We start from the raw sequence: 72,089 nt of genomic DNA, 5'->3' as shown, positions 1-72,089 counted from the left end.
CCATGAGGAATCTCGCAGCACGGGCATGGGAGGACGGTCTCCGCTGTGTTGCCAACAAGGGTGCCATAACGCACCGCCATTTTGGTGTGCTTGCATGCTGCCATGTTGGTGTGCTGGCAGTGCCATCATGTTGGTGTGCTGCAGTGCCATCCTGTTGGTGTGTTTGCAGTGCCGCCATGTTGGTGTGCTTGCAGTGCCGCCATGTTGGTGTGCTTGCAATGCCGCCATGTTTGTGTGCTTGCAGTGCCATCCTGTTGGTGTGCTCGCAGTGCCGTCATGCCCCACAAACTTTCAGAATTCTTCACAGGTAGACACGGAGAGGTACAAAGGACAGGACATCCTTATTCCTAACATCTAGATAGACAGTGTTGTCAGCCCCCCCCCCCCCCTCCCATCCCCCCAAAATAAGATGGCAATGGACAATTTAGATGAAACACGTACTTTATATACCTCCAAATGTCTAAACCTTGCACAAACATATCTGATCAGGTAACATATCTGATCACTTATTCAAAGCCTTATTTCCATCAGCGACTCCAACTCTGGAATTGTAACAATATATTCGTTTAAATGGCAGTTTGTGTGAAACTCTCAAGATGTACAATGACCACGGTCTTGCATAGTTGTTAACGGAGCACAGGAGAATGCTATTGGGCTCATCTCACCTGTTAACCTGGGCCCATCTCACCTATGTTAACCTGGACCCTTAATGAGCAGTTGTCGCACGTTTTTTTTGTGGTTTCCAACTCGGCATCTTGTTAAATAAACTTTACTCTTGGGCATCTTTTGATTTGTCACGTGTAAAGTTGAAAGAGTTTCAATGTTTTCACAAAAAAGCTACAGATTGAACCAAATATTTTTGTTTTAATTGTTTATTAATCACTTTATGTGATTGTAAATTGCACTTTATTGTTCTGGGGAGGTAAGTAATATCCGTCGTCCAAGGTATGAACGATTGCATCATACGTGTCGTACTTTGGCCTTGCTTGATAGTGATGTTGCATCATATGGTCTCAATTTGTCGGTAAATGATCTTACTCAATTTCAATTTAATGTTGTAATTTTTATTTATTCATATATATATATAGATATATATATATATATAGATAGATAGATATATATATACTGTATATATATACTGTATATATATATTGTATATATATTGTTACAGTTTTGAGATGTGTACAGTAAGGTCAATAAAGGTTAAAGGTTGTCCCCCATAGATAGTCACACAAGAAACATGTAGCCTCATTTGTAGTATAGTTATTTCTTAGTATGTGTGAGATTAGGCCCTTTCCAGTGTTAATTCTGCGTTGGGTAAAGCCAGGAAAATAGGCCCTACTGCCACCGATCATCCTACGTCCGTCACCGCAATACAGTTTGTTAACGTTGGTTCATTTTGGGCGAGTTAACACGAGGGAGGCAGAGGAGGATCGGGGCGGAGTCGAGGCAGAGCGGCAGAGGCGATGTTGGTAAGCATGAGCCGCCAATCAGAGCTCAGGGGTGGTGGCGTCGGAGGGCGTGGTGAGAAGAGTCTGGTGAGTTCCAGAAGGTTCGTGGGGCGGGCCTATATAACCCACTGCGCAAAGCCCTCGAAAGGACTGCAGCAGAGAGGTAAAGGACTTGCGGCAAACACGACTGCAGCAGAGAGATAAAGGACTGCAGCGTTGTAAAGGACTTACAGAGGAAAGAGAGGACTTGAAGAGGAAGCGGTGGTCTTGCGTCACAGGACTTCTTCTTTTTTTTCTTTTCTTTTTTTTTGTATACTGAATCAAGGCTCGTGAAAGAGCTAACATTTACTTCACAAACAAATCGACCAGACAAACAAAATACACAAAAAGAGGGAGCAGAAGACAAAATGGGGAGAAAAGGGGAAGCACACAAACACAACATCCGAGAGCAGGGAGATGTGTGGAAGGGAGAGGGCCTGGGGGGAGGAGGCATGGGAAGGGGGGGGGGGAGGGAGAAGTATAAAGCACAAGGACACCAAGGACTTCCAGGACAGAAGTTGGTATTTCAAAAAGTGGAATTGGGGTGAAATTAGCGGGGGTAGAAAAGATCAAGGTTTTGGATGGGGGAAGATAAGAGATGGTGGTGAACAGTTGTTTTAAAGACTTGGAGGGTGGAGTGGGATTGAAGAGAGTGAGGGAGTTTGTTCCAGAGGCGGGAGAAAAGAGGAATGAAGGAGTGAAGGTGAGCAGAGAGTCTTGATTTTGCCAGTTTAACCAAAAGAGGGTTGCAGGCAGATCGTGTGCGACCTGTAGGAATATTTGCGGGACAGAGCCCAGAGAGAGCTGGGGGGGGGCAAGGCCAGAGAGGAGTCGGTAGAAGACGGAAAGACCACCAACCTGCCTGCGGTGAGTGAGTGAGAGTCCCTTGGAGTTAGCTTCATCGCGGGAGATTCCAATGATTCTGAATACTTTGGTTTCAACAGCGCGAAGGTGAGCTAGGTGTGAGGCAGGAGCACCAACCCAGAGGGGAGAGCAGTATTCCATTGAGCTGCGGATGAAAGCCTTGTATGTGGTGAGGAGCTCAGGTGTGCCAAGGAAGGACATCGCACGACGGAGGATGCCCAGTCGGCGACTGGCTTTGGAGGCCAGATTTGAAATGTGGTTTTTCCAGGAAAGATCATGGCAGATAGTGAGACCCAAAAGCTTGAGTGACAGAACTTCTTGGAGAGGATTTTTCAGAAAGTGGATGGGAGGGTTGTCCAGTCGGTCTTTTCGAAGAGACATCGTAAGAGTGTGAGATTTGTCAGGATTGAAAGACATGTTCCACTTGTTTGCCCAGTCTGTGATTTTGTCAAGGTCTGCAGAGAGTGAGGTGGCTGCAGACTGCCGATCTGAGGGATGAAGAATGGAGCGACAGAGAGCAGAGTCGTCAGCAAAGAGATAGAGAGGATTTTCAAGAGAGTCAGAGAGATCATTGATGAAGACCAGAAAAAGCACAGGGCCCAGAACACTGCCTTGGGGAACTCCAGCCTGAACAGGAAGAGGAGATGAGAGAAACCCATTCAGGGCCACACGTTGACTATGACTAGAGAGGAAGTCCGCCAGCCATGCGTGGAGATTTCAATGGATACCAAAAGAGGAGAGTTTGGTGAGCAGAGCGGGGTGCCAAACCGTATCGAAGGCACGTGATATGTCAAGGGAGACTGCTCTAATTTCCTGTTTGGCATTGAGGACCTCCATCCATTGTTGAGAAAGCAGAAGCAGCATGTCCAGAGTGGAGTGTCCAGGTCTGAAACCAAATTGATGATCAGAGATCAAGCCATTGGAGAAGAGGAAAGATTTCATATCTGAAGCAATGATGGATTCCATGACTTTGCTGATAATTGGGAGAAGGCTGATTGGTCTGTAGTTGCTGGGATCTGTTTTTGCACCTTTTTGTGCAAAGCGGTGATGTTGGCAGATTTCCAAGCAGATGGAAGATGACCTTGAGCAAAAGAGAGGGTGAAGAGAACAGAGAGAGGGAGTGAAAGAGCGGAAGAACATGATTTTAGGACCCGTGGGCTGATGCCGTCAGGTCGAGTTGCAGAATCAGAGTCGAGGGTTGACAGAAACTTTTCCACCTTGTCAGGAGGAAAGGACACAGAGTCCAGGAGCAGCTGGGTATGGTGGGTACAGAGAGGGATGGGTTTGGGACACAAGATTTAGAGGCAAACACAGAGTTGAGGCATTCAGCTTTTTCACGTGCGGAGTCAGCCGTGTGGCCATTTAAAGTGAGGGAGGGGATGGAGGGGGAACAAACACCAGAAACAGATTTTACCAGACGCCATCAGGATTTGGAAGAGGGAGACAGATAAGAGAGTTCGGTCCTGAGGATGGAGAGATATTGTTTCCTGGCTCCCCTGAGGGTGGACACACACTTGTTTCGGGCTTTGTGAAAGGAAATGAGATTTCCTTCCATTGGATTTGCTTTCCAGGAGACGAAAGCAAGTTGTTTCTGGGCAATAGCCTCACCACAAGATTCCGTGTACCATGGACGGGAGGAAGGGTATGACAACTGAAGACGAGAAGGGATAAATCTGTGCATGAGAGAGAGCAATTTACTTTGGAAGAATTCCCAGGATGAGTTGATGTCAGAGGCGGTAGAGATGGGAGACCAGTCCAGATGATTGATGGCTGTTTGAAGACCGTGCCAGTTGGCCTGAGTGAAATGCCAGACTCGTCAACGCTGAGGAGGCTCTCTGAAAATGGTCAGAGAGATGTCCACTTTAACAAGCACATGATCAGAAGAGCCGATTGGAGCAGAAGAAGAGCAGCAGACATTTTCAGGGAATTTAGTCATAACCAAGTCCAGAAGAGAAGATTCTCCGTTGACTGAGATCCAGGTTGGGAAATTGACAGATTGTGTCAGTCCCAGTGAGTCACAGAAGTCCTTTGCTGAAGAGCCATGGCTGATGAGAGAGGTACCCACCCCCAGCCAACTGGCATGGTGACAGTTGAAATCACCACATATGAGGAAGAGAGAGTTGGGATGGGTAGATAGAAGTTGGTCCATATTATCAGACGGCGAGATGTAGATGGAGTCATCACTGTTTGGTGGACGGTACAACACGCATATGAACAAAATGTGGGAGCGAAGGGGAAGCCGTAGCCAAAAGTATTCCTGGGGGTGAGGTGGAGAGAGGGCAGTGAAGGGCGAGTGAGGAAGAGAGTTTTTTATAAAGATAGCAACCCCGCCTCCAGGACGAGGCTCAGGTCTATCATACCGGAGGAGGGAGTAACCTGGGAGAGATACCAAGGAATCAGAGACATCATGAAGGAGGAAGGTTTCTGTTAAGCAGATCACGTCTGGTTTGTCAGAAGCAACCTGTATGGAGAGATCAGTTAAGTTTGAGCGAAGGCCCCGGATGTTTGAGGTCCATACTGTTAAGGAAGAGGAAGGGGGAGCATCCGATACAGAACAGGGGGGGGGGGGGGGGAGTGGTAGGGCAGGATGTGGAAGAGGAGGAAGTCTAGGAGGGGAAGAGTGAGGGAGAGTCTCGGAGGGGAGGGGTGTGGGGGGAGTTTAGGAGGGAAGGGGCAGGGGGGGAGATTTGAAAGGGATGGGTGTTTGGGAAGATTTGGGGGGGAGGGGCAAGGGGGAAGATTTGACAGAGATGGGTGATGGGGAAGATTTGGAGGGGAGGGGTGTGATTGGATTTTGAAAAGTGTACGATTTATGGGAAACGAACATTTATTGCAAAATGAGTTTCTTGAGACATTCGAGTCAAAAATACGTTTGAGGACGCTGAAGGATGGGTGGAGTTCTGGAGAGTTTAGGGAATGAATGAAAGATGCACTGTAAGAGCTGGAATTTTTTTTTTGAATGAATAGAATTGGTGAGCAAGTCGAAAGCATCCTTTTATAGAAGAAGTAGAAAAAAGTGTTATAGAATATGACATAATAATAAAGTTCTTCAGGGGACAGATGAAACATGTATTAACAACTTGATCACGTGATCTCGAACAACGTGGTCGAAGAACAAATAACAAAGAACGAAAGAGCAAAAGAACAAAGAACGAAAGAACAAATAAGAACGCACAAGCGGATAAGAACAGGGAAGGAAAAAAAAATTTTTTTTTTTTTTTTTGAGATTTTAAAACAAGGGAATATGGGTGAAAAGACCGTGAAAAACAGAGACCGTAAGTAGTTGCAGCGCGATCGAAGAACCGCTGAGACAAAAAACAAAAGCCTCAAGCCAAGGTCTGAGGACACGGTAGCCTACTAGTACTACACTAGGCCTCAGAATACACGATACGAAAAAACCGACGATTCTGTACACAGGTATGAAAAACCAACACCAAGAAACCTATTAAAGTCACCCCAATAGGTACATGCACCGAAAGAAAGATAAAGATACGACAAAAACACAAATGTGAAAGATCACAGCTTCAAAAGCGTGAGCGCATGGAACAGCTTCGAAAAGCCGTGACCTCGCCGTGATCTCGCGAGAACTCCAACTCTGCAGAGAGGGGACTTGATGAGAGAACTCGCATTGTACCGCTTGATGAACTTGACCATCGCATGAGAACGCGCGCTATGCCGCGCTAACCAACACCAAGGCATCGAAGAAGAAGAGTTGGTCGCTAGATATACGTGGGCGCAGCCAGGCGCGTTTATAACGAACCTGCGCATTTCAGCCAAGCGAGTGAACGAGGCTGAGTAACCGCCCTTTGCCGTAAAAGCCGTCTCGCCCTTTGCCGTAAAAGTCCTCTCTACTGTTCGCCCCGATATTATCTCCGTGGTTCGAGGGACACGCTGTGAGTCCCTGCCTTCGCCTACCTCCATCTTCGCGGACGTGCCGGGGACCGTGGAGAGCTGGACGAGGACCATCCTTGGACGCGCTGGGGAACACCTGCCCATCTGCAATACCCCGTGTGAGTGTGAGACGGGCCCGTGTCCTTGGGATAATTAAGACTGTATAAGGATTTCTCTGTCTCTTCGTCCTTGAGCTGTATATACGTGTAATAATAATTAAACCACTCTGTTCTTTTTTCTTGATTCGATCGTCTTTGTGGTTTCATCATTGACTAAGCGTGGCACGAATAAGATCGCTTAAATTGGGGTCCATTAATTATAACTGTGCAGATCACGTGTACGCAAACCGCTCGGCGTACTCCAACCTCACGTGGTTCGTGTGAGGCTTGTTTCCTCGCTTCCAGTGCAGCGCGAGTACTTAGGTACAAGCGAGAATTTGGTCCCGAAACCCTATTTGGCACTGTCCGGAAGGGACGTTGCAAGCCCCGGTTCCACCAGGCCCAGTAAAGACAAGGGGATTAATCCCCCCTTGATAAGGGGAGAAGGCTGGCGAGAGAACCGCAACTATATATATATATATATATATATATATATATATATATATATATATATATATATATATATATACATATATATATATATATACATATATATATATATATATATATATATATATATATATATATATATATATATACATATATATATATATATATATATATATATATATATATATATATATATACATACATACATACATACATACATACATACATACATACACACACGTCATTTCTTCATTACTGCCTCTGAGGCTGGGAGCAAGACTACTCCCAAAATATATCGGCCACAAAAAAAAAAATTCCTTTTAATGCTCATTGTCTTCTTTCTAATTATTTATTTATGTATAAGACCCAACCATGTTTGTTGCTCGTAATTGGAGGGAATAACCAATCAGTTACCCCCAGGTGGCTGGGGTTTATATAGATGAACCTCAATGTTCCTCCAGGCAAAGAATTCAAAGTTGTATGAAGAGCTACACAAGGTAAGTGCTTTGTTGTTTCAAGCCCTACCTGGGTTCCTCTCCAGCTGCAGAACATTCACAAGTATTCCCAATGCTACGTAGAATACAAATCGTCACACAAACATGATGGACTATTTGTATTCTACAGTCTTCAGTTATGTGATTCAATTAAAATAATGATTTAAAGGCATATAAACAAATTCCAGGTTTTACCGCCATTTTACCCAGTGTCTATTACACCACCCTATCTAACACAATACATGAATTATTCGTGCCTAATGTTTGTGTCCGAGACAACAGTTTCCTGTTTGGAATGATTTTCAATTTTATTTGACTGCTGGGCAGCCAGAATAAAAAATATTGTCTCACTCCTCCGTGCAAGTGTGATCGGGACGAATTCAGAGCCAAAGTACGGTAAAACACAACACTCGTCTTTCTATTCTTGTTAAAAATATAACATTCAATTTAAACAAGTTGTTCCTCGATCACAAGCTCATAACACGGACGGGCGGACATGAACCAATTGCTTAACCCCGCTTTTCACTTTGCGTGCGTGGGGCACGTTTAAACCTAGAGAGTTCACAGAACACCTTACCTCGTGCAGTGTTCAGGTATATAATTCGATTGAAATAAAATAATTATTCTATCTTTCGTATAAAAAAAAAATCCGGAAGTTTAGCACCGTTGATGGTCTTATACACCACCTTATATATCTTGTCCAAGTACTGCAAAACTGGAGGTTTTTGGAAATGACAAGGTGATTTGTGTTCTACAGTGTTCAGGTATGTCATTACATTTAAATAAAATAACGATTTAAAAGATCTATGAAAAGGTTATTGACGCAACTCCTTTAACACCACCAATAATTCACCTCAGATCCACTTTACACCCCAGAAATTCCGACTTATTTCCTGGAAGTCCTTGCAGTGTCCATGTGTTTTATACTTCTCCCCCGCCATCCTTCCCACGCCTCCTCCCCCCAAGCCCTCTCCCTCCCACAGATCTCCCGATGTCCCTGCACTCAAATGTTTTGTGTTTTTTTTCTTCTTCTTCTTCTTCTTTATTCTGTCTATCGCTCCCCTTATTATATTGTTGCGGATTTTCGAAGCCCGTTGCCATTACAAAGGGGAGATTAAACCCCTTTTTCCCCGCTGGGTCTTCGGGTCCGCGAGACCGAGTCGCCACTTCCGGGCAAACGTGGAAAAGGGTTTCGGGACAAATTCACACGTACCTTTGGTACCCACGCCGCAACGGAAGCGGGGATCGAGCCTCGCACGAGCCACGCTTAATTGAGTACGCCCGAGCGGAATGTGTATCACGTGACTTGTGCTGTTACTTCTCCATTATAACCCGATTAGAGCAATCTTATTCGTACCATGCGAAGCCAATGATGGAAAAGACAGGACAGTCAAATCAGAAGAAAGAACAGGGTTTAATTACACTATGTACAAGGATTGTTAGAAGGAAAGGGACTGTTACGTGCTCCTCCCCGACCCCCTGGTCACGGTGTACCTCCGAGCCCCGAGAGGAGTCACGGCAGAAAAATGTGTTATTCTGTGTCAAAAATCAATGGCGAAACAACACCAATTGTTACCAACAAACAAATATTGTATTAAAAACCACACAAGAATAACAGTACAACAATAATAGTAATCAAGAGTACAATCAATATATCTCCTATGATGGTACCATCAGTTTCGCAATATATAACTCACTGTGCTCCAAGTGAGTGAAACAAGAACATTCCCAAAGTCGATCCCAGCTCCAAGCCAAAGCCGATCCGCTCCAGCGATCGCCAGAATGAAGTCGAATCGAGACCAGAATCACGCTCAGATGAAAGTCACAGTCACGCGGCGCAAAGGGTCACACGGCCAAAGCTGCACCAAGGCGCACTCAAGGCGACTGGGAAATCTCACCCTCGGGTATGGACTCTCACGGCTCACAGTCGGCGAACCACAAAGTAATCTTCAAAAGCCACGGTGCACACACACACACACATGAGATACGTCTGAAAGCGGTGGAAACGGCTGACGAAGCAAAGAAAGTTTGCTCGACGCGCGACGCACGCGAGTCAAAATGGCCGACGGCTCGTTCTCGAGATGCAACGACCTGACGATGATTCCTCGGAATCCAACGCCAAACCTGACACGCAGGTTGATCAGTCCCAGCGATAACAACTCTATCGCAGGAATCCCTTTTCCCAGGACCCAAAGTTCACTCGTGAATCTTGCTCGACAACATTCGATCCAGACCGCAAAGCAACCAGCTTCTTGTGCGACTTTCCTTCGCTCCGCCCCTTTTCTCTCTCCTCCTCTTCTTCGTCTTCCGGTTCCCGATCCGGTTTCCTGTTTCTTTTAACATTAACTTTTTTTACCTTTTGAAAACAGTTCATGGACAATAAACCTTTTGAAAACAATAATAGTACATGGAATCAGAAATATTTACGGAACCACAACCACAACCACAACAACGGAAGTGACGAATCCGTAACACTTCCCCACCTCAAGAAAGAAAGTTTGAACATAGTGAAAACTTTCTTTGTCGGCAAAACTCTCCCAACCAACAAAAGTAAACTCGCACCCAAATCATCAATTCCCGTGAGCAACGATAATCAATATTTCCCAAAAATAAAGCAACAAAACTTCATACAACCTACAGATTTTTCCAAAGTTAGTTCCCTCTGGACAAAGCATCCGCAACGACATTGTCCCTGCCCTTTACATGCTCAATTTCCAAGTTGAACTCCTGCAAAGCCAATCTCCATCTCCTCCACCTCTGATTTTTATTTTTTTCATTTTTTGAATGAAGGTTAAGGGGTTGTGATCAAAAATCCAAAGTCAAGCAAATCTGCAGCACTTTTGTAGGGAGGCCGCGCTGAGAGCCAGGTTTCATGGTGGTTGGGTGGTGAGGCCTGGAAGTATTCACTACGTGGACGCCTTTAGGAACATGGAGTTCACGGTTAATCCGTGTCGGAAACTTGGCTCGGCTGCTCCGCAGCATTCAGTGCTTCAAACTCTTCCTAACTTTCATAATAATCACGGTTGGAGCGCTAGTTGCTGTAGTCACGGGAATAGCGGTCTCCTTCTCGGCCATTACCCTGATAATCATCCCTTCGGGAGCTGCCATAACTTTGGGAGCCTCCATATTAATCTCTACTGCGGCCACCACCAAAACTACTACTCCCACCCCGGGAGCCAGAGCCACCCCTGAAACTACCTCCACGTTTTCCTCCTCTGTAGCCCCCTCGACGCCCTTCATCTGCCTTCTCTACTATTCAGGTTCAACCATCCAAATCCTTGCCATTCCAATCCTTTTCTGCATATTTGGCATCCGTTGTGTTTTCAAACGTGACAAAGCCAAACCCTCTTTACTTTTGCGTCTCCCTGTCTTTTATCAGCCGCACTTCCAAGAGTGGTCCATATTGGCCGAAGACAGAGTCCAGAACAACTTCCCTTGTTTTGAAGTTCAGTCCACCTACAAAGAGCTTGCCAACATTGCCTCCATCCATGACTTGTGTGTGCTGACACTTAGTTTTTGGGTACTTGACCAGACGTGCCTGTGCAAAGCAAGACGTCGATACCTTCCTCTTCTCTTCAGAGCGCTTCCTACCCATAGCACGAGTCGCGGCACAGGATGGAAAGATACCCGGAATCTTCTGCTCTAACTGTGCAGTGTTATTTTTCATGCTAGGCTTTTCAACAAACATCGGGTTACCAGAAACTTGACCACCGGCCAAATCATTCCCGATAACAAAAGATATTCCCTCTACCGGTAGAGTGGCTTGTAACCCTACGGTGACCGGTCCTGACACCAAATCAGACTTCAAATGGATGACATGATGTGGAGCTTTAACACAGCCACCAACCCCCTGTAAAAGAACACTCACACCAGTTGCCGTCTTCTCTGACAATGGCAAAATGCCTTCCAGCATTAAAGATTGATGTGCTCCTGTGTCCCTCAATACCCGAACAGGTCTCTGGTTAGTCAAGTCTCCATCCAGTGACACAAATCCCTCTGAAATAAAAGGTTTGTAACCCTCTTGAGCAGGGTCCTTCTGTGATGCCGTAACTTTGGCATGGGAACCTTCACAAGGCACTGTCCTCCAAGGACGATTTCTCGCATTTGCAAATGCATTCGGAGTTGGACTAATCTGACTCCGCTCCTGATTTTTCCTTTCCAGGGCATAACATTGGGACATCAAGTGTCCCGGTTTCTTGCAAAAAGCGCAAGTAGGCCCGGAGGAAAAACTCGTGGTCTGCCTCGAGCCCCCCGGAAGATAGGTCTGTCTTGGAACTGTAGACTTCTGATCCCTAAGAGTCGCAGTATCAGATCTGTCCTCATAGTCATCTCGAGGCCGCCCCCATGAATCTTCGTTCTCCGCACCAGATGTACCATAACTCCCCTGGCGAACTCTAGGCGGGAAGTCAGGTTTGTGGAACCCCATCCTGTGTGTCAAGGCATAGTCATCTGCCACGGTTGCTGCCTCATACAAAGAAGAAGCCTCATACAACTCTGGTACCTTCTTTTCCTCCAGATGTACTTTAATGTCCTCGTGGACACACTGTTTGAATTCCTCCACCAAGATCAATTGTCGCAACAGGTTGAAGTCTTTCCCAATCCCCTTCGAATCACACCACCGATCAAACATGGTTTCCTTCATTCTGGCAAACTCCACATGGGTCTCATTCTCCCTCTTCCTGGCATTCCAGAATTTTTGCCGGTAAGCTTCAGGGACCAATTCATAGGCTTTGAGAATGGCTTTCTTCACTTCCTCATAATCTGTACATTTGTCAATCGGTAAAGCCGAAAATATATCTTGAGCTTTACCCACCAGAACACTTTGCACGAACATAGTCGAGGACTCCACAGGCGATTTTAGCATTTGAGCCACTTTCTCAAAGTGTAAAAAAAACTTGGCTACCTCCTTTTCATTGAAGGGTGGAACCAGCCTCACATGTTTACCAACATCCCAGGTGTTCTGACTAGTTGTCGAACCAGCCGGCATGGATGCTACTTCTCCCCGTTCTCTCATTAATTCCATCTCCCTGAGTTTAATTTCCTTCTGACACTCCATGTCACGTTCCTTAACTCCCTTTCGGCTCTCCTCTCCTCTGCTCTTTCCTTTTCTCTTCTTTCTTCGAGTTCCCTTTCAGCTCTTCTTTCCTCTGCTTTTTCCCCTGCTCTTCTCTCCTCAAGTTCTCTTGCAGCTCTCCTTTCCTCTGCTTTTAACCTTTCCTGGCTCTGCAGTTGCATCTCCGTTTTCCGGAGCTCCACATTTTCTTTTTCCTCAGGTAACCAATCTAAGGCTACCTCTGTCCATGTTCCCTGTCCCACCAGAGATTCTACCACCAATGTCTGCATCTCTGCTTTCTTCATATTAACTCGGACCTCCAAGTTAAAATGTCTGGCCAATATCAAGAGTTCCGATTTTTTTAACGCTTGGAACTGTGCCTCATTAGGGGATGCCGCAAACTGTTCTGCATCAAACACCATGGTGACTATCAGTTAGCACCTGTTAACCTTCACACAAAAATTTTCCTATTTTTTTTTGAAAAATTTGGGAATCTTAGAAAAAAAATCCAAATTTGGGAATTTTGGGAATGTTAGGGAATTCTATCCCAGACGAATGTTCTTAGGGAATTTAATCCCGGACGAAGACCCAATTTCGAGCCCCCGAGCCAATTTGGACGAGCCCCCAATTTCTGTTACGTGCTCCTCCCCGACCCCCTGGTCACGGTGTACCTCCGAGCCCCGAGAGGAGTCACGGCAGAAAAATGTGTTATTCTGTGTCAAAAATCATTGGCAAGCAACACCAATTGTTACCAACAAACAAATATTGTATTAAAAACCACACAAGAATAACAGTACAACAATAATAGTAATCAAGAGTACAATCAATATACCTCCTATGATGGTACCATCAGTTTCGCAATATATAACTCACTGTGCTCCAAGTGAGTGAAACAAGAACATTCCCAATGTCTCTTTCCCAAAGTCGATCCCAGCTCCAAGCCAAAGCCGATCCGCTCCAGCGATCGCCAGAACGAGGTCGAATCGAGACCAGAATCTCATTCAGATGAAAGTCAGTCACACGGCCAAAGCTGCCCAAAGGTGCACGCGGCCAAAGCGGCGCAAAGGGTCACGCGGCCAAAGCTGCACCAAGGCTCACTCAAGGCGACTGGGAAATCTCACCCTCGGGTATGGACTCTCACGGCTCACAGTCGGCGAACCGCAAAGTAATCTTCAAAAGCCACGGTGCACACACACACATCAGATACGTCTGAAAGCGGTGGAAACGGCTGACGAAGCAAAGAAAGTTTGCGCGACGCGTGCGAGTCAAAATGGCCGACGGCTCGTTCTCGAGACGCAACGACCGGACGATGATTCCTCGGAATCCAAAGCCAAACCTGACACGCAGGTTGATCAGTCACAGCGATAACAACTCTATCGCAGGAATCCCTTTTCCCAGGACCCAAAGTTCACTCGTGACTCTTGCTCGACAATGTTCGATCCAGACCGCAAAGCAACCAGCTTCTTGTCCGACTTTCCTTCGCTCCGCCCCTTTTCTCTCTCCTCCTCCTCCTCTTCTTCGTCCTCCGGTTCCCGATCCGGTTTCCTGTTTCTTTTAACATTAACTTTTTTTACCTTTTGAAAACAGTTCATGCACAATAAACCTTTTGAAAACAATAATAGTACATGGAATCAGAAATATTTACAGTGAATGCAAACCACAACAACGGAAGTGACGAATCTGTAACAGGACACAGGGCAGAACTTAGTCAGTCTTAACTTATCCCCAGACAATGGGCCCATTCACATACACGGGGAGATGGAGGAAGGATGTTCGCGCGCCAAACGCGCCTGCTTCGGTCGCTCCGGGACAGCTCACCCGGCGTGGCCCTCTGGCGGTCACGGCATGTATCCAGGCAAAGGCAGGCAGGAGGAAAATCGCGCGTCTATGGCCCGGCGTGGGTCGTTCTTTACAGCACGCGATTAATACTGCGCGGGGAACAGGGCAAAGTTCGTGTACAACGAGGCAATTCAGTTCGTTCTCTTAATCTCGTGCGCTCCTGATCCGCCGTCTCCTCTCGTCTCCGTCTCATCTGCCGTATTCTCTCACCTTCTGAGGTGGGGGGCTCGAAGCAGGGTTATATGGCCCCGCCCCGGCCCGACTCAAATGTTCCAAACCCCGCCTCTGCCGCAGTGGTAAGCCACTCCCCTCGAGCCTTGATTGGCGGCTCGTGCTTACCGGTCACTCCTACTCCTCCTGCCCCGCCTTCCTTCGGCCTCGGTTGACTTGTTCAGGCCTGCCGCGTGGTATTTCAGCGCCAAAACCAAACCAAAGTGCCATAAGGACACCTAATTTCACTGGCCTACTCAACGCAAAACTAACACAGGAAAGGGCTACGCTTACATTCACTAAGAAATAACTGAACTATCGCGAGGCTACATGTTGTGGTGTAACTAAGAGGGGAAATTAACCTTTATTCCAAAACCGCAACAATATGGTTTGTGTCCGTTTTTTTTGTGATTAATGTTAGCTCTTACATGAGCCTCGATCCTGTGCAAAAAAAAAAAAAAAAAAAAACCTTTTTAAAAAGAAGTTTTTCTCGATCACAAATTAAATAATAAAGTGTATATCTTTTTTTTATAGACTTAGCCCGAGATGATGCAGACATCACTGAAAAATTGGAAAAACGAAAACAACTTTTTTGAACAAAAAGGAGATTGTACAGGTATTCAACATCAGTTTTTGATTTCTGTCAGGTGACGTGTTCTCATCAACATCACGGAGAATGTTTTCTCTGGCCATGCATGTCGGAAAAAAGCGCCTTGCATGGCGGAGCCCACCTTGATGTCTTGACATGCCTCCTCCATAGCCTGGAGTAGTGATGGCTCATGGGGATTACTGTCATACACTTTCCAGTGCCAGGCAGAAAAACTCCTCGATGGGGTTCAGGAAGGGGGAGGGGGGTGGGAGGAACACCATTTGATAAGCGTGCACGACCTTCAAACCACCCTCGGACAAGTGCAGAGTGGTGGAAGCCCACATTGTCCCACACAAGGACAGAGTTTATCAGCTCTGGCCCTTTCTGCATTCTGTCTTGTGGGAGGATAAGACTCTCATCCATTGAATCTCAGAACACCAGCAGGGATGGTACGCTAGAATGTAAACGAGGTAGAGATGGTACGCGAGAATGTAAACGAGGTAGGGATGGTACGCTAGAATGTAAACGAGGTAGGGATGGTACGGTACAATGTAAACGAGGTGGGGATGGTACGCTAGAATGTAAACGAGGTAGGGATGGTACGCTAGAATGTAAACGAGGTAGGGATGGTACGCTAGAATGTAAAGGAGGTAGGGATGGTACGATAGAATGTAAACGATGTAGGGGTGGTACGGTAGAATAAACGAGGTCGGGATGGTACGCTAGAATGTAAACGAGGTGGGGATGGTATGCTAGAATGTAAACGAGGTAGGGATGGTACGCTGGAATGTAAACGAGGTAGGGATGGTACGCTAGAATGTAAACGAGGTCGGGATGGTACGCTAGAATGTAAACGAGGTGGGGATGGTACGCTAGAATATAAACGAGGAAGGGATGGTACGCTAGAATATAAACGAGGAAGGGATGGTACGGTAGAATGTAAACGAGGTAGGGATGGTACGTTAGTATGTAAATGAGGTGGGGATGGTACGCTAGAATGTAAACGAGGTAGGGATGGTTCAGTAGAATGTAAACGAGGTAGGAATGGTACGCTAGAATGTAAACGAGGTGGGGATGGTATGCTAGAATGTAAACGAGGTAGGGATGGTACGCTAGAATGTAAGCGAGGTAGGGATGGTATGCCAGAATATAAACGAGGTAGGGCTGGTACACTAGAATGTAAACGATGTAGATGGTATGGTACAATGTAAACGAGGTAGGGATGGTATGGTAGAATGTAAATGATGTAAGGATGGTATGCTAGAATGTAAACGAGGTAGGGATGGTATGGTAGAATGTAAACGAGGTGGGGATGGTATGCTAGAATGTAAACGAGGTAGGGATGGTATGGTAGAATGTAAACGAGGTAGGGATGGTACGCTAGAATGTAAAGGAGGCGGGGATGGTACGCTAGAATGTAAACGAGGTGGGGATGGTACGCTAGAATGGAAACGAGGTAGGGATGGTACTCCAGAATGTAAACGAGGTAGGGATGGTACACCGGAATGTAAACGATGTAGTGATGGTACGCTAGAATGTAAACGAGGTAGGGATGGTACGCCAGAATGTAAACGAGATAGGGATGGTACGGTAGAATGTAAACGATGTAGATGGTACGGTATAATGTAAACGAGGTTGGGATGGTATGCTGGAATGTAAACGAGGTCGGGCTGGTACACGAATGTAAACGATGTAGATGGTACGGTATAATGTAAACGAGGTAGGGATGGTATGCCAGAATGTAAACGAGGTAGGGATGGTACGGTAGAATGTAAACGATGTAGATGGTACGGTATAATGTAAACGAGGTAGGGATGGTACGCTAGAATGTAAACGAGGAAGGGATGGTACGCTAGAATGTAAAAGAGGTGGGGGTGGTACGCTAGAATGTAAACGAGGTAGGGATGGTACGCTAGAATGTAAACGAGGTAGGGATGGTACGGTACAATATAAACGAGGGGGGGATGGTATGCTAGAATGTAAACGAGGTAGGGATGGTACGGTCGAATGTAAACGAGGTAGGGATGGTACGCTAGAATGTAAACGAGGTGGGAATGGTCCGCCAGAATGTAAACGAGGTGCGGATGGTACGCTAGAATGGAAACGAGGTAGGGATGGTACGCTAGAATGTAAACGAGGTAGGGATGGTACGCTAGAATGTAAACGATGGAGATGGTATGGTATAATATAAACGAGGTAGGGATGGTACGGTAGAATGTAAACGATGTAGATGGTACGGTATAATGTAAACGATGTAGATGGTACGGTATAATGTAAACGAGGTAGGGATGGTATGGTACAATGTAAACGAGGTGGGGATGGTACGCTAGAATGTAAACGAGGTAGGGATGGTATGGTAGAATGTAAACGAGGTAGGGATGGTACGCTAGAATGTAAACGAGGTGGGGATGGTACGCTAGAATGTAAACGAGGCGGGGATGGTACGCTATAATGTAAACGAGGTGGGGATGGCACGCTAGAATGGAAACGAGGTAGGGATGGTACTCTGGAATGTAAACGATGTAGGGATGGTATGCTAGAATGTAAACGAGGTAGGGATGGTACGCTAGAATGTAAACGAGGTGGGGATGGTACGCTAGAATGTAAAGGAGGCGGGGATGGTACGCTAGAATGTAAACGAGGTGGGGATGGCATGCTAGAATGGAAACGAGGTAGGGATGGTACTCCAGAATGTAAACGAGGTAGGGATGGTACGCCGGAATGTAAACGATGTAGGGATGGTATGCTAGAATGTAAACGAGGTAGGGATGGTACGCCAGAATGTAAACGAGGCGGGGATGGTACGCTAGAATGTAAACGAGGTGGGGATGGTACGCTAGAATGTAATCGAGTTGGGGATGGTACGCTAGAATGTAAACGAGGTAGGGATGGTACGCTAGAATGCAAACGAGGCGGGGATGGTACGCTAGAATGTAAACGAGGTGGGGATGGTATGCTGGAATGTAATCGAGTTGGGGATGGTACACTAGAATGTAAACGAGGTAGGGATGGTACGCTAGAATGTAAAAGAGGTGGGGATGGTACGCTTGAATGTAACCGAGGTGGGGATGGTACACCAGAATGTAAACGAGGTGGGGATGGTACGCTTGAATGTAAACGAGGTGGGGATGGTATGCTCTAATGTAAACGAGGTGGGGATGGTACGCTTGAATGTAATCGAGGTGGGGATGGTACACTAGAATGTAAACGAGGTAGGGATGGTACGCTATAATGTAAACGAGGTGGGGATGGTACACCAGAATGTAAACGAGGTGGGGATGGTACGCTTGAATGTAAACGAGGTGGGGATGGTATGCTCTAATGTAAACGAGGTGGGGATGGTACGCTTGAATGTAATCGAGGTGGGGATGGTACACCAGAATGTAAACGAGGTGGGGATGGTACGCTTGAATGTAAACGAGGTGGGGATGGTACGCTAGAATGTAAACGAGGTGGGGATGGTACGCTAGAATGGAAACGAGGTAGGGATGGTACTCCAGAATGTAAACGAGGTAGGGATGGTACACCGGAATGTAAACGAGGTAGTGATGGTACGCTATAATGTAAACGAGGTGGGGATGGTACGCTTGAATGTAAACGAGGTGGGGATGGTACGCTCTAATGTAAACGAGGTGGGGATGGTACGCTTGAATGTAAACGAGGTGGGGGTGGTACGCTAGAATGTAAACGAGGTGGGGATGGTACGCTAGAATGTAAACGAGGTGGGGATGGTACGCTAGAATGGAAACGAGGTAGGGATGGTACTCCAGAATGTAAACGAGGTAGGGATGGTACACCGGAATGTAAACGAGGTAGTGATGGTACGCTAGAATGTAAACGAGGTAGGGATGGTACGCCAGAATGTAAACGAGATAGGGATGGTACGGTAGAATGTAAACGATGTAGATGGTACGGTATAATGTAAACGAGGTTGGGATGGTATGCTGGAATGTAAACGAGGTCGGGCTGGTACACGAATGTAAACGATGTAGATGGTACGGTATAATGTAAACGAGGTAGGGATGGTATGCCAGAATGTAAACGAGGTAGGGATGGTACGGTAGAATGTAAACGATGTAGATGGTACGGTATAATGTAAACGAGGTAGGGATGGTACGCTAGAATGTAAACGAGGTAGGGATGGTACGCTAGAATGTAAAAGAGGTGGGGGTGGTACGCTAGAATGTAAACGAGGTAGGGATGGTACGCTAGAATGTAAACGAGGTAGGGATGGTACGGTACAATATAAACGAGGGGGGGATGGTATGCTAGAATGTAAACGAGGTAGGGATGGTACGGTAGAATGTAAACGAGGTGGGAATGGTCCGCCAGAATGTAAACGAGGTGCGGATGGTACGCTAGAATGGAAACGAGGTAGGGATGGTACGCTAGAATGTAAACGAGGTAGGGATGGTACGCTAGAATGTAAACGAGGTAGGGATGGTACGGTACAATATAAACGAGGGGGGGATGGTATGCTAGAATGTAAACGAGGTAGGGATGGTACGGTAGAATGTAAACGAGGTAGGGATGGTACGCTAGAATGTAAACGAGGTGGGAATGGTCCGCCAGAATGTAAACGAGGTGCGGATGGTACGATAGAATGGAAACGAGGTAGGGATGGTACGCTAGAATGTAAACGAGGTTGGGATGGTACGCTAGAATGTAAACGATGGAGATGGTATGGTATAATATAAACGAGGTAGGGATGGTACGGTAGAATGTAAACGATGTAGATGGTACGGTATAATGTAAACGATGTAGATGGTACGGTATAATGTAAACGAGGTAGGGATGGTATGGTACAATGTAAACGAGGTGGGGATGGTACGCTAGAATGTAAACGAGGTAGGGATGGTATGGTAGAATGTAAACGAGGTAGGGATGGTACGCTAGAATGTAAACGAGGTGGGGATGGTACGCTAGAATGTAAACGAGGCGGGGATGGTACGCTATAATGTAAACGAGGTGGGGATGGCACGCTAGAATGGAAACGAGGTAGGGATGGTACTCCGGAATGTAAACGATGTAGGGATGGTATGCTAGAATGTAAACGAGGTAGGGATGGTACGCTAGAATGTAAACGAGGTGGGGATGGTACGCTAGAATGTAAAGGAGGCGGGGATGGTACGCTAGAATGTAAACGAGGTGGGGATGGCACGCTAGAATGGAAACGAGGTAGGGATGGTACTCCAGAATGTAAACGAGGTAGAGATGGTACGCCGGAATGTAAACGATGTAGGGATGGTATGCTAGAATGTAAACGAGGTAGGGATGGTACGCTAGAATGTAAACGAGGCGGGGATGGTACGCTAGAATGTAAACGAGGTGGGGATGGTACGCTAGAATGTAATCGAGTTGGGGATGGTACGCTAGAATGTAAACGAGGTAGGGATGGTACGCTAGAATGTAAACGAGGCGGGGATGGTACGCTAGAATGTAAACGAGGTGGGGATGGTATGCTGGAATGTAATCGAGTTGGGGATGGTACACTAGAATGTAAACGAGGTAGGGATGGTACGCTAGAATGTAAAAGAGGTGGGGATGGTACGCTTGAATGTAACCGAGGTGGGGATGGTACACCAGAATGTAAACGAGGTGGGGATGGTACGCTTGAATGTAAACGAGGTGGGGATGGTATGCTCTAATGTAAACGAGGTGGGGATGGTACGCTTGAATGTAATCGAGGTGGGGATGGTACACTAGAATGTAAACGAGGTAGGGATGGTACGCTATAATGTAAACGAGGTGGGGATGGTACGCTTGAATGTAAACGAGGTGGGGATGGTACGCTATAATGTAAACGAGGTGGGGATGGTACGCTTGAATGTAAACGAGGTGGGGATGGTACGCTCTAATGTAAACGAGGTGGGGATGGTACGCTTGAATGTAAACGAGGTGGGGGTGGTACGCTAGAATGTAAACGAGGTGGGGATGGTACGCTATAATGTAAACGAGGTGGGGATGGTACGCTAGAATGTAAACGAGGTGGGGATGGTACGCTAGAATGTAAACGAGGTGGGGATGGTACGCTAGAATGTAATCGAGGTGGGGATGGTACGCTAGAATGTAAACGAGGTGGGGATGGTACGCTATAATGTAAACGAGGTGGGGATGGTACGCTAGAATGTAAACGAGGTGGGGATGGTACGCTTGAATGTAAACGAGGTGGGGATGGTACGCTAGAATGTAAACGAGGTAGGGATGGTACGCTATAATGTAAACGAGGTGGGGATGGTACGCTATAATGTAAACGAGGTGGGGATGGTACGCTAGAATGTAAACGAGGTGGGGATGGTACGCTAGAATGTAAACGAGGTGGGGATGGTACGCTATAATGTAAACGAGGTGGGGATGGTATGCTATAATGTAAACGAGGTGGGGATGGTACGCTAGAATGTAAACGAGGTGGGGATGGTACGCTATAATGTAAACGAGGTGGGGATGGTACGCTATAATGTAAACGAGGTAGGGATGGTACGCTATAATGTAAACGAGGTGGGGATGGTACGCTAGAATGTAAACGAGGTGTGGATGGTACGCTAGAATGTAAACGAGGTGGGGATGGTACGCTATAATGTAAACGAGGTGGGGATGGTACGCTATAATGTAAACGAGGTGGGGATGGTACGCTATAATGTAAACGAGGTGGGGATGGTACGCTAGAATGTAAACGAGGTGGGGATGGTACGCTAGAATGTAAACGAGGTGGGGATGGTACGCTATAATGTAAACGAGGTGGGGATGGTACGCTAGAATGTAAACGAGGTGGGGATGGTATGCTATAATGTAAACGAGGTGGGGATGGTACGCTATAATGTAAATGAGGTAGGGATGGTACGCTAGAATGTAAACGAGGTGGGGATGGTACGCTAGAATGTAAACGAGGTGTGGATGGTACGCTATAATGTAAACGAGGTGGGGATGGTACGCTATAATGTAAACGAGGTGGGGATGGTACGCTATAATGTAAACGAGGTGGGGATGGTACGCTAGAATGTAAACGAGGTGTGGATGGTACGCTAGAATGTAAACGAGGTGGGGATGGTACGCTAGAATGTAAACGAGGTGGGGATGGTACGCTAGAATGTAAACGAGGTGGGGATGGTACGCTATAATATAAACGAGGTAGGAATGGTCATCAATTATCATTTGAAACCATCCCTTCATCTTTCTTTGAATAATGGTTGTCACTGCAAATGACACGTGACTAACTCTTTAATATTTTACTAGTTACATGAGTCATACATGGACACAATCAACAAACATCATCATTGTCGATGAATGTACCGATGGACAGGGAACATCCATTATTCAAAGTTGGATGTAGCGATGGGTTCACATGATCATGTACCGTGACCATCTCCGCAATCTTTCACCTTTTTATGCCTCCGCCGGCATAGTCCCCGGAGGTATCATGTTGTCCGTCCTTCCGTCCGTACGGGCTAAACCGCGTTTTTCTCAGCAACCATATGTCCATTTGAGACGAAACTTCCAGGGTAGGAGTGACACCCATGCAGAATGTTTTTATGATAATTGTGACGTCATAGGTCACGTGGTATGGCAGCAATCTTGGATTAAAAGGAAATAATTAAAAAATTATGTCGGAAACCGCTGAATGGAAAAATTTGAAACTTGGCATTGTCAAATACTCCCAATGGGGAACAAAAGCTTAATAATGATGACATCATAGGTGATGTGGTATACCAGCCAATAATGTTTTTATCTAATTCCTTATCCTAAAAATCTGAAATTGCCTGCACATGACCTATGACCCATTCGCATTGAAATATTAAATGTATGACATCATAGGTCACATGGTTTGGGAGCCACATTGGATTGAAGGAAAATATTAAATAATTATATCTCTGAAACCGCTGACCCCATCGATGCGACATTTTACAAATATCATCTACCCATACATATGCAGAGTGGTGGCATTTACCCGTTGTGGGACTATGCGGAGGCATAATGGTGACACTGTCACGTTGTTCCAGTTTGAAATATTTTTATTACTTGTGAATGGGGGAGGGGTGGGGTTAAGATACTGCTGAATATTTGGGTACCACCCTGGGGGAGGGGGGCGCGGTTAACATACTGCTGGATGCTTGTGTACAGACCTGGGATGGGGGGGGGGGGGGAAGCTAAGTGCTGAATATTTGGGTACAGACCTGGGGGGGAGGGGGGGGCGTAGTGCTGGATGTTTGGGTACAGACCTGGGATGGGGGGGGAGGGGGCTAAGTCCTGGATGTTTGGGTACAGACCTGGGAGGGGGGGGTCTAAGTGCTGAATATTTGGGTACGGACCTGGGAGGGGGGGGGGGTCTAAGTGCTGGATGTTTGGGTGCAGACCTGGGGCGGGGGGGGGGCTAAGTGCTGAATATTTGGGCACAGACCTGGGAGGGGGGGGGCTAAGTGCTGAATATTTGGGCACAGACCTGGGAGGGGGGGTCTATGTGCTGGATGTTTGAGTACAGACCTGGGAGGGGGGGGGCTAAGTGCTGAATATTTGGGCACAGACCTGGGAGGGGGGGTCTATGTGCTGGATGTTTGGGCATAGACCTGGGAGGGGGGGGCTAAGTGCTGAATATTTGGGCACACACCTGGGAGGGGGGGGGGTCTATGTGCTGGATGTTTGGGTACAGACCTGGCGTGGGGGATGAGAGGGGGGGGGGGGGTTAACTGTTGGTGAAAATGACGTTTTAACTCTGAAACAAGACTGATAATAATCGAACAACGGCTTAGCCGGGCTTGATCTGTAGAGTGCAGGATTTGCTGTCCCCCTGTCATGTGACCAGATCCTCATCTCTGATTGGTGGATGTTTTTGGGGACACACACACGGACAGATAAACGCTGTTCTAGATGGCAATGCTCTATGGGTTACGCCATAAAACTATTACACTACAGCTCGATCCCTAACTTCATATTTCAGAAACTCCTCCCTGAACGGATGAAGCTTCACCCTGAACTGAGGAATCCCCACCCTGAACGGGGAAGCCCCACCCTGAACTGAGGAATCCACACCCTGAACGGGGAAGCCCCACCCTGAACTGAGGAATCCCCACCCTGAACTGAGGAATCCCCACCCTGAACGAAGGAAGCCTCACCCTGAACTGAGGAATCCCCACCCTGAACGGGGAAGCCCCACCCTGAACGGGGAAGCCCCACCCTGAACTGAGGAATCCCCACCCTGAACGGGGAAGCCCCACCCTGAACTGAGGAATCCACACCCTGAACGGGGAAGCCCCACCCTGAACTGAGGAATCCCCACCCTGAACGGGGAAGCCCCACCCTGAACTGAGGAATCCCCACCCTGAACTGAGGAATCCCCACCCTGAAAGGGGAAGCTCCTCCCTGAACTGAGGAATCCCCACCCTGAATGGGGAAGCCCCACCCTGAATGGGGAAGCTCCTCCCTGAAAGGACAGACAGACTGGAGGAGAGCATTATATTGGAAATATAAATGTTTTATTTTCACATCCAAGACAAATCCATGATATACAAAGTGAATGGACACAAATAAATCCTCATTGCTGCATGAATCAATGTCGCCAAACAACAGTGTGGACTCGGGAGTGGCACGCACAATGCCAACATAGGGTTTCCTCATCGCTTCATGTGACGTCAAACAGGGCCAAGCAGCAGACGTCTCGGGTCTTTGGAAGATTCTTGTCTCACCTGAAGTCAAGATCAATGGCGCTTGTTACCTGCCCACATTTTTGGAAATCAAGTCAGGTCCGACATTCCAAAAGGATGAAACCACAAAACTACCTTCCCTGCAGGCAAGGCTCAGGTCAGGTCGGATGTTTCGACCACCGAATGGTCTTCATCCAGGACTATGAAGGCATTATTTCCTTAGTTCACTCTACCTGACGACCACACCCAGTGTTACCTGGGACATGATGCCTGCACAGTACCGGATGAAGGTCACTCGATGGTGAAAATCGTGAAAACTGAGGCCTGGCGGCAAAACTTACCTGTGAATGTTCCCATTCTGGTGTAGAGTTTGAATAAAAACTCCTTAAAGGTGTTATTTCCAGGTAAGGAGGAAACAGAGTGCACAGCAGCAGCACAATCACGAGAAGCACAGTAGAATCACCAGCCGGTGTTGCTGGGATGCAACGATGCTGCAAATGGGTAAAAGATGCACTCGGTGAGTGAGAAGTTACTGCCAAACCGAGAAAATCACAATCCACGTTTCTTTAACAAACTTTGTTAATCTTTGTCGATGATACGAGCACCTGTGAAGCCACAGAAAATGATCTCAACCCAAGGGTTTGATATCTCATGAAGTCCTCACTATTCGTGCAAAACAGCATTGAATTCTCATAATCTCCTCACTATTCGTGCAAAAGTACATTGATTTCTCATAATCTCCTCACTATTCGTGCAAAACAGCATTGAATTCTCATAATCTCCTCACTATTCGTGCAAAAGTGCATTGATTTCTCATAATGTCCTCACTATTCGTGCAAAAGTGCATTGAATTCTCATAATCTCCTCACTATTCGTGCAAAAGTGCATTTAATTCTCATAATCTCCTCACTATTCATGCAAAAGTACATTGATTTCTCATAATCTCCTCACTATTCGTGCAAAAGTGCATTGATTTCTCATAATGTCCTCACTATTCGTGCAAAAGTGCATTGAATTCTCATAATCTCCTCACTATTCGTGCAAAAGTGCATTGATTTCTCATAATCTCCTCACTATTCATGCAAAAGTGCATTGAATTCTCATAATCTCCTCACTATTCGTGCAAAAGTGCATTGAATTCTCATAATCTCCTCACTATTCATGCAAAAGTGCATTGAATTCTCATAATCTCCTCACTATTCGTGCAAAAGTGCATTTAATTCTCATAATCTCCTCACTATTCGTGCAAAAGTACATTGATTTCTCATAATCTCCTCACTATTCGTGCAAAAGTGCATTTAATTCTCATAATCTCCTCACTATTCGTGCAAAAGTGCATTTGATTCTCATAATCTCCTCACTATTCGTGCAAAAGTGCATTTGATTCTCATAATCTCCTCACTATTCGTGCAAAAGTGCATTTAATTCTCATAATCTCCTCATTATTCGTGCAAAAGTGCATTTAATTCTCATAATGTCCTCACTATTCGTGCAAAAGTACATTGATTTCTCATAATCTCCTCACTATTCGTGCAAAAGTGCATTTAATTCTCATAATCTCCTCACTATTCGTGCAAAAGTGCATTTGATTCTCATAATCTCCTCACTATTCGTGCAAAAGTGCATTTAATTCTCATAATCTCCTCACTATTCGTGCAAAAGTACATTTAATTCTCATAATCTCCTCACTATTCGTGCAAAAGTGCATTTAATTCTCATAATCTCCTCACTATTCGTGCAAAAGTGCATTGATTTCTCATAATCTCCTCACTATTCGTGCAAAAGTGCATTTAATTCTCATAATCTCCTCACTATTCGTGCAAAAGTGCATTGATTTCTCATAATCTCCTCACTATTCGTGCAAAAGTACATTTAATTCTCATAATCTCCTCACTATTCGTGCAAAAGTGCATTTAATTCTCATAATCTCCTCATTATTCGTGCAAAAGTGCATTTAATTCTCATAATCTCCTCACTATTCGTGCAAAAGTACATTGATTTCTCATAATCTCCTCACTATTCGTGCAAAAGTGCATTTAATTCTCATAATCTCCTCACTATTCGTGCAAAAGTGCATTTGATTCTCATAATCTCCTCACTATTCGTGCAAAAGTGCATTTAATTCTCATAATCTCCTCACTATTCGTGCAAAAGTGCATTTAATTCTCATAATCTCCTCACTATTCATGCAAAAGTGCATTTAATTCTCATAATGTCCTCACTATTCATGCAAAAGTGCATTGATTTCTCATAATCTCCTCAGTATTCATGCAAAAGTGCATTGAATTCTCATAATCTCCTCACTATTCGTGCAAAAGTGCATTTAATTCTCATAATCTCCTCACTATTCGTGCAAAAGTGCATTTAATTCTCATAATCTCCTCACTATTCGTGCAAAAGTGCATTGATTTCTCATAATCTCCTCACTATTCGTGCAAAAGTGCATTTAATTCTCATAATCTCCTCACTATTCGTGCAAAAGTGCATTTAATTCTCATAATCTCCTCACTATTCGTGCAAAAGTGCATTGATTTCTCATAATCTCCTCACTATTCGTGCAAAAGTGCATTGAATTCTCATAATCTCCTCACTATTCGTGCAAAAGTGCATTGCTTTCTCATAATCTCCTCACTATTCGTGCAAAAGTGCATTGAATTCTCATAATGTCCTCACTATTCGTGCAAAAGTGCATTAAATTCTCATAATGTCCTCACTATTCATGCAAAAGTGTATTGAATTCTCATAATCTCCTCACTATTCATGCAAAAGTACATTGCTTTCTCATAATGTCCTCACTATTCATGCAAAAGTGCATTATCTCACTATTCGTGCAAAAGTGCATTTAATTCTCATAATCTCCTCACTATTCGTGCAAAAGTGCATTTAATTCTCATAATCTCCTTACTATTCATGCAAAAGTGCATTTAATTCTCATAATCTCCTCACTATTCGTGCAAAAGTGCATTGATTTCTCATAATCTCCTCACTATTCGTGCAAAAGTGCATTTAATTCTCATAATCTCCTCACTATTCATGCAAAAGTGCATTTAATTCTCATAATCTCCTCACTATTCGTGCAAAAGTGCATTTAATTCTCATAATCTCCTCACTATTCGTGCAAAAGTGCATTGATTTCTCATAATCTCCTCACTATTCATGCAAAAGTGCATTGAATTCTCATAATCTCCTCACTATTTGTGCAAAAGTGCATTTAATTCTCATAATCTCCTCACTATTCATGCAAAAGTGCATTTAATTCTCATTATCTCCTCACTATTTGTGCAAAAGTGCATTTAATTCTCATAATCTCCTCACTATTCATGCAAAAGTGCATCGATTTCTCATAATGTCCTCACTATTTGTGCAAAAGTGCATTGAATTCTCATAATCTCCTCACTATTCGTGCAAAAGTGCATCGATTTCTCATAATCTCCTCACTATTCGTGCAAAAGTGCATTGAGCTCTCATAATGTTCTCACTATTCGTGCAAAAGTGCATTGATTTCTCATAATCTCCTCACTATTCATGCAAAAGTGCATCGATTTCTCATAATGTCCTCACTGTTCGTTCAAAAGTGCATTGATTTCTCATCATGTCCTCACTATTCATGCAAAAGTGCATTGATTTCTCATCATGTCCTCATATAAAGTAGTGCCCCACATCTGGAAAATAAAATACATGTACTTATTCATGCATCTGTATGAATCAACTTGGCGCCCCTTTATATGAACTTTTCTCGAGCATGACTTGGTTCCTCCTCAGAACACAAGGGTAGTCCAGCATGCACACGAGATTTTTTTGAATATCCCTTATTTTGTATTGTTCGGAATTTTCTACAAGCTATGGAATGTCCCTTCTTTTCTCTACTTTGCCACATGGTACATCCCATATAAAGAGGCCTTTTCTATGCCCCTGACATTTTCCCCAATAATTTAGATACAAGATAATATCTGATACATAAAGCTCTTTCTAACCACTGACTGACTTATATTAATGTTCGGTACCTCCCGGGTGTCATCGAAAGCTGAAATTTTGCGTGCCAATGAACATCAAAGCTGGTACACTGGGAAAAATCACAGAACCGTTGGAAAACGTCCGTAAATGAAAAATTTCGAAAATGCTCATTGCAGCTTAGATGTTGTAAACAAGGTAGGGATGGTACACCAGGTGGTACACCAGATGGTACACCACACTGCTCATTGCAGCTTAGATGTGAGCATTCTCTGGGTCACATCTGGGATGTCCCTGCCGTGGACCTGTTCAAGCAGAACTGTCCGGGACTAATCAATCACAACTTATTGGTCATTATATCCCAAAAAAGGTTGGACAAACATACCTCGATCATCCATTGATGTTGTGGACTCAATGGGTTCCTCTTCAACGGCCATAACGTTTTTGGAAATGTCGGCCTTTCATTCTTCTACCTCTCAAGGCCCAAGTTTGAACAAGCATCTCTTTGTTTGCACCTGGTCGATCGAAAACTGTTGTAGCGGAATGATCGACCGGACCGACTGACTCTGGAACCTGAGACCATGATCTTCTCGATAACATTCTTCGGTGCATGAGGGACAGCGGTCTCCTTGGTCGCTGAGCCACATTCCATTTGGGATATATACCCTTTGGCTTCATTCTAACAAGTTTTCTGTGAGATATTGGTGACATCATCATTTCTTGGGCAGCAATAGAATGTCTACCTGAATATCCATTGGCAAAGTTTCTCCTGTATTGAAAAGGTATTTTATTTGGTAGATGCTGCTTTGAGAAGCTTTGGATAGCATTCCACCCTTGAGTACCTGGTTCCCTGAAACTCTGACGGGCATTCGGAGTTTCCTCTTTTTTAAGGAACCGGAATGTTTGTCCCGGTTCCTTAAAAACCGGGATAGCATTCCACCCTTGAGTACCTGGTTCCCTGAAACTCTGACGGGCATTCGGAGTTTCCTCTTTTTTAAGGAACCGGAATGTTTGTCGCGGTTCCTTAAAAACCGGGATAGCATTCCACCCTTGAGTACCTGGTTCCCTGAAACTCTGACGGGCATTCGGAGTTTCCTCTTTTTTAAGGAACCGGAATGTTTGTCGCGGTTCCTTAAAAACCGGGATAGCATTCCACCCTTGAGTACCTGGTTCCCTGAAACTCTGACGGGCATTCGGAGTTTCCTCTTTTTTAAGGAACCGGGATGTTTGTCTCGTTCCGTGTTTTGGTAATTTCCGCAGACCGTCCGTGTTGTCTGCTGAATGCTTCTTCACGCACTCCAAATACTCACTGAAGGGTCTTGAAATAAGTTTTTCACAATCGTCCATGTCCAGTTGTATCACTGCATTTCCTTCAACTTCATGGGGCTGTAAGATGTACAGGTTACCTATCTGAGCACGTAACGGTGCATCACTAGCCCCGTTACCTTCCTGATTTATCCCAGGTACCAATGGCCTGCCTCTTGCCTGGAGTGATGCTCTTCCTATGGCCGGATGTTGGGGTCCAAAAAACGGATGTGGAGACGCCGCTTCAGGCCTCATGGATGAATGACTCAATGAGGTTCTGGTGAAGTCTGTAGCCGGCGGTGATCTTTTTATGATTCGATTGTTCGGCGGTGTTCCCACATCGCCAACCTGTCGTGCTTGAACACTCGATCTGCTTTTGAGGCAAGCGATGAACTTGTTCAGGTGTTTAAAAAGAAAGGGGCCGCATTCATCACTTTCAATGTCTACAACTGTGTTGTCTCCCTCCCTGTCCGGATTGATCACAAACAGGTCAGCAACCTTCACCTTGTGCACATCTTCATAATCTGGAGAGAAGGAAAAACGTAGAACTTCAATTCAAGTAATAAAATGAAAATTGACAAAACTAGAAAGCATCTGAAAATGCAATGTGTGTAATGTACCACATTTCATGCGTGTAATATGCCATGTTTCATGTGTGTGTAATGTACCACGTCACATGTGTGTGTATGTAATATACCATGTTTCATGAGTAATATACCATGTTACATGTGTGTGTGATATGCATGTTAGATGTGTGTGCATAATATACCATGTTTGAGTGTTTAATATACCATGTTTGAGTGTAATATACCATTTACATGTGTGTAATTTACCATGCTACATGTGTGTAATGTACCACATTTAATGTGTGTAATTTACAAGGTGACGTGTGTAATGTACCATGTCACATGGTTATGTGTAATATACCATGTTACACGTGGGTGGGTGATATACCATGTTTAATGTGTAATATACCATGGTACATGTGTGTGCAATATACATGTTACATGTGTGTGCATAATATACCATGTTAAATGTGTGTGTAATATCCTGTTACATGTGTAATATGAGTGTAATATACCATGTTTCATGTGTGTAATGTACCACATTTCATGGGTGTGTAATTTACCATCCTACATATGTGTAATATGTCATGTTACATGTGTGTAATGTACCATGTTTGAGTGTGTAATGTACTATGTTTCATGTGTGTAATTTACCATGTTTCCCGAGTGTGCAATTTACCATGTTTCATCACAAGGCACCCCCGATTTAGGGTCTAGTCACCTGGTCGAACCACGAGCACGACTGTAAAACCACAAAACAAACCACGTGGTGGTTGCCGATGCAGGTCACTGCCAAGAAACTATCCAATGAAAACATTTCTTTGTAGTGTAGCAGCATAGCAAACCTGTTGTGCATTTTGTGATACAAGCACCAAATTTGGCACAAATGTACATTAATATGTTGCGAACATTTTCAGATATTGGGCCACTTGAAATTCCGTAATTTGTTTTTTCAAATTTTTTCAAATTTCGTAATTTCAAATTTTTCGGGTGACACCGTCACAATTTCGGTCTTCGAGGCCGGCCGATATAGTGGGGCGGCTTAGCCCAAATATCTATCTATAATTCCAGTAATCTCTGTCTGTACGTTTGTACGTTTGTACGTTTGTACGTTTGTCTGTGACCGCTGTTTCTCGACAACCACGGGTCCGATATACTTTTAACTTGCCAGGTATATTGCTGGGGACCCGAGGATGTGCCTTTTCAAGGTTTCATATTAATCGGACAATTACTTACCGAGCTATGTCCAAAAAACGATTCAACCAATCAGAGAGCAGCGAACGATCGCGTGTGCCGAACGTGGCGGGCACACTCTGCCTCGGATGGCACATTTGAGAGCGTATTCATTTATTTCACGTTTGCAAACTATGTTGGCGTTAAACTATGTTTTACAACTAATAAAAACGAATTTGCGATTCATTCGCTTTCCTGCGCGTTTGTTCACGCGATGGCGATTTCTTTACCAAACTCCGGAAGCCGTTCGCTTTGGACCAAACCATTGCATGTAAATAGAGGGGGGGGATTGTCACCACTCGCAAGCCGTTCGCTTTGGACCAAACCATTTCATGTAAATAGAGGGGGGGGATATAATTTTAGATATAGATATAGTACGGGCATGCCCTAGTTCAAAAGAATTGTGCATTTTGTGATACAAGCACCAAATTTGGCACAAATGTACATTAATATGTTGCGAACATTGTGTGGTCAGCAATGAAGACGAGAGTCTGAATTACATGTATGCAAAAGACCTTGTGAACCAGTGAAGCAAATACACGGGTAAGCATGAATTAAATCTAGGGCATGATATAATTTCCATGATGTTTACCTCTACACTCAATGGTGGAAGGAGGTAATGTTTTGATCCCAGCTTGTCTGTATGTCTGTTTGTCTGTTAGTCCACAAAATTCCAGACAAAGCTTGTAGTAGTGGTAGTTGTAGTGGTAGTGGTGATAACAGAAATTGTTATATAGAACTGAACTTATATTATTATTATATGCAGAAAATAACTTCATTTCTATATGCCCTGCAGTGGACAGGTTAATTACCTTCGCAAAAGCGGAAGGTTATGTTTTGATCGCTGTGTATTTATTTGTATGTCTGTGTGTGTGTGTGTATGTTATTCGCATAACTCAAAAAGTATTCAACCGAATTGCATGAAATTTGGTGGGATGATTGGATATTATACGGGACACATTTGATTAGATTTTGGGAGCAATCGGGTCAAAGGTCAAGGTCAAGGTCACGAAAAGGTCAAAATCGTATTTTTACCATAGCTGCGGCGAAGGTATGCGCTCTACCGAGTGCCCGTTCTAGTTGGTTTATGCACTGAAGGGGTCACCCTGGTGTGCACTGCTGTGTTCTGCCTCACTGAGTTGTTCAGGTATGATGTACTCAGCACAAGCTTCCGGTCCGCCCGTAGGTGGGGGTGCGGGGCCTGTCACGGAACGTCAAAACAAACGGCCTGCCGGGGCCGCCCAAAAGTCGGGCGTGAGGGGCGCGTCCACTAATGGAACGCCTCTCGCTTCCCAGATCGAGGGCCACGTGGTCAGGAGAACCTCGTCCCTTCCGGTCACACTTTGCCTATCGGCCGGCCTCGAAGACCGAAATTGTGACGGTGTCACCCGAAAAATTTGAAATTACGAAATTTGAAAAAATTTGAAAAAAAAAAATTACGGAATTTCAAGTGGCCCAATATCTGAAAATGTTCGCAACATATTAATGTACATTTGTGCCAAATTTGGTGCTTGTTTCACAAAATGCACAATTCTTTTGAATATTTGGGCTAAGCCGCCCCACAACTGGGCTTTGTTGACAATAAAAAAGGAAATTGTGCGAACGATCCAAAGATAAGATATTTTATTATTCACCAGACATTTAAAATAAGAACACCCAAACAAGCAAGCTGCGGTCCGTCACAATCCAATGAGGCCCACGTTACCCTTTGTTACCCCACGTTACCCCACAACCCAAACCCCCGATCGAGCGGATTTTTGCAAATCCCAAATTTGCAAAAGAGCTTGAGCACCCAAAATACCTAAATGAACCAGAGGACCCAAAAGACCCTTAGGACTCTGCAGACCCAAAATAAGGGTAATTATGTATCTTACATTGGAATTGTAGACAGTGGCTTTCAAACTGAGCCTCAAGGTCGGTGTACAGAAGCGGTTTTGTTTTTAATTACAATAAATACACGGCGTAGGGAGGTGAAATTATCTGAACGTGGACCCTAGATTCGATTGTGTGTGTGTGTGTGTGTGTGTGTGTGTGTGTGTGTGTGTGTGTGTGTGTGTGTGTGTGTGTGTGTGTGTGTGCGTGCAATTTAAATAAAGTTGAATATGGAATGTTGTGAAATTATCATTTCGATGATTTACAACAATCCTTTAAATTATTTATATTTAAGTTTCGGAACAACCGACACTGTGCAATTAATTAAATGTGTGTGTGTGTGTGTGTGTGTGTGTGTGTGTGTGTGTGTGTGTGTGTGTATGTATGTGTGTTTGTATGTATGTGTGTGTGTGTGTGTGTGTGTGCATGTGTGTATGCATGTTGTGTGTGTTTATGTGTATGTGTATGTGTATGTATAACTGTTTGTATGTATGTGTGTGTGTGTGTGTGTGTGTGCGTGTGTATGTGTATGTGTATGTGACGTCGTAAACTGGGATTTAACAAGGAACAATTCGAAGGAGTCCATGACATAAGATGACGATTATGAAAACGAGTGGTAAGTGACAAATGTGAAGGGGACAGAAAAAACACCCCAGGCTGGGTTTGCTCACCTGTGCCGTAAATCGGTGCAGATGTGCACTGGTAAATGAGGCACAACCCCATACACCCGAGGATTAGTAATCCTCTGGATAGATCCATCGTTTTCACCAAGACCATCTGTAAACGTGCCTCAAACTGTGGACACAACAAAGAGTTTCTGTTGAACGCTCCACCTATGACGTCACAATGCAAGGTAAACACAAATCGGTGAAAACGCAGCGCGGACATTTTCTATTTTTATTCTTCACGAACAATGGGGAAACTTTCCGCAAATTATGTTTTGTCCATCGTCTACCAATGTGCGTACACAACGCCAGTATTGGTTGTTGTTGGTTTCGTATATAGGACGTGACGTCATCTGGCGCCGTCCCGCGCATGCGCGGTTGTGCCTTTTTGTGGCATTGATGATCTTCTTCCTCTTCGGTCTCTGATTTCCTTGATCTTGAAGTGTTTTGCGTGAGCTCCCAATAAAGCTCGATCCATTCACAGCATCGTTTCCCAACCGTTTTCTGATCGACTACCACTTGGAGGTCCCGTATCGTCGCCGCCAGGTCGACACGGTACAGAGCACACCTCCACCAGGTCGACACGGTACAGAGCACACCTCCACCAGGTCGACACTCGGTACAGAGCACACCTCCACCAGGTCTACACTCGGTACAGAGCACACCTCCACCACGTCTACACTCGGTACAGAGAACACCTCCACCAGGTCCACACTCGGTACAGAGCACACCTCCACCAGGTCGACACTCGGTACAGAGCACACCTCCACCAGGTCGACACTCGGTACAGAGCACACCTCCACCAGGTCGACACTCGGTACAGAGCACACCTCCACCAGGTCGACACTCGGTACAGAGCACACCTCCACCAGGTCGACACTCGGTACAGAGCACACCTCCACCAGGTCGACACTCGGTACAGAGCACACCTCCACTAGGTCGACACTCGGTACAGAGCACACCTCCACCAGGTCGACACGGTACAGAGCACACCTCCACCAGGTCGACACGGTACAGAGCACACCTCCACCAGGTCGACACGGTACAGAGCACACCTCCACCAGGTCGACACGGTACAGAGCACACCTCCACCAGGTCGACACGGTACAGAGCACACCTCCACCAGGTCGACACTCGGTACAAAGCACGCCTCCACCAGGTCGACACTCGGTACAAAGCACGCCTCCACCAGGTCGACACGGCGCAGAGCACACCTCCACCAGGTCGACACTCGGTACAGAGCACACACACCTCCACCAGTCAGGATTCGAACCTGAACCAAAATCGAATCGGCTTCTTCTTACCTGGCCAACTCATCCACACATGTTAGTTCAAATCCGTCCATAACTGTGAAATATCATCCTTCACCTGTATATAGTTTTTGACTCCATTTATCAATAAAATTATTGTTCTGGTGAAATTTAAACAAAAACAACTTTATTTAGAAACATCCACAAATTACGTACGCCAGGTGAAACATCCGGCTTCGCGTCCATTAAAGAGACGGCGTGCTCAGTGATGTCTCTCCCTCCTATCTTTGTGCAGACATGTCGATCGCTCTGTCTACATTCTGTCCGATTTATTTTTTAATACGAAAACTTATTTCAATTACATGCAAATTCTACCTTCAACGTGTTCACATTAAAAAAAAAATTCGAAGCGATTGAATAAATTTCATTCGTTATTCATTCTTTTGTCGTGGGCTCAACCTCAAACAGAACGCGACATTTTGTGCCGATGGACATTCCATGGATTAAAAGAACGACTTCATGATTAGTCCTTCCCGAGATATCTTACATTCAATGAACGTTTAACGAGGATCAGGACCGAAGTCTTTCCTCTTTTTCATTTCGTGACCAAAACGTGGAAATAAATCGTCGGAATCAATCGGGAAGGACGAGGCAGTGAATGAGTGTATTATACCATTGTGGTGCTGTGCACACACGACTCGATTGCCAGAGAGGTAGGCCACAACGCGTTGGTACAAACAACGAGTCTTTATTAAGAGGTCGCACTTCAGCACTGGGCGGGCTCGAGCTTAGAGAGTTCCAGCCCGCATATATGTCCCGAGGCCACGCCTTGTCCCCAGGCGTGGCCGATCGGTCGAAAGGCAGGGCATGCGTTTTCGTTCCCCGCCTGGACGCTCGCGCCACCCACTGGTGCGCGGAATTATTGTCCCTTGTGCCCGCCACACGCGCCCCCCCCCCCCCCCAGAATTCCCGCGCACCTGAAGGGTGAGTTTGCGGGGAAGCCGGATGACCCGGCCGAAACGCCCCCTGGCGATGGGTGCAGGGCTGGGGGGTCGCGGGCCGGCGGGGCTGGGGGGTGCCGGGGGTCCGACCGCCGGGGGGCGGCCTCGACGCGGAGGCAGAGCTGCTGGCGGGGGCACCGGGGGTCCGACCGCCGGGGGGCGGCCCCGACGCGGAGGCAGAGCTGCTGGCGGGGGGTGGTCCGGATCGAGGTGGGCCGGCTTGAGGCGGTCCACGGAAATGCGATCCGGGGCACCGCCGATGTCGAACGTGAAAAATTTGACCCCGGTCTCCAGCACGCGGAAGTGCACGTCGTACGGGGGCCGTAGCGGTGCCTGGTGGGCGTCGTGCCGGATGAACACGTACTTTGCCGTGCGAAGCTCTGGGGCGACGTGGGAAGGCGGGCAACCGTGGTGTGCCGTTGGCACCGGGGCGAACCTCCGGGCGGTCTCCTGAAGGGCGGAGCGCTGTTGCGCCGCGGACCAAGGAGCCGTGGAGTCGGGGATAAATTCACCCGGTACCCGCAGTGGTTGCCCGAAGACCAGCTCCGCCGAGGACGCGCGCAGGCGTCCTTGGGCGCCGTCCTGAGGCCCAGCAGGACCCAGGGGAGCCTGTCGACCCAGCCGCCGTCGTGGAGGCTGGTCCGGAGCACGGCCTTCATGGAGCGATGAAAGCGCTCGCACAGGCCATTGGCCTGGGGGTGGTAGGCCGTGGTGTGGTGTAGCTTCACCCCGAGCCCTTGCGCCACCGCGGCCCAGAGCTCCGAGGTGAACTGGGGGCCACGGTTGGACGAGATGTCCGAGGGGGGCACCGAACCGGGCAACTCAAGTGGCGATAAAGGCTTGCGCCAGCTCAGCCGCAGATGTCGCCGCCAATGGGACGGCCTCCGGCCACCGTGTGGTGCGGTCGACCATGGTGAGGAGGTGGGTGAACCCTCGCGAGGGGGGCAGAGGTCCTACCAAGTCGACGTGCACGTGGTCGAACCGCCGCTCGGGCACCGTAAATGGGGCCAATGGTGCCTGGGTGTGGCGGTGGACCTTTGCGCGCTGGCACGCGAGGCACGTCCTGGCCCAGTCGCAGACGTCCTTCCTGAGGCCATGCCAGATGAACTTCACCCCGACGAGTTTCTGGGATGCCCTCACGCCAGGGTGGGACAGGCCGTGGATGGCATCGAACACTGGGCGCTGCCAGCCAGCGGGCACGATGGGGCGAGGCCGGCCGAGGGAGACGTCGCATAGGAGGGTCGTGCCCACGGCGTCGAACGGCACCTCGGTGACGCGGGGGCCCGTGACGGCGGTCCGCAAGGCCTGGACACCGGGGTCGGCGGTCTGGGCCTCTGCCATCCGGGCGCAGTCGACCCCGAGGTGGACCGCGTGCACGACGGACCGGGAAAGGCAATCCGCCACCGGGTTGTCCTTACCCGCCACATGACGGATGTCCGTCGTGTACTCGGACACGGCAGAGAGGTGGTGCTGCTGCCGTGCCGACCATGGCTCGGCAACCTTGGCCATCGCGAATACAAGGGGCTTGTGGGCAACGAAGGCCGTGAACGGGCGGCCCTCCAGCAGATGACGGAAGTGTCGGACCGCCAGGTGGAGCCCGAGCAACTTGCGGTCGAAGGTGCTGTACCGGCGTTCGTGCGGGCGAAGCTGCCGGCTGAAAAACGCCAGTGGTTGCCAAGCACCACGCACCCATTGCTCGTGCACTGCGCCCACCGCGTAGTCCGACGCGTCGGCGGTGAGGGCGATTGGTGCATCGGGCACCGGGTGCGCCAGCGTGGTGGCATCGGCCAGAGCCAGCTTTGCGCCTGTGAACGCCGCGGCCATCGGCTCCGACCATGCGATGTCACCTTTGCCCGGCTTGCCCTGAAGGGCCTCGTGCAAGGGGCGGAGGAGCTGGGCGACGTGGGGCACGAAGCGGTGGTAAATGTTTACCATGCCCAGGAACTCCTGGAGCCCCTTGATCGTGCGGGGCTGCGGGAAATCCCTGACCGCCTCCACCTTGGCCGGTAAAGGGACGGCCCCGTGCTCGGTGATGCGGTAACCCAAGAAGTCGATGGTGGCGACGCCGAAACGGCACTTGGCGGGGTTGAAATATTAGGGCATGCTGGCCCAGGCATTCAAAAAGCATGCGGAGGTGGAGCAGGTGCTCCTCCCGGGACGCGCTCGCGACTAGGATGTCGTCCAGGTAGACAAACAGGAAAGGTAAGTCACGCAAGACGCTATCCATAAGCCGCTGGAACGCTTGAGCCGCATTCTTCAACCCGAAGGGCATCCTTCGGAATTCGAAGAGACCGAAAGGGGTGATGGCGACCGTCTTCGGGACGTCGTCCGGTTGGACGGGGACCTGATGGTAGCCCCAGATGAGGTCCACCTTAGAAAACACGGTCGTGTTGGCCAACCGGGCGGAAAAGTCCTGAATGTGTGGGACCGGGTAGCGGTCGGGGGTGGTGGCGTCGTTGAGCCGGCGGTTGTCCCCGCACGGCCGCCATCCCCCGCCGGGCTTCGGCACGATGTGCAGCGGAGAAGCCCAAGCGCTGTTGGAGCGCCGCACGATCCCCAGCCGCTCCAGCGTGGCGAACTCCGCTTTTGCCACCGCGAGCTTCGTGGGCTCGTCGGCGTGCCCGGGCATAGACCGGCGGCCCGACCGTGGGGATGTGGTGCTCCACCCCGTGTTTAACGGCCACCGCTGAGAAGGTGGGCCGCTTGAGGGCCGGGAAACTGGCGAGGAGGCGGGTAAAGTCGTCCGCTGCCGGAAGCGTGCAAACTAAACTCGCCGGGACGGAACCTTCCAGCAAGCCGCTTGGCAAGCCGCTCAGTGAGCCGCTCAGCGAACAAGCGAGCGAGCTAAAGGTTTCGGCCTGGACGAGCCGTTTGCGCTTCATGTCGACCAACAACCCATTCGCACATAGGAAGTCCGCACCAAGCAATGCTATTGGCACGCTGGCGGTCACGAACGACCATTGAAAGCGCTGCCCTCCGAACCGCAGGGAGAGGCAGCACTTCCCGAATGTGCGGATGGGTGTACCGTTGGCGGCAAGCAACGCGGGGCCCCGGCCCGCGGTTCGCTTGTCGGACGTGGAGGCGGGGATGACGCTTACCTGCGCTCCTGTATCGCAGAGGAAACGGCACCCGGACAAGGTGTCCGAAATGAATAGGAGGCTGCCGGAATGGCCGACGCTCAGGGCCGCTAATGAGCGCCGGCCTGGTCGTTTCCCGACTTGTGAAAAGAGCATGGCGGGCGACACGTCCTAGCCTTGTGGCCGAACCTGGCATAGAAATAGCACCAGGCTTGCGGCGGCGGGGGCGGTGGCGGCCGCGGTTTTCTCGGCTGCGGTGGTGGTGGGCGGGGCGCGGCAGCGGCCACGAGGGACGCTGTAGCCTCTGCCTCGGGATCCACGACGGCAGCATCGTAACTCGACCGCGTCTCGCAAGCCGCGAAGAACTTGTCGGCCTCTACGGCCAGGGCACGGGGTTCCCTTATTTTGGAACCGGCCAGCGCAGGGCGTACCTGTAGAGGTAGCTGGCGTAGGAAAAGCGCCCGGAATAAGAAATCCGGGGCTTGGTCACCCAGCAGCGACAGCATAAAATCCATCCGCACGGATGGTCGTGTGTCGCCGAGTTCGGGAAGGTCCAGGAGGCGGTCGGCCCGTTCGATCTCCGTGATGCCGAACGTGGCGATGAGGAGACGTTTGAGCGCCCCGTACTTGTGGTCGACCGGCGGGTGCCGCAGGATGGACACGACTCGGGCGGCAGTGCCGGGCCCGAGGGCGGCGACCACGTGGTAGTAACGGGTCTCGTCCGCCGTCATGCCTCGAAGCTGAAATTGCGCTTCGGCCTGCACGAACCACACATCGGCCTGTGCTTCCCAAAACTCTGGGAGTTTTACTGCAACGGCGTTGGTGGCCATGGCGCGTTCGGTGGTCAGCGACGGCTGAACCAATCGGGGTCACCAGTGAAGTGTGGTGCTGCGCACACAACTTGCTTGCCAAAGAGGTAGGCCACAACGCGTTTGTTAAAACCAAAAGAGTCTTTATTTCGAAAGCTCGAACTGCAGCACACAGCGGGCTCGAGCTTAGAGCCCGCATATATGTGCCGAGGCCACGCCTAATCCACGGGCGTGGCCGATCGGTCGAAGGGCGGGGCATGTACCATCGGTCCCCGCCTGGGCGCTCGCGCCACCCACTGGTGCGCGGAATTATTACCCCTTGTGCCCGCCACATCTTCGTCAATTTTAGAATATTTGACGCCGTTTTCACCCTCCGAAATGTAGTAAAAAGCTTTTTTGAAATATTTTTTCAAATGCCCGAATCTCATTGGTTCCGGTAATTGGTGACGATTTTCGTTGAAGATAATCAGGGCCCGTGCGGGCCCCGGGAACGAGGTTGGTCTTAAAGTATTTTAATTACAAATTAGAGGTGCATAACATTGTGAATCAAACAAAGACGGGTGAAACAAACCCCGATTGAACTTTTTCGTAATTTTTTTATGCATACTTCCGCATCTGGAAGATGGCGGCCTCCATTGAGCGATTTGGTTTTTTAAATATTTTTTCAAACGCTCGAATCTCATTGGTTCCGGTGTTTGGTGACGATTTTCGTTGAAGATAACCAGGGCCCGTGTGGGCCGAGGTTGGTCTTAAAGTATTTTAATTACAAATTAGAGGTGCATAAGATTGTGAATCAAAAAAAGACGGGTGAAACAAACTCCTATTTAACTTTTTTCAATTTGTTATGCATACTTCCGCATCCGCAAGATGGCGGCCTCCATTGAGCGATTTGGTGCGTTAAAGCTTCGAAATTCTCAAGGGATCCAGCAAAATCTGGCTTTTCAACATAATACGTACGCGTTCATTCACAACACCGGCTTCGCCGGCTACTAGTACCCGACTGCAAAGCCACAATGAGCCGGCGAAGCCAAAGCCTCTTGCCACTATTTTACCCATCACTGTGGCATCAGTAGGTTAGGTAGTTGGTCGTAGGTAGGTGAAGTAGGTACCGTCGGTGTAGTAGGTGTAGTAGGTACCATTTGCATTCTGGATGAGCTTAAAATTGATAAAATTTACTTCTTGATTAATTCGGTGAATTCCGTCTCAACTTCGGATATTTCCGGCCGTGAAAAACTATCCCCGACGGCCGCGAGATTTCTAAAAAATAATTCTTCGTCGATTTTAGAATATTTGACGCTGTTTTCACCTCCGAAACGCGTAATAAACTTTAAAAAAATATTTTTCAAATGCTCGAATCTCATTGGTTCCGGTGCTTGGTGACGATTTTCGTTGAAGATAACGAGGTTGGTCTTAACGTATTTATATTACAAATTAGAGGTGCATTAGATTGTGAATCAAACAAAGACGGGTGAAACAAACTCCAATTGAACTTTTTCGCAATTGTTTTATGCATTCAAATGCCCGAATCTCATTGGTTCCGGTGTTTGGTGACGATTTTCGTTGAAGATAACGAGGTTGTTCTTAACGTATTTTAATTACAAATTAGAAGTGCAATAGATTGTGAATCAAACAAAGACGGGTGAAACAAACTCCTATTGAACTTTTTCGCAATTGTTTTATGCAAACTTCTGCATCCGGTCGATGGCGGCCTCCATTGCGTGATTTGGTTTTTGAAATATTTTTTCAAATGCTCGAATGTCATTGGTTCCTGTGTTTGGTGACGCTTTTCGTTGAAGATAACCAGGACCGTGCGGGCCGAGGTTGGGCTTAAAGTATTTTAATTATCAATTAGAGGTGCATAAGATTGTGAATTAAACAAAGACGGGTGAAAGAAACTCCTCTTGAACGTTTTTCAATTTGTTATGCATACTTCCGCATCCGCAAGATGGCGGCCTCCATTGCGCTTCGGAATTCTCAAGCCAAGGGATACAGCACAATCTGGTTTTCGACATAATACGTACGCGTTTATTGACAACACCGGCTTCGCCGGCTCTAACTATGACAAGCATGTGCACAGGATTCTTTCCAGAAGAATGAGTGGTCGCACTAGCTTGTACGACTTATAATGAGCGAGTTTTGTTTTGACGTTTGAGCCAGTTTTACATGTATACACTTGAGGGGAAAGTTTAAACATTTAAAAGTTTAACAGTGAAAACTATCTGGGGAAATTGGGGAGAAACACGTGGTCGAAGAACGAACGAACGAATGAGAACGAATAAACGAATAAGAACAACGAATAAGAACAGAGAAGGAAATGTTTTTTTGTTTTTTGTTTTTTTTTTAGTTGAGATTTTAAACAAGGAAGTAGGCTATGGGGTGAAAAGACTGGGAAAAACAGAGAACGAAAGTTATTGGAGCACAAACGACGGACCACTGAGAGAAAACCAAATCCTCAAGGTTGGACATGGTACAAGGCCTCAATAGATACGACACGAATTAACACGATTTTCTATACAGGTATGAAAGATTTACAACGAGAATATTCCTCGGGACACACTATACACAGGGCCGGCGCCAGACTATTTTGCACCCCAGGCAAGGCCAGCTACCTGCATCCCTCCCCCTCCCCCAATTTTTATTTTTTTTGCCAACTTCGATTATTAAAAACATGTTTTGTAGAAAAAATAAAAAGCAGAAAACTTGAAACTGCTAAATTTATTTTAAATTGCAAGAATAAGTACCGTAAGATGCCAACAGCACCAATATTAAAGGCGCAATATCCATTAATATGGCAGTGCCCCTGTTACCCCACGCTTTGGGGCAAATGGGCTTTCACTTAAAAAAATATAACACTTCATGTGGTTTGCAATGCAAAATAAAGAAAGTGGTCCCTTTATGAGTGTGTGAATGGAAATTACAGAGAATCAAAACAGTTTTTGGTTTGAGCAATAAGTTTTAGATATGCAAAATCAAAATATTAAATAATCAATCTTTGATTATCTTTCGCAAATACAAAATGAAATATTTTGGCACACAGATCATTTTGAACTAAAGGGCACTCGGTATAATGCATACCTCAGCCATTGGCAACACAACATTCAAACCTTTTACTTCACACACCTTTAAGTATATATTGTGGTGCTGTGCACACACGACTCGATTGCCAGAAAGGTAGGCCACAACGCGTGGATACAAACGAAAGCACTTTATTACAAGCTCGCACACCAGCACTGGGCGGGCTCGCCCTTGAGCCCGCATATATGTCCCGAGGCCACGCCTTGCCCCCGGGCTTGGCCGATCGGACGAAAGGCGGGGCATGTATCTCAGTTCCACGCCCGGACGCTCGCACCACCCACTGGTGCACGGAACTATTGACCATTGTGCCCGCCACACGCGCCCGCCCAGAATTCCCGCGCACCTGAAGGGTGAGCTTGTGAGGAAGAGGATGACCCGGCCGAAACGCCCCCTGGCGATGCGTGCAGGGCTGGGGGGTAGCGGGACGGCGGGGCTGGGGGGTGCCGGGGGCCTGACCGCCGGGGGGCGGCCTCGACGCGGAGGCAGAGCTCCGCGGAGGGTGGTCCAGATCGAGGTGGGCCGGCTTGAGGCGGTCCACGGAGATACGATCCGGGGCACCGCCGATGTCCACAGTGAAATGTTTGTCCCCGGTCTCCAGCACGTGGAAGGGCCCGTCGTACGGGGGCCGCAGCGGTGCCCAGTGGGCGTCGTGCCGGACGAAAACGTACTCCGCCGTGCGAAGCTCCGGGGCGACGTGGGAGGACGGGCAACCGTGGTGTGCCGTCGGTACCGGGGCGAACCTCCTGGCGGTCTCCTGCAGGGTGGAGCGCTGTTGCGCCGCGGACCAAGGAGCCGTGGAGTCGGGGATAAATTCGCCCGGTACCCGCAGCGGTTGTCCGAAGACCAGCTCCGCCGAGGACACGCGCAGGTCATCCTTGAGCGCCGTCCCAGGGGAGCCTGTCGGCCAAGCTGCCGTCGCGGAGGCTGGCCCGGAGCGCGGCCTTCATCGAGCGATGAAAGCGCTCGCACAGGCCGTTGGCCTGGGGGTGGTAGGCCGTGGTGCGGTGCAGTTTGACGCCGAGCCCTTGCGCCACCGCTCCCCAGAGCTCCGAGGTGAACTGGGGGCCGCGGTCGGACGAGATGTCCGAGGGGGCACCGAACCGGTCAACCCACATGGCGATGAAGGCTTGCACGACGTCAGCCGCAGTTGTCGCCGCCAATGGCACGGCCTCCGGCCACTGGGTGGTGCGGTCCACCATGGTGAGGAGGTGGGTGAACCCCCACGAGGGGGGCAGAGGTCCCACCAAGTCGACGTGGACGTGGTCGAACCGACGACCGGGCAGCGTAAACGGGGCCAACGGGGCCTGGGTGTGGCGGTGGACCTTTGCACGCTGGCACGCGAGGCACGTCCTGGCCCAGTCACGGACGTTCTTCCTGAGGCCATGCCAGACGAACTTCGCCGCGACGAGCTTCTGGGAGGCCTTCGTGCCCGGGTGGGACAGGCCGTGGATGGCATCGAAACCCGGGCGCTGCCAGCCAGCTGGCACGATGGGGCGAGGCCGGCCGAGGGAGACGTCGCACAAGAGGGCCGTGCCCGCGACGTCGAACGGCACCTCGGTGATGCGGAGGCCTGTGACGCCGGTCCGCAAGGCCTGGACGTCGGGGTCGGCGGTCTATTCCTCCGCCATCCGGGCATAGTCGATCCCGAGGTGGACCGCGTGCACGACGGACCGGGAAAGGCAATCCGCCACCGGGTTGGCTTTACCCGTGACGTGACGGATGTCCGTCGTGTACTCGGACACGGCAGAGAGGTGACGTTGCTGCCGGGCCGACCATGGCTCGGCGACCTTGGCCATCGTGAACACAAGGGGCTTGTGATCGACGAAAGCCGTGAACGGGCGGCCCTCGAGCAGTTGGCGGAAGTGTCGGACCGCCAGGTGGAGCCCGAGCAGCTCGCGGTCGAAGGTGCTGTCGCGGCGTTCGTGCGGGCGAAGCTGCCGGCTAAAAAACGCCAGCGGCTGCCAAGCAACACGCACCCACTGCTCGTGCACCGCGCCCACCGCGTAGTCCGATGCGTCGGTGGTGAGGGCGATTGGTGCATCGGGCGCCGGGTGCGCCAGCATGGTGGCGTTGGCCAATGCCAGCTTTGCGCCCGCAAACGCCACGGCCATCAGCTCCGTCCAGGCGATGTCACCTTTGCCCGGCTTCCCCCGGAGGGCCTCGTGCAGGGGGCGCAGGAGCTGGGCGACGCGGGGCACGTAGCGGTGGTAAAAATTGACCATGCCCAGGAATTCCTGAAGCCCCTTGATCGTGCGGGGGCGCGGGAAACTCCTGACGGCCTCCACCTTGGCCGGTAAAGGGATGGCCCCGTGCCTGGTGATGCGGTGTCCCAAGAAGTCGATGGTGGTGACGCCGAAACGGCACTTCGCGGGGTTGATGATCAGGCCATGCTGGCCCAGGCGTTCGAAGAGCGTGCGGAGGTGGAGCAGGTGCTCCTCCCGGGATGCGCTCGCGACTAGGATGTCGTCCAGGTGGACGTCGATGAAAGGTAAGTCGCGCCAGATGCTGTCCATGAGCCGCTGGTACGCCTGGGCCGCATTCTTCAACCCAAAAGACATCCGCAGGAACTCAAACAGGCCGAAAGGGGTGATGACGGCCGTCTTTGGGACATCGTCCGGTTGTACGGGGACCTTGTGGTAGCCCCGGATGAGGTCCACCTTGGAGAAAACGGTCGTGTTTGCCAACCGGGCGGAAAAGTCTTGAATATGCGGGACCGGGTAGCGGTCGAGGGTGGTGGCATCGTTGAGCCGGCGGTAGCCACCGCACGGCCGCCATCCGCCACCGGGCTTTGGCACAATGTGCAGAGGAGAGGCCCATGCGCTGTTGGAGCGCTGTACGATGCCCAGCCGTTCCAGCGTGGCAAACTCCGCTTTCGCCACGGCGAGCTTCGTGGGGTCTAGGCGGCGTGCCCGGGCATAGACCGGTGGGCCGACGGTGGGGATATGGTGCTCCACCCCGTGTTTGACGGCCACCGCTGAAAAGGTGGGCCGCGTGAGTGCCGGGAAACTGGCGAGGAGGCGGGTAAACTCGTCCGCTGCCAGAAGCGTACAAAGTAATCTCGCCGGGACGGACCCACTCAGCAAGCCGCTTCGCAAGCCGCTCGGTGAGCCGCTCAGCGAGCTGCTCAACGAGCCGCTCAGCGAACAAGCGAGCGAGCTGAAGGTTTCGGCCTGGATGAGACGTCGGCGCTTAACGTCCACCAACAGCCCATGCGCACAAAGGAAGTCCGCACCGAGCAGGGCCATTGGCACGCTGGCGGTGACGAACGACCATTGGAAACGCTGCCCTCCGAACCGCAGTGAGAGGCAACGCTTCCCGAATGTGCGGATGGGTGTTCCGTTGGCGGCAAGCAAAGCGGGGCCCGGCCCGCGGCTTGCTTTTCGGACGCAGAGGCAGGGAGGACGCTTACCTGCGCTCCCGTGTCGCACAGAAAACGATGACCAGACGAGGTGTCCGTGATAAACAGGAGGCTGCCGGAATGGCCGACGCTCATGGCCGCAAGTGAGCGCCAGCCCGGTCGTTTCCCGACCCGTCAAAAGAACATGGCGGGCGGCACGTTCTAGCCTTGCGGCCGAACCTGGCATGGTAGTAGCACCAGGTTTGCGGAGGCGTCGGCCGTGCCAGTGGCGGTGGTGGTGGCGGTGGTGGTGGCGGCGGCGGTAGTGGGCGGGGCGTAGCAGCGGCCACGAGGGAAGCAGGGGGCGCTGGAGCCTCCGCATCGGGTCCACTACGGCAGCACCGTACACCGACCGCGTGTCGCAGGCCGCAAAAAATTTGTCGGCCTCTCCGGCCAGGGCGCGGGGTTCCGTTATTTTGGAACCGGCCAGCACGAGGCGTACCTGTACAGGTAGCTGGCGGAGGAAAAGTGCTCGGAACAGGAAATCTGGGTGCTGGTCTCCAAGCAGGGACAGCATAAAATCCATCCGAACGGACGGTCGTGTGTCGCCGAGGGTGGGAAGGTCGAGGAGGCGGTCGGCGCGTTTGACCTCCTTGAGCCCGAACGTGGCGAGGAGGAGACGTTCGAGCGCCTCGTACTTGTTGTCGCCCGGCGGGCGCCGAAGGATGGATACGACGCGGGCGGCAGTGCCGGGCCCGAGGGTGGCGACCACGTGGTAGTACCTGGTCTCGTCCGCCGTGATGCCGTGGAGTTGGAATTGAGCTTCGGCCTGCACAAACCAAACTTCGGCTTGCGCTTCCCAGAACTCCGGGAGTTTGATGGCGATGGCGTTGATAGCCATGGCGCGTTCGGGGGTCAGCGACGGCTGAACCAGTCAGGGTCACCAGTGTGGTGTTGTGTACACACGACTCGATTGGCAGAAAGGTAGGCCACAACGCGTGGATACAAACGAAAGCACTTTATTACAAGCTCGCACATCAGCACTGGGCGGGCTCGACCTTAGAGCGCGCATATATGTCCCGAGGCCACGCCTTGCCCCCGGGCGTGGCCGGTCGGCCGAAAGGCGGGGCATGTATCTCAGTTTAACGCCCGGACGCTCGCGCCACCCACTGGTGCGCGGAATTATTGAACATTGTGCCCGCCACAATATACCATTTAAGGATACTTGGCGTAATCAACCCGTCATGTCACCACAATATTTCGCTTACAGTCAGACAGAGAAACAAACACAAAACAGACAAACAGAGTTAAAAACGTCTCATAAAAGTTTCAATTTCAGACATCAAAATCTCACTTTGCGTGCCTTTTCCTTTGCAAATTTTGTCACAAATTCCACCAGATCAAGTGCTGATGCCTGGGCATGTTCAATTGATATAGTTGCCAAGCAATGCATCGTTATTTCTACAGTTTACTATCGTATTCAATATACATTTAGCTACAATATGCACTAAAATCGGTTTGCACCAATAAAGGAGAAACGGATGCATTTAATCACCGTAAATCGTCAGTTTTTCCGTTGACGGACTTGTGGTGACGTAGTTTCCGATCCAGCACCAATGTGAAGCTCTGATTGGCTGCTTCAACCGTGTCGATTCGGATTTGCCAAATATGGTTCGGGTACATCCGTAAAAGTATTATAGTACCCTAGTGCCCTAGTTTCTGTAAATCCGCGCGACGTCATTTTGGGGTTACACGTGACATCTGGCGCGGCGATGTACACAAATCATGTTCTGGCGGCAATGACTCGAAAACTGGGCGATATATCAACAAAACAACAAGAGAATATTAATCTGCATTTAATTATCGATCCACAGCTGCAAACATTTGTACTGTAGGTTGAAAATTGCATTACAACAGCGATTAACTTACTTACTGTGGCGTGATCGGGGCTCGAACGATCTTCGACACTTTAACCTCGAATCTCGAATCTCGAATCAGGTTAAACGAAAAAATCTTCACTGAAACCAAGAAAGCACGTCTTCACCGACCAGACGTCCACATCGAAATGATCGCTTGCGAACAATACCCGATCTGCGTGACGTAACGTTACATTGTGTGACGTAAGCGTCCGTTGTACTTCAACAATGAGTTTTCATAACGTTCGCGTTGGCATAACGATAATTAATCCCACCAGGAAGTAATGCATTGGATCGTGTCCGTGTGTTTGTGAACAAGATATCTGGAAAAGTTCTGAACGGATTTGGATGAAAGTTGGTGGGATGATTGCCCTTGGGATAAGGAAGAATTGATTAGTTTTTGGTGAAGCTCAGGATATTATTGCGGATCCAGGAATTTTTTGAATTTGAATTTTGAATTTTGAATACCATTGGAAGATAGGGCTCAATTTTTTTTTACATTATCTTCTATATATTCTATATTTAACATTGTGATATGAAAATAGTTTTCATATTTGTTGTAAATGTAGTTTAAACTCGTGGTTATGCATTAGAGCGGTGTATTTTGTTAGTAACGCCGTCTTCAAGGTTCTTTTTTTTTTTCTAATAAAAACATATTCTGTCATTTTAAAACCACCAAAGTGTGTATTCGGTTCCCCGTTTCATAAAATGTATCGTTTGATACGTATAATGCTTTGAAACTGTTTTTTTTGTTTTATTTTATTTTTTTACCTCAGAAGAGATATCACCATTTACCTCAGCGAATGTCAATCGCGGTTTCAGTATTTGATGAACTTATATAGACGTAGGTGAGTTATAAGTGTGACCAGCATGTGCACGGGATTCTTCCCAGAAGAATGAGTGGTCGCATTAGCTTGAACGACTTCAAATGAGCGAGTTTTGTTTTGACGTTTGGGCCAGTTTTACATGTTGTATCCCTAAGGAATGAAACGCACGTTTTCCTGGCTTACAATTTTATTTGAAGTCACACGTGCCTCAAAATACACTCACTTATATAGAATTGAACGCTGAATCCGAAAATGTAAGTGAAATTGCCTTGTTTTTTTTTGACATTATCTTCTATATATTCTAAATATATATCTGTGCAGTGTCTGTCTTGTGTTGTCTTGTCTTGTGTTGTCACTGAACTACTCCCTCAAACTTTTGTGAAATCGTACTATTGTGGCGGACACGAAAGCTCACTGGCGTGATGGCATCATTCCGCGCACCAAGTGGGCGGCGGCCACGCCCAAGGGGTAGGCGTGGCCGTGGGATATACACCGGGCGCGCAGCCCGGAGCGCTCCAGTGCTACAGTGGAGCTCTTGAAATAAAGACTCTTTTAACCTACCGCGCCCCTGGTCCGCTTCCCCCACGCTAAGCAGGTAGCGCGCGTAGCACCGCGCTTCATTGGTGACCCTCCGACGTTGGATCAGCCGTCGCTTACTGACCGAATACGCCATTGCAATGGCAAACAACGCGGTTTCGATCAAACTCCCCGAGTTCTGGGAGGCGCAAGCTGAAGTATGGTTCCTGCAGGCAGAAGCCCAGTTCCGACTTCGAGGCATCACGGTGGACGAGACCATGTACTGCCATTTGGTCGCCTCCCTCGGGCCTGGCACGGCCGCCCGCGTCGTGTCGGTCCTGAGGAACCCACCGGCCGACGGCAGGTACGAGGCGATCAAGCGTCTCCTCCTCGCCACGTTCGGCCTCACGGTGGACGCACGGGCCGACCACCTCTTGGACCTCCCCGAGCTCGGTGACATGCGACCGTCGGTCCGCATGGACCATATGCTGTCGCTGATGGGCGACGAAACCCCGAACGCTCTATTCCGGGCATTATTTCGACGCCAGCTGCTGGCACGAGTACGCCTCGCCTTGGCCGGTTCTGCGACGATGGAACCCCGAGCTCTCGCTGCCGAGGCCGACAGGTTCTTCGCGGCTTTGGACATGCAGGCAAGTTTTGGCGCGGCCGTCGCGAATCCCGAGGCTGACCCTGATGTTGATGCACCACACCTCGTGGCTGATGCTGATGCACACCTCGCGGCCGCCGCCTCGCCCCGCCCACCACCGCCGCCGCGCAGAAAACCGCGGCCTCCGCCGCCAACCTGGTGTTTTTTCCACGCCCAGTTCGGCCACGAGGCTCGGCAATGTCGCCCGCCGTGCTCATTCGGCAGGTCGGCAAACGCCCGGGCCAGCCCTCGGTAGTGGCACTGAGCGCCGGCCATTCAAACAGCCTACTGTTCATCACGGACACCTTATCCGGGCGCCGTTACCTGTGCGACACAGGAGCGCAGGTGAGTGTCGTTCCCGCCGGTACGTCCGACAAGCAGACCGCGGACCGGAGCCCCGCACTGCTTGCTGCCAACGGTACGTCCATTCGCACATACGGAAAACGCTGCCTTTCTATGCGGTTCGTAGGGCAGGTTTTCCGGTGGTCGTTCGTCACTGCCGACGTGCCTATGGCACTGCTCGGCGCGGACTTCCTGTGTGCCAATGGTCTGCTGGTGGACGTAAAGCACAGAAGGCTTGTCCAGGCTGAGACGTTCAGCTCACTCGCTTGCGCGCTGCCCGCCTCATTGAGCAGCTCCCGGAGCGGCTCATCGAGCGGCTTGCTGAGCAGTTCGGTTCCGGCCAGGTTCATCTGTACGCTTCCGGCAGCGAACAAATTCACCCACCTCCTCGCCGGCTTCCCGGCCCTCACGCGGCCCACCTTCTCGGCGGGGGCCGTCAAGCACGGGGTGGAACACCACATCCCCACCGCCGGGCCACCGGTCTACGCCTGGGTACGCCGCCTCGAGCCGACGAAGCTCGCGGTAGCTAAAGCGGAGTTCGCTACGCTGGAGCGGCTCGGCATCGTGCGGCACTCCGAGAGTGCTTGGGCGTCGCCGCTCCACATCGTGCCAAAGCCCGGTGGGGGATGGCGACCGTGCGGGGACTACCGGCGCCTCAACGATGCCACCACCCCCGACCGCTACCCCGTCCCCCACATTCAGGACTTCTCCGTCCGGTTGGCGGGCATGTCCTTCTTTTCAAAGGTGGACCTCATACGCGGCTACCATCAGGCCCCCGTCAGGCCGGAGGACATCCCGAAGATGGCGGTCATCATGCCATTCGGTCTTTTCGAATTTCTTCGGATGCCATTCGGATTGAAAAATGCGGCTCAGGCGTTCCAGCGACTAATGGACAGCGTCTTGCGCGACTTGGATTTTGTCTACGTCTACCTGGACGACATCCTCGTCGCCAGCGCGTCCCGCGAAGAGCACCTACACCATCTCCGCACGCTCTTCGAACGTCTGGGCCAGCATGGCGTCATCGTGAACCCCGCAAAGTGCCGGTTCGGCGTCACCGACATCGACTTTTTGGGGCACCGCATCACCAGGCACGGGGCCGTCCCCCTACCGGCCAAGGTGGAGGCTGTGAAAGGGTTTCCGTGCCCCCGCACGATCAAGGGGCTCCAGGAGTTCCTGGGCATGGTAAACTTTTACCATCGGTTCCTGCCCCGCATCGCCCAGCTCCTGCGCCCCTTGCACGAGGCCCTCTGAGGGAAGCCGGGCAAACGTGACATTACCTGGACCGAGCAGATGGACGCGGCGTTCGCGGGCACGAAGCTCGCCTTGGCTCCCCTAGGTCCTGCTGGGCCTCCGGACGGCGCCCAAAGACGACCTGTGTGCATCCGCGGCGGAGTTGGTCCTCGGACAACCACTGCGGGTGCCGGGCGAGTTCCTCCCCGACGCCACGTCACCATGGTCGCTCCACGCTGCAGGAGACCGCCCGGAGGTTCGCCCCGGTGCCGACTGCGCACCACGGGCACCCGCCTAAGCACGTCGCCCCGGAGCTTCGCACCGCGGAGTACGTCTTCATCCGGCACGACGCCCACCAGACACCACTGCGGCCCCCGTACGACGGGCCTTTCCGCGTGCTGGAGACCGGGGTGAAACATTTCACCTTGGACATTGGCGGTACTCCCGACCGCGTCTCAGTGGATCGCCTCAAGCCGGCCCAACTCGACGTGGACCACCCACCGCCGGTGGTTCGGCCCCCGCGTCGGGGCCGCCCCCCTGCGGGCGGACCCCCGGCACCGCCCAGGCCCGCCGGCACACCGCCCCCCGGTCCTGCACCCATCCCGGGTGCAGCCGGAGGCATCCCAGCTGGCATCCCTGCACCCCGGAAGCCGCCAGTCGCCACAGGGCGCTTCGGCCGGGTCATCCGTTTGCCCTGCAAACTGGCCCTCCAGGTGCGCGGGAATTCTGGGGGGGGGGGGGGGGGGGGCGTGTTGCGGACACGAAAGCTCACTGGCGTGATGGCATCATTCCGCGCACCAAGTGGGCGGCGGCCACACCCGAGGGGTAGGCGTGGCCGCGGGATATATACCGGGTGCGCAGCCCGGAGCGCTCCAGTGCTATAGTGGAGCTCTTGAAATAAAGACTCTTTTAACCTACCGCGTTGTCCGCTTCCTCCTTGCTAAGCAAGTAGCGCGCGTAGCACCGCGCTTCACTATTCCAACTTGACCCACGGCGGGAGTATGCGCTCTACTGAGTGGCGTTCATTGTTCTCATTGTGACGATCTTGTTTTCCTGGGTGAGCGCACAAACGGCTGCACCGATCGCTGCACAGCTGCACCTGCCACGATCAGGACACGGGTTGAATCTCTGCTTGAGGGAATTCTAACCCATTTCAACTGAAGGAAACACGTGTCGGGAGTACATACGACATCGCGATTGTGAACACGATTATCGATCATGATCACGATCACCACGATCATGGTGTATCGATCACTGTGGTGAATTATAGTAAGATACTGGGACATTTGGTGAATTATAGTAAGATACTGTTTAGATTTTGATGATGTGCGTGTGATATGATTTAACGGATGTTGATATGAATCGTTTAAAATAAAAAAACCTTCAATTTCTGATCTTTGACCTTTTCATTCGCGCTTCCCAATTGAAGCCCCGCCCATAGGGCGGGTACCTTTGCCAACATTCCAGGGGTGGGAGATGTTGTCGTCCAGGAGGCAGAATCTACTCAAAATGGTTTCGTGCAACACCCACTACACAGTTGGTTTGTCACTTCCAGGTGATTGGGGAACATCTATAGAACAAATCCAACCCTGATGTACAGTTGAATCGTGGCAGCAACAATAAATGGCAGCTACTTTTCTATAAGGGGGGGGGGGGGGGTGGTGTCCGAGGCGTAAATCTGAGATTTTGACTGATTTATTTATTTATTTATTTATTTCTCTTCGCCCCGACAGGTGAGATACATCCAATTTGTGGTCTGCCCGTCAACAACGCCAGCTCTCCTTAATTTCCGAGTTCACGACGGACGTCCAACATGTTGCTGGGAAGGATAATACGGTCGCCGATTGTCTCTCCCGGTCCATAGTCGGCGCGGTCCACCTTGGCATCGACGACGCCCGCATGGCGGCCGATCAGATCGCCGACCCGGAGGTCCAGGCCCGCAGGGCGGCGGTCACGGGGCTTCGACTGCCTGACGTGCCGTTCAACTTCAAGGACACGGGCACCACGCTACCGTGCGACGTTTCCTTGGGTCAGCCTCGCCCCGTCGTACCCACCAGCTGGAGACGGCTGGTGTTCGATGCCGTCCACGGTCTTTCTCACCCGGGCAGGAAGGCGTCGCAAAAGTTGGTGGCGGCGAAGTTCGTTTGGCACGGGCTCAGGAAGGATGTCCGCGACTGGACCAACACCTGCGTGATTTTTTAAGTGCCTTCACCATTGAGAGATGGAGCCAAACAATATATAGCATTGTAGGGGTATCACGTTGGGACATAATCCACAGGCACGGGACCAGTGGGGCTATTGATTGTATGGGCGTGGCGTGCGCTCGGTTGTTGGAGCCACGCCCCCTGAAGAGTGAGTTGCGCGATAAAAGATGCGTGAGTTCGGGTGTGTTCGTTCTGTTGGAATGAAGGAGCTTTGATCAAGCTACGAAGTGTCTCGCCCTCTCGTTGTCCGCAACTCCTACAATACCATGTTTAATGTGTAATATACCATGTTACATGTGTGTGTAATATACATGTTACATGTGTGTGTAATATCCAGTTGCGTGTGTAATATACCATGTTTCATGTGTAATATACCACATTTCATGTGTGTAATTTACCATGCTATATATGTGTAATATGACGTTACATGTGTGTAATGTACCATGTTTGAGTGTGTAATGTACTATGTTTCATGTGTGTAATTTACCATGTTTCCCGAGTGTGCAATTTACCATGTTATCACAAGGCACCCCCGATTTAGGGTCTAGTCACCTGGTCGAACCACGAGCACGACTGTAAAACCACAAAACAAACCACGTGGTGGTTGCCGATGCAGGTCACTGCCAAGAAACTATCCAATGAAAACATTTCTCTGGGATTTATTGACAATAAAAAAGGAAATTGTGCGAACGATCCAAAGATAAGATATTTTATTATTCACCAGACATATTTAAAATATTTAAAATAAGAACACCCAAACAAGCAAGCTGCGGTCCGTCACAATCCAATGAGGCCCACGTTACCCCACGTTACCCCCACAACCCAAACCCCCGATCGGGCGGCGTCAAGGACTCGGGACCCGGTGCAGGCATTCCCCTCATTACGAGTGGTCTGTACATTCGTTTGTGAAACCGATAAACAAAGTGCGACTTCGTGGCATTCCAGGCGGGATGCCGACCTGCCCAAAGAGGCCGCGGCACCTCCGGAATGTCCGGTTGGGACATGGGAAGGCATGCGGAGCACGTGGGCCCGTGCGTGCAACGGACTCTCCAAAAGAAAAATCAAATAATAACCTGAATAAAGTAAAGTATTGATAAATGGATTTCATTCGTTGGACTTAAACCATGAGGAAAATCAAAAGTATGAGGAGCAGAACCGTTGAGGCAAAGCTCAACACAAAGTTGTCCATGAAAAAAACTTTTAAAAACGTTGGACGTGGACGAGGACTTGGATTTTGGGAGAGTTTTGGAAGAGCAAGACTGTATAACCTGCACACCCATGGGTCTTGAAACGGTGAAGAACTGGTGCTCGATTCCAAACAGGACATCCTTAAAGCCAATGGGGGAAGAACGCTTGCTGTGGTGCACAAGCACAGTAAAACAAGTGGTGTAATTTCATGTGTGTAATATGCCATGTAACATGTAACATGGTAACACCACCACTCAAATGAATCTGTTGTGCTCCAAACCAATTACCGAGACCTTTTAGTCGGATCACAGTGGTGGGTCGTTGGTCCAACACCATTGGTCGAGACAAAACATTCGTATTTACAAAGGTTCGACAAAAGCGGCACAGAGACAAATACGCATTCCGTTTGAAACGCACAGAAAAAGCCTCAGCGGACACGGGAGATGAGAATAAACAATTTTCAAGACTTCGATGGAAAACGAAACAAAACCCACGTGAGGCCATCGTTTTAGTCCAATCGAGCTCGTGTATGAAGCACAAACACCGATGATCCTGGAAAACGAGGCACTTCATCGAACACATCTCACAATTCGTCTTCACTGAAACAGATTTTTTTTAAATCCCATTTGGATTTCTACATCATTTGAGGTTCTGAAATAAAAAAAATGAAAATCATTCCAATTGGTATTCTTCCAAACAACATTCCATAAGCAACATTTTTGTTTTGACATTATTATTGGGCTTTCGGTCGATCCTCCAGAGACCCATGGACCGTAAAACAAAGCAAAGGGAGACGCGGTGGACGGACCGAATCAGAATCCGAATGGCGCAAATATCACGTGACTCATTTTGGGTACCCCACGTCGAGGGGACCCCGTTTTTGGGGACAAGGCCGCCGGGTTCGAACTACCGTGGCTCCTTCGGGTGTTGCGCCGTCGAGAGCAGCCGGCGCGGCAAGGCCGACCGATACCCATCAGTAGCTTCGCTTGGTACAATACGATTTAAGCAAGAACATGATGCCAGCAGCTACCATGAAGAAGAACGCTCCAAAAGCGACTCCGTAGCCCCAGTCAAACTCGTAATAGACTGGACCGTCGTCAATTCCCAAGTGTGCAGGTACCTCGAGGAACTTCACCGGATACACGATGACTGCGATGAGTTGCAGTAGAGCTGTGATGCAGCAGAGAGAATGAGGGGGACAATCAATTAATTAAATGGCTCGTACAGAGTCCATGGCAACTTTCCAAAGAGTGAGGGGGTTAACAGGGAAGGGAGAACACTCACCGGCAAGTAGGATGCAGATCCCTGGTACAAAACTGCGGATGGATGAGACTTTACACAAGGCCAGCACAGCTAAAGTAATGGCTACCACGCACAGCAGTCCTGCAAAGAACTCCAGGATCACGATGGTGACTCGCCAATCTACACGCACACACACACACAAAAAAATACATACACATTCAATTCACTCTTACAAAAGTTAAACAATTAATAAATGTGGGGAAATTAAATAATTGGAACTTGGAGAAAAAATTAATAATTTAATAATAATAATAATAATGGAAAAATTGTTCTTGAAGCAGGACACCACGGACACCAAGACCAAACACTTAATGCCTCCTTCCGGGAAGGATAACAACTCGCACTGCCTTCAACACCACATTCATTTAATAAAAGTATTGGGAGTGGAAGGACATATTAAGCTGCTCTATACACCTTAACATGGCGTGCGTTTAAAAAGTGGGAATTCTTCCAGGTTATTTGTCGTTCTTATTGAACAAGGATCCATTTTGAGAAGCTCAGCGACCCCATTTCATTATTGATATTAGCAGAGTATCGACCCCTCTGGATGGGCCGAGTCCACGCATCACTTGCTGAAAAAGGTGTAGGTCTTTGTTTTGCAAGAAAACTGCAGATGTTTGTGTGTTGCAGTGTGCTTAAAAGATTTGAGATGGTCTGAATCTCGAAAGGGAACATTCCAATCGTAGTTGGTATCTAAGGGGTTAAAAGGGTCGAATTTCTCAAGCATGTAAAAAGGGTCTAAAAAGACCCGAGCGGTCTAAAGCTCTAAATGAACTTAAGGGGTGTAAAGGTCTGAAGGGTAAAGGGATCTACAGTTGGCTAAAGTGTCGAAAGGGTCTTTAAGGTCAAATGGGTAAAAAAAAAGGGGTCTTCAAGATCTTTGAGGTCATTATAGACCGTTGGAAAAATCTGAACATTTTGGTTTCAGGAGTACCGCATGTTAGAAGCTGCCAACAAGTATTTTTGGAAATCACACACCCTCAGGTTTATGAAAATGAAACTAATTAATTGAAAATGTCTTATAGGGGAGATATCTGGTTGCCACGGCATTGGTGTTGATAAGTATTGATTGTTGCCATGGAAACCACTAGAGCAGTTTAATCGGGTCAGTATCGCAATATACAGTCATGGACAAGAATATTACTATTAGCACCCTTTCACTTTTTTCAAACAACTCACAATTTTCTCGAAAAATTAGTTGAAATTCACAAAAGTATTTGGTCTTCACAATTCTTTATTTTACTGTTAATATTACAGGACCTTTGTTTTTGATTCAGAACTTAATATATCCTTTTGAATCAGAAAAGAAAAATAAATGGCATTGACAAAATTATGGACTCCCGAGACTTCATATTTGGTAGCACGGACTTTGGACAAAATAACTGCAGTCAAGCGCTTCCTGTAGCCATGAATGAGCTTCCTCCACCTCTGTACTGGCAGGTTGACCCACTCTTCTAGTGCAAACTGCTCCAGTTCTGCCAGATTTGAAGGCTGCCCTTCTCCCAACTGCTGTTTTCAGATCTCCCCACAGGTGTTCAATGGGATTTGGATCTGGACTCATTGCTGGCAACTTCAGAACAGTCCAGCGTTTTGTCTTGAACCATTCCTGGGTGCTTTTTGAAGTGTGTTTGGGGTCATTGTCCTGCTGCAAGACCCATGACCTTTGATGGAGACCCAGCTTTCCGACACTGGGTTCAACGTTGCGCTCCAAAATGCCTTGGTAATCTTCTGATTTCATGACGTCATGCACACATTCAAGGTACCCAGGGCCAGAGGCAGCACAGCAACCCCAAAACATCACTGAACCTCCTCCATGTTTGACTGTAGGGAAGGTGTTCTTTTCTTTGAAGACTTCATTTTGTTTTATGTAAACATAGATTTTTTTTGTTTTTTGTATACAGAGTCGAGGCTCGTGAAGGAGCTAACATTTATCAAACAAACAAATCAAACAAACAAGCAAACAAAGTATATAAAAACGGGAGCGGTAGACAAGATGGGGAGAGAAGGGAGGAAACACACAAACACAACATTTAAGAGCAGGGACATCGGGAGATGTGTGGGAGGGAGAGGGCTTGGGGGGAGGCAGGATAGGTATAAAACGCAAGGACACCAAGGACTTCCAGGAAAGAAGGCGGCACCTCAAAAAAGTGGATTTGGGGTGAAATTAGCGGGGGCAGAAAAGATCAAGGTTTTCAGTCTCCAATCGGACCAACTACACACGATGGGGAGCTGTGTACTTGGCCGACATGAAGCTACTACCAAGGCACATCCTGACGTGCACAGAGCATTCTCCTCATTCGCTATCTCTGGCTCCCTGAATGAATAAACAATTCCTGTCCAAATTACTGTTTAGAGGGGTATGGGAAACCACCCAGAAAGAACAAGAAGACCTAGAACCAACGCTCTCTAACAGAGTATGGTACATCAGATCGGATATAAATAAATAAATAAAAACCTACCGAGGCAGTTGGCGTTGGCTTGTGTTGTAAATAACACCAGTTATGCTCATACACGTCACGAGAAACACCTTTCTCGGTTATGTCTGCGGATGTCTGTCTGGATGAGTGTACATAGTGTGAGGCAACCTGAGAGTTTTAAATGTAAACAACGATGTGACAGATGTGGACCAGGTTGCATACAGTGAACAACATCGCAACAATATGACCTTTTCTGGTCTATAATAGATACAGTGTCCCACGTATGGGAGATAGTGTTGGATAAGTCAGGAAAGAAAAGGAAAACCAACCTGAATACAAACTGCAGGAGCTCTTATTACATAACGAATTCACATTGTTTGAAGTAGAAAAATATTTCAAGCATTTGGGCGCAATCGGCATCTTGCCCGACCTGCTCATGGACCTGCAGGGACTTGTTGACTGCACTTACCCGAGTTGTGATTGCGAATGCCTTGTGAATAAGATACACGTACCGAGACGACTGACCGTCCTCCATTTAAGGATCACACCCAATACATACACAACCGCTGGCAGGAAGTGCGAGTACACAAGATGCCAGACGCCATGTAGTGAGCGTTCAGGCCAAATATCACGTGATAGTCAGGTTCACTATGTATTTTCGTTCAAAATCATGGTACATAAGCAAACCTATACATTTTTGGAAACGTTATTACATGGAAAATCTGAAAATCAATGTTTACATTTGCCAATTCCGACCAATTCGATTCGACCAATTCGACCAATTCCATTCGACCAATTCGACCAATCGCTTCGATCGACCATTCGACCATTCGACCAATCGCTTCGATCGACCATTCGACCATTCGACCAATTCGATTCGACCAATTCGACCAATCGACCAATCGCTTCGATCGACCATTCGACCATTCGACCAATTCGATCGATTCGATTCGATTCATCGAATTCGATTCGATCGACCATTCGACCATTCGACCAATCGCTTCGATCGACCATTCGACCAATTCGATCGATTCGATTCGATTCATCGAATTCGATTCGATCGACCATTCGACCAATTCGATTTGCCAATCAATTTGACCGACCTTTGCTTGTGTGGAACGGACTGTGAAAACGATGCGGACTATATTGTCGGATACGACACACAGGACAGTGATGACGAACTCTAAATGGCATATTCTGTAATCGTGTATGTTTGATGCCATTGACTGCCTGTGTATATTTTGTCATTGACTGCCTGTGTCGATGTGAAGTTATACTGACTGCATGTGTATGTATGATTTTGCTGACTGCCTGTGTATGTTTGGTGATATGAATTATTGTGACACATTTTGATGTTATTAACTGCCTGTACAAAATGATAACATGTATTTGATTATGCAACTTATCGCGAATATAAAGACAGTATTTTGCAATTCAAAACCTTTGATTCGTGTCTTACCATTCCCCACAGCACTAATTTGATACTTTCATTGGATTCCTTGTCCCTGAAAATATAGGTTTAGTATATTTTAAAAAGTTTTTAGGGTAAATAGAGGCAGAAATAGAACAAAATATGTATTTTACAGTGGCCATTTTGAAAATCCAAAATGGCCGCCATACAGGTATCTCTCCAAATGTAAACATTGATTTTTAGTTTCCTTATGCTATAACCTTTCCAAAAATGTATAGGTTTGCTAATCTACCATGATTTTGAACGAAATATCATTTATTGACAGAGTGAACCTGACTATGATCTTCTGCACCATGAGCCGCAAGTTTCCCTAAACGCTTCTGGTCCACCAACAATGTCCCTTAAGGTATGAAATTAAATTACCATTAAGAGAACATCAACAGCAAACTATTCCAAACACCTTGTTACAAAACCAGAAAAAGAGAATCTTGAAATAGAACAACAACTAAAAATCGTGTCATAGCAAAGGACGACTCGTGATTTCACTTTTCTGTATATGACGTCAAGGCTAGTGGAAGAAGTAGAACAGAGAACGGATCAGGACGTAACCGAACAAAAGGAACAGGAGAGGGAGAGAGGGAGGGAAGGAGAGGGGGAGAGACGGGGAGAGAGGGAGGGAAGGAGAGGGGGGAGAGACTGGGAGAGAGGAAACAGAAAACAGCACGGATTAGGGACAAAATTGAGGGAGACTCAGACAAATAAGGGATGTGGGGAACAATGAGGGGTAAGGGCAGACAAGATGGATACAGAAGGAAAAACTCAGGAAGGAAAAACTGGAAACGTGAAAACAGATAGGCTTGGGGTGGTTTAAAGGGGGTACAAAAGATCATGGTTTTGGATGGGGCGATTGGGGGTGATTTGAGATGGTGGTGAACAGATGTGTTGAAGAACTGGAAGGAAGACAGAACTACAGGGAAGAAGATACACGATGTCTGGACAAGTGTAACAGTGTACCATTTCACAGCCAAGTGAAACGTACTTCGAGTCAAGTGTGGTCTTAACCATGATCCAGTGTCTTCAGAAAGTATTCACACCCCTTGACATTTTTCACATTTTGTTGTTACCACCTGCATTTAAAATGGATTATAATGAGATATTTTTTTGTCACTGATCCACACATAATACACCATAATATCAAAGTGAATTATTATTATTATTATTTTTACAAAGTAATTAAAAATGAATGTCTGAAATAATAATAATAATAAAGGAGTCTTATATAGCCCCATCAAGCAGAGTAAACGACCCTCATGGCGCTTTACATTATCATGCGAACGCACACACACAAACATACACACACAGACACACCTTCACTCTTGCCCTATTCCTCTCCCTCCCCATTCAAAACCCACAGATGTGTACTCCCCCTCCTCCTCCCCTCCCTCCCCCGCACATGTACACAGACATACTCTCGATCTCTGTCCCACCTCAAACCAAAGGGAAAACAGGACTTAGACTTTGAAAGACTTGTGAAACAGATAGGTTTTGAGGGAGGTTTTAAAGCCAGGAAGAGAGTCAACATGTCGAACAGAGGAAGGCAAGTCATTCCAGAGCAGAGGTGCAGCAAAGGAAAAGGATTTCTCGCCAAACGACTTGGTGCTGGTGCGCGGTGGAGTCGGTCAATAAGTATTCAACCCCTTTGCTATGACTCTCCAAATTGATCTCAGGTGCATCAAATTTCCTTTGATCATCCTTAAGATGTCTCCAACTTGATTGGAGTCCACCTGTGGCCAATTCAATCGATTAGAAATGATTTAGAAAGAAACACACCTTTCTATACAACAACATCACACAGTAGTTGACAGTGAATGCCAGACCAGAATCCCCACCGTAAAGTCAGAGGAACTGTCCATAGAACTCCGAGATAGAATTGTGAGGACGCAAAGATCTGGTAAGGGTATAAAATAATTTCTTAGAGTTGACAGTTCCCAAGAACACAATGAGCTCCATCATTAGGAAATGGTAAGAATAAGGAACTACCCAGACTCTTCCTAGAGCTGGCCGTCCGATCAAACCGAGCAACTGGGGAAGAAGGACCATGGTCAGGGAGGTGACCAAGAACCCAATGACCACTCTGACAGAACTACAGAGTTCCTTGGGTGAAATTGGAGAATCTGCTGGAAAGACGACAGCCTCTGCAGCACTTCACAAATCTAGGCTTCATGGGAGAGTGGCCAGACGGAAGCCACTCCTAAGAAAAAGGCAGCACGCCTGGAGTTTACAAAAAGGCACGAGAAAGACTCAGATTATGAGGCAAAACATTCTGTGGTCTGAGGAGACGGAAATGTAACTCTTTGGCCTGAATGCAAAGCGCTACATCTGGTGGAAACTGAGCACAGATCATCACCCATCTAATACCATCCCTACCGTGAAACCATGAAGCATAGTGGTGTAAGCATCATGCTATGGGGATGCTTTTCAGCGGCAGGGACTGGGTAACTTGTAAGAAACAAGGAAAAAATGAATGGAGCCAAATACAGGCAAATCCTTGAGGAGAATCTGCTTCAGGGTGCAAAAGACCTCAGACTGTGGCAAAGATTTACATTCTAACAGGACAATGACCCCAAGCATACAACCAACACAACACTGAAATGGGTTCAGAACAAGAATGGTAAAGTCTTTGAGTGGCCCAGCCAAAGCCCAGACTTGAATCCCATTGATAAATCTCTGGAAATATTTGAAGATTGTTGTTCACTGACATTCCCAATCCAACTTGACAGAGCTTGAGCAAATCTGCAACGAAGAATGGGAGAAACTCCCCAAATCCAGATGTGCAAAACTGATAGACATGCCCAAGAAGACTCAAAGCTGTGGCGCACTACAGGTTGTCAGGGCGTTGTCCCGTTGAATACTTATGTAAATTAGATATTTCTGCATTTCATTTAAAATTATTTTGTAAAAATTAGTAAAGAATTTTTTTTTTGTCACTGTCATAATATGGAGTATTATGTGTAGATCAGTGACAAAAAATCTCAATTTAATCCATTTTGAATTCATGCTGTAACAACAAAATGTGAAAAATGTCAAGGGATGTGAATACTTTCTGAAGGCACTGTACACGATTCATAACCACGAAAGATATTCGACTCACAACCACCTAAAGGTAATCAAATTCTAATCAATCGAAGTACCACCAACCTCTAAGTACTCAGGATGATGCCGTGTGCGGACTTGGTGCGGTGCCGTGTGCGGACTCGGTGCGGTGCCGTGTGCGGACTCGGTGCGGTGCCGTGTGCGGACTCGGTGCGGTGCCGTGTGTGGACTCGGTGCGGTGCCGTGTGCGGACTCGGTGCGGCGCCGTGTGCGGACTCGGTGCGGCGCCGTGTGCGGACTCGGGGTGATACACGGTGTATCACACCGAAACAATGCTACGGTCGATGTACCATGGCATTCCTCAACGGGAACCTCCAGGTACTCCCTGGGCAAGTTTTACATTACCTGTAAGGATCAGTGCAGGATTAAACCATACCAAAAACATCCCGATGTATGTTAATCCTCAAGGATGATCTTTCATATTTGTAAAGGAAAACAAAGTCCATTGTAGTTATGGAATGCTCCACTACCCATGTGGACCTCTCAACCCCTCACATTGATGTTCAGACTGAATGAGAAACCGCCATTTTGAATCTCATATCAGAACCGATCAAGGAAGCCACTAAAAAAACAATACTAAATCTGAGGAGGGAAAGGTGGAATGAATCAATTTTTGACGATAGGTCAGCAAATGTGAAAATGATACGACAGGTGTGGAGCACTACAGGTTGTGCTAAAGGAGCACTACACAAGAAAATCCGACAATAAACTTGCAGAGCGAGACTGTTGTCCACACCTTGGCCTATCACAGACCTCTTTACAAGAACCACTGAGTTGATCTCCATTTACATACAGAACCTCACGGTGTTCGATCGATTGGTGGAATTTCGCTTTGTACAATTCCACAACAACGAGCTCAAGGAACAATGACAGGAAAATAAAAAAAATACATTTCACCTTCCGAGGGTCGCGTGCCACTGTGTAGCGGTTTTCTGGGCACAAACTGCCACCTCAATTCTGGGGCAGCAAGGGCACCGCTCAGTCTAATGTGGTCTCTGTGGGCTGGAGGCCCACCCTGACTTGCAAACCCACATAAGTAACCAGTGCTTATTGTGACGTCATCAAACTGTGTCCATTGGAACAGATGTGATCATTGTGCACACTTAATTCTGCTGGTGGACATTGTGGATCCCATGGCTTCACAAAGAGTAGGCGAGTTATTGCCAGCACCTCGAATAAATTAACTAATCCCTGCTCTAACATGCAGGTGGAACTGCATCAGCAGCACCACCTGTGCCCCCTGCTCCTAAAGCAAATGATACCTGCAGCCATGTGATGTATATGGAAGGCAAGTTACCGCTCTGCTCTAACTCTAACTGCTCTAACTTCCCATCCCAAGCACCTGACGCAACCACTTGCCTCAGGTACTTTGGATGGGAAGGTTTCGTTTCGTTTCGACACTTACCTACCCTACAGTCGACACTTACCTACCCTACAGTCGACACTTACCTACCCTACAGTCGACACTTACCTACCCTACAGTCGACACTTACCTACCCTACAGTCGACACTTACCTACCCTACAGTCGACACTTACCTACCCTACAGTCGACACTTACCTACCCTACAGTCGACACTTACCTACCCTACAGTCGACACTTACCTACCCTACAGTCGACACTTACCTACCCTACAGTCGACACTTACCTACCCTACACTACGCGCAGAGCTATTCCTTCCTTTACTTCCCAAGGTATTTCAATTTCACAAACATCTCCAAATTACAATATCATCAATACACGCAAAACCCACCCCTATCCTACAAAGGCCCACGAGCAGCCTGCCTGGCCTAATCCAAGGAATTTCCAACAATCACCAGGAACCTGCAATTAGCAGGAAATTCCTGTCATTGTACCAATTGCTGGTGACTCATAATGTGCGGATTGAGGGAGACAAACAGGAAATGTGTCCACATTATGTGGAGGTTTTGGATTCATATCGGGAGCAGACGGCCTTCCTCATAGTCTAGTTGGTGTCTGTCACCGAACGTCTCAACCCCATCATGGAATCAATTTTTTTCGACACACATACACACACCACACATACACACACACACACGACACATACACACCACACACACCATACACACACACACACACACCACACATACATACACAACACACCACACCACACCACACACATACACCATACACACACCTACACACATATATACACACACATATACACACACACACACACACACACACACACACACACACACACACACACACACACACACACACACACACACACACACACACACACACACACACACACACACACACACACACACACACACACACACACACACACATACACACACACACACACACACACGACACACCCTTTGGCAAGGCCACATCCCTCGGGCTAGGATTCGTCATCCAGCTATGCAGGAAGTAGTGACAATCATTGTTCATACCTTGCTCGATTTTTCTAGAATAACCAAACAGGTGAAACGCATTTCTACACGTGACAAATACTGTACCACGAGTGATCTCATCATGTACTTTTGTCCCTGCGTTAACCATCACAGACACAAGTCAATGTACATTTGGTAATTTTACACGTACAAGGGACGGTTCAAGTGCAAGTGGGGTTTAGTTATGTTGGAGTCATACAGTCATGACACTCCCACGTATGTAACATTGCTTAATGTGAGTCTGAGGTTGAGCATCCACAACTACTCTCTGCATACACGTGTCCGTCACCATGTCCCTCTCTGGCTCTGTCTACATCTCACAACTCAATGTCTCTCTCTCTAGGTCCATCTCCATGTCTCTCTCTAGGTCCATCTCCATGTCTCTCTCTTGGTGCATCTCCATGTCTCTCTCTTGGTGCATCTCCATGTCTCTCTCTTGGTGCATCTCCATGTCTCTCTCTTGGTGCATCTCCATGTCTCTCTCTTGGTGCATCTCCATGTCTCTCTCTTGGTGCATCTCCATGTCTCTCTTGGTGCATCTCCATGTCTCTCTTGGTGCATCTCCATGTCTCTCTTGGTGCACCTCCATGTCTCTCTTGGTGCATGTCCATGTCTCTCTTGGTGCATCTCCATGTCTCTCTCTAGGTCCATCTCCATGTCTCTCTAGGTCCATCTCCATGTCTCTCTAGGTGCATCTCTATGTCTCTCTCTCTAGGTCCATCTCCATGTCTCTCTCTCTAGGTCCATCTCCATGTCTCTCTCTCTAGGTCCATCTCTAGGTCCATCTCCATGTCTGTCTGTCTGTCTGTCTGTCTGTCTGTCTGTCTGTCTCTCTCTCTCTCTCTCTCTCTCTCTCTCTCTCTCTCTCTCTCTCTCTCTCTCTCTCTCTCTCTCTCTCTCTCTCTCTCTCTCTCTTGGTGCATCTCCATGTCTCTCTCTTGGTGCATCTCCATGTCTCTCTCTCGAGGTCCATCTCCATGTCTCTCTCTCGAGGTCCATCTCCATGTCTCTCTCTCGAGGTCCATCTCCATGTCTCTCTCTCTCTCTAGGTCCATCTCCATGTCTCTCTCTCTAGGTCCATCTCCATGTCTCTCTCTCAAGGTCCATCTCCATGTCTCTCTCTCTCTCTTGGTCCATCTCCATGTCTCTCCCTGGGTGCTTCTCCATGTCTCTCTCTCTAGGTCCATCTCCATGTTTCTCCAGGTCCATCTCCATGTCTCTCTAGGTCCATCTCCATGTCTCTCTAGGTCCATCTCCATGTCTCTCTAGGTCCATCTCCATGTCTCTCTCTAGGTACATCTCCATGTCTCTCTCTAGGTACATCTCCATGTCTCTCTCTAGGTACATCTCCATGTCTCTCTCTAGGTACATCTCCATGTCTCTCTCTAGGTCCAGCTCCATGTCGCTCTCTCTCTCTCTCTCTCTCTCTCTCTCTCTCTCTCTCTCTCTTGGTGCATCTCCATGTCTCTCTCTCTCTCTCTAGGTCCATCTCCATGTCTCTCTCTCTAGGTCCATCTCCATGTCTCTTTCTCAAGGTCCATCTCCATGTCTCTCTCTCTAGGTCCATCTCCATGTCTCTCTCTCTCTAGGTCCATCTCCATGTCTCTCTCTCTAGGTCCATCTCCATGTCTCTCTCTAGGTCCATCTCCATGTCTCTCTCTCTCTCTAGGTCCATCTCCATGTCTCTCTCTCTCTCTAGGTCCATCTCCATGTCTCTCTCTCTCTAGGTCCATCTCAATGTCTCTCTCTCTCTAGGTCCATCTCCATGTCTCTCTCTCTAGGTCCATCTACATGTCTCTCTCTCTCTCTCTAGGTCCATCTCCATGTCTCTCTCTCTCTCTCTAGGTCCATCTCCATGTCTCTCTCTCTCTAGGTCCATCTCAATGTCTCTCTCTCTCTTGGTGCATCTCCATGTCTCTCTCTCTCTCTCTCTCTCTCTCTAGGTCCATCTCCATGTCTCTCTCTCTCTAGGTCCATCTCCATGTCTCACTCTCTAGGTCCATCTCCATGTCTCTCTCTCTAGGTCCATCTCCATGTCTCTGCCTGGGTGCATCTCCATGTCTCTGCCTGGGTGCATCTCCATGTCTCTCCCTGGGTGCATCTCCATGTCTCTCTCTTTTTTTTGTTTTTTGTATCCTGAATCGAGGGTCGTGAAAGAGCTAACATTCACATTCTCATTCTCATTCTCTCTCTCATTCTCTCTCTCTCTCTCATTCTCTCTCTCTCTCTCATTCTCTCTCTCTCTCTCTCTCTCATTCTCTCTCTCTCTCTCATTCTCTCTCTCTCTCTCTCATTCTCTCTCTCTCTCTCTCATTCTCTCTCTCTCTCTGCATCTCCATGTCTCTCTCTCTCTCTTGGTCCATCTCCATGTCTCTCTCTCTGTCTAGGTCCATCTCCCTCTCTCTCTGTCTAGGTCCATCTCCATGTCTCTCTCTCTCTCTCTTGGTGCATCTCCATGTCTCTCTCTCTCTCTTGGTCCATCTCCATGTCTCTCTCGGTCCATCTCCATGTCTCTCCCTGGGTGCATCTCCATGTCTCTCTCTCTCTCTCTCTCTTGGTGCATCTCCATGTCTTTATAGGTCCATCTCCATGTCTCTCTAGGTCCATCTCCATGTCTCTCTAGGTCCATCTCCATGTCTCTCTAGGTCCATCTCCATGTCTCTCTAGGTCCATCTCCATGTCTCTCTAGGTCCATCTCCATGTCTCTCTAGGTCCATCTCCATGTCTCTCTAGGTCCATCTCCATGTCTCTCTAGGTCCATCTCCATGTCTCTCTAGGTCCATCTCCACGTCTCTCCCTGGGCCCATCTCCACATTTGTCCTTCTCAGTCTATTTCGGCCTATTATTCAGCAATCACATCTCTCGAAATACAAAAAGCAAATCTCATGTGACATGTTTCATTATTTAAAGCCAGATCTACATTTCGAGCTAATTTTTGTTCAACTTTATATCCTTTCCAGTTGTGACGTCAGTAAAATCCCAATTAAAGGATGAGCCTCATCATGGGTTTCACTACAACTACAAGGATGTTTGTCCATTGAAAACTCACCTAAGAGGTGATACAGGCCGTTTGCTTATTTTCCTCCAATCACGAGGCAGCAAGTCAAACTGTGTGGACGTTCGAACAGTCCAGACAGGAGAGGAGTATTAAACTCACCTGGTGAACCTGCGCAGTGTAAACGAGCGAGAGCCGAGTTCGGGAACCGGGCCGGATCGGGTTGCCACCCACACGAGCGTCCTCGGATCGATCACATGACACGAACAAAAGGACAGGTAAACATCACATGACACGAACAAAAGGACAGGTAAACGTACCGGTGCCCAGGTTGTTGACGCACTTCTCCAAGGTCCAGCACACTTCCCAGATCGACTGGCTCTTGGTCCGACTGCTGGCGGTGACCCAGGCCGGGCTGACCACGGCCAGGAAGACCAGGAAAAGCGCGCACGACGACATGAGCACGGCCGCCAGGCGCCATGGCTGGCCCACCACCGTACGAGTCTCTTCGTACGCGGGCATAACCGTACACGGTATAACACGTACAGGGAAACCGACTCGCCAATGTGCCGATGCGAGTCCGACGTCACGCCGTCGTGATTCTCCGTACGGCCGATTTCACCCGCCCATCTGTCCGTGATGTCATCATGTTGCGATGGGCGGGAAACGCCTATTCTTCTTCTTTAGGGGACTGGCGTTTTCAGAACTGCGAGGCTCTATATACGCCACTCACCTAAACATTTTGGCTAGAGCAAACAAGTACGGGGGATTTTATATTGTTTGACCGTTAATTTTAAAACCGATTTGTAAAGACGAAGATGCTTTTGTCTCAGTCAGCACAGTGTATCCGGTATACCTGACCAGATGATCCCCACCTCACGGGCAGAGTGGAAAAGGGGGGATCCAGGTAAGTCCCCATACCGAGAGCATGATGTGAAGATGTGTTTCAAATTTCGGGGATCTTACACCGCTCGCAAAACCCCGTGCGTCGGGTGACTAGGTGTGGGTCCATCTCCAGAAATACCTGTCCGATGTAAATATGAGTCTGGAGCACAATGTCCGAATCAATGAAGGATCGCTGGGTCTCTTCGAGAGAGTCGAGGAAACGAGACAGAGGCCTCGACCACAGGGTGCACCTTATAGCACCATCTCACCTTGACCTTGGTGGAGGTCTCCCTCTGAAATTGCCATTTTTACCGACGCCGCTGAAGGTGGATGGACGTTCTATTTTCACTCCTGTTTGTTACTCCGACGTTTTTTCCAGGTATATTGGTCGGTTGGTTGCGTTTGTTACTTGGAGAAAAAATATCTTGACAATTATGTTGATCACTCCGGTTTGTGTGTTTGTCTGTCCGCTCACTTATACTTGCCTACAGGTCACAATTTTAAACCGATCTTCACAAACCTTCACCAAATGGTAGAGTTCGTAGTCCGACAAAATCCTATATATTTTTGAAGTCAAAAGGTCAAAAGGTCAACATTGGCCAAAGGTCAACCACTTTTTTTCAAATCTCTAAAATCCTCAATTTTCATCCGATTGACTTGAAATTTGAATAGAATTTACACATCAGCTAACTGAATTCAACCACCAACTATTTTTTTGATCAACATAAGTCATAAGGTCAACATAGGCCAGAGGTCAACCAATTTTTTCGAATTGCTAAAATCCTCCATTATCATCCGATTGACTTGGATTTTGAAAAGGATTTTCATATCAGCTTACTGAAAGCAACCACCAACTATTTTTGAGGTCAACACAGGCCAAAAGGTCAACACAGGCCAAAAGGTCAACACAGGCCGAATTTCTAAAATTGTCAATTTTCATCCGATTAACTTAAACTTTGAAGACGATTTACATATCAGGTCACTGAATTCAACGACAAATTATTTTTGAGGTCAAAAGGATGCCCTACTGAGTGCCATTCAACTTTGTTCTGTTTTGCCATGTGGCGCTCTATGAGTGATTTTTCATTATTCTGTCTGTCTGTCTGTCTATCTGTCAATCACCGAATTTAACTGCCAATTATTTTAAGGTCAACATAGACCATAGGTCAACAATTATTTTATTCACCTATCCATAGGAGACTTCACCTATTCTCACATTAGGTGTAATTTCTAAAATCCTCACTTTTTATACGATTGACTTGAAATGTGAACATGATGTGCAGATCCGGTCACTTAATTCAGCCAACAATGATTTTTAAGGTGAAACTTGTTTTAGGGATTTTGCAAGTATCATGCTCTGCCTGACGTCTTTCTTGTTTGCTTGCAGGATATCTCAAAATGTGGATGGAGTGAGATTTGGTGGACAGGTATGGTGTGTGGTGAGGATGAATTGATGACATTTTGGTGAAGATCCGGATCCGAATACGCAAAGTGAGAGATAGGGACTGTAATAGTGACTGGTAATTCAACGTCTTCAGACCAGAGAGTGAATCGGAAAATATAACTGTGCTTAGGGAGTTGAATACAATTATCCGTTGAGAGCCAAATCAATCGCGAAGAGCTCAGCCAAGAATACCAAAAAGTAATCAGAAAGTCTGACGGACTTTATCACTTTGACGTCTGGAAGGCAAAAAGCAGCCGCTGTTTTCATCAGTGCAGGGTCTTTAGAACGTGTTGTTGTTGAGGTTCCAAATCGTGTTGACATATTCCACGGCCTGGTCACGTCACAACCAGGTTGATCCTATCAGGTTTTCCGCATAGATCCAGGTGTATAAGAGGGCCTTCTAGAGTCCAGAGGGGGCAAATTGCCACTTTGTTCGA

The 72,089-nt window shown here is 48.3% G+C and overlaps 2 protein-coding genes and 1 long non-coding RNA gene across 5 annotated transcripts; 1 reads left to right on the top strand and 2 right to left on the bottom strand.

Annotated features, from left to right (window-relative positions):
- Positions 1–24,423: 24,423 nt before the first annotated feature.
- LOC137427182 (uncharacterized) lies at positions 24,424–34,620 on the bottom strand. 2 transcript variants are annotated; one of them, XM_068116435.2, is made up of 5 exons: positions 34,212–34,620; positions 31,115–31,177; positions 28,950–30,393; positions 24,955–25,104; positions 24,424–24,684 (listed from the first exon to the last, which is right to left on the bottom strand). In XM_068116435.2, exons 2-3 carry the CDS (start codon positions 31,122–31,124, stop codon positions 28,991–28,993), a joined length of 1,413 nt encoding a protein of 470 aa, XP_067972536.2. In that variant the 5' UTR covers positions 31,125–31,177; positions 34,212–34,620; the 3' UTR covers positions 24,424–24,684; positions 24,955–25,104; positions 28,950–28,990. The 2 variants fall into 2 exon arrangements, with proteins under 2 accessions (XP_067972536.2, XP_067972534.2); XM_068116433.2 differs by lacking the exon at positions 31,115–31,177.
- On the top strand, positions 34,596–55,121 carry LOC137427184 (uncharacterized). Of its 2 annotated transcripts, none has more exons than XR_010984458.2 (2): positions 34,596–34,791; positions 53,965–55,121. It is a non-coding gene; the product is annotated as an uncharacterized LOC137427184 (long non-coding RNA). The 2 variants fall into 2 exon arrangements; XR_010984457.2 differs by having other exon boundaries at positions 34,631–34,760.
- Positions 55,122–55,128: 7 nt separating this feature from the next.
- LOC137427183 (transmembrane protein 47) lies at positions 55,129–69,984 on the bottom strand. Its single transcript, XM_068116436.2, has 3 exons — positions 69,644–69,984; positions 56,908–57,045; positions 55,129–56,793 (listed from the first exon to the last, which is right to left on the bottom strand). Exons 1-3 carry the CDS (start codon positions 69,843–69,845, stop codon positions 56,597–56,599), a joined length of 537 nt encoding a protein of 178 aa, XP_067972537.1. The 5' UTR covers positions 69,846–69,984; the 3' UTR covers positions 55,129–56,596.
- Between the last annotated feature and the right edge of the window lie 2,105 nt (positions 69,985–72,089).

Source organism: Myxine glutinosa, chromosome 5 (genome assembly GCF_964187855.1).
Source record: "Myxine glutinosa chromosome 5, kmMyxGlut1.1, whole genome shotgun sequence".
Classification (NCBI taxonomy): Eukaryota; Metazoa; Chordata; class Myxini; order Myxiniformes; family Myxinidae; genus Myxine; species Myxine glutinosa.
Note: the sequence above shows the minus strand (reverse complement) of the source record. Positions and strands in the feature narration are given on the sequence as shown.

Coding starts and splice junctions, on each gene's coding strand:
- LOC137427183 (XM_068116436.2), bottom strand. CDS start 69,845: ATGCCCGCGTACGAAGAGACTCGTACGGTGGTGGGCCAGCCATGGCGC. Junction 57,046..69,643: donor CGTCAACAACCTGGGCACCG/GTACGTTTACCT, acceptor GTGTGCGTGTAG/ATTGGCGAGTCACCATCGTG. Junction 56,794..56,907: donor GATCTGCATCCTACTTGCCG/GTGAGTGTTCTC, acceptor GCTGCATCACAG/CTCTACTGCAACTCATCGCA.
- LOC137427182 (XM_068116433.2), bottom strand. CDS start 34,428: ATGTCCGCGCTGCGTTTTCACCGATTTGTGTTTACCTTGCATTGTGAC. Junction 30,394..34,211: donor TGCACCGATTTACGGCACAG/GTGAGCAAACCC, acceptor CCTTCTCTCCAG/ATTATGAAGATGTGCACAAG.